Here is a 72089-nt window from a genome sequence, read left to right on the forward strand (position 1 = left end):
CCAGGTCACCTATACACTGCAGAACATAAGGGGCAAAGCAGAAGTACACAGGACGGCTCTTATTTTCCCTGTGCATCGCTGGGCCCCCCTCCCCCACAGGCCTCATAGCAGCTGCCAACCCTGCCTCTATGGTAGCTACGCCACTGGTTCAGGGTATATGTTTGCAACCTGCCCCAAAGGGATGCTTATACCCACGGCCCACTGAACATAATGGGCCAAATGTAGTCAATTAGTGACATGCTCGACCCATTTTACCATCATTTTATCTGTTTATTATGTGTAACTGAAAAGCACGGCTGCCTGCAGGAATCTGATGTGAAGTAAGATTAATAACAGTTTTTCTAAACTTAGACTAGACAGTCTACATATGCAGCAGATTTATCAGTCACCCTGAGCCACTAGATAGATCTAGTGCATTTAAAAGGGTACTCCGGTGATTTTGTTTTCTAAATCAACAGGTATCAGTGAGTTATACAGATTTGTAATTTACTTCTATTTAAAAGTCTGCAGTCTTCCAGAACTTATCAGCTGCTGTATGTCCTGCAGGAAGTGGTGTATTCTTTCCAGTCTGACACAGTGTTCTCTGCTGCCACCTCTGTCTGTGACATGAAATGTCCTGAGCAATAAAGGCTATCTATGGAGATTTGCTACTACTCTGGATAGTTCCTAACAAGGAAAGAGGGGGAAAGACTGGGAAGAATTCACCACCTCCTGCAGGACATACAGCAGCTAATAAGTCCTGGAAAACGTTAGTTTTTTTTTAAATAGAAGTAATTTACAAATCTATATAACTCTCTAAAATTAGTTGACATGAAAATATTTTTTTCTCCGGAGTGCCCCTTTAAAAACAATGGCAATGAGTTACTGAAACTTAGACTGGACAGGTTTAGTCAATTCCTCCAATATTTTATCATGTAGACTGAGAATCATGGAAAACTATTTCACCTAAGGGTTTAGTTCCAGTCATGTATATGTGCAGGGTGGTATGTGTACATACATGTGAAAAGCTGTATTACACCCAAAATGAATATTCATACTGTGTGATCTCATAGACAAGTCGGGCAAATATTAGATGTCTTTTATCACTTAACCTCTTATTTACCAAGAAACTGCCTGAGCCGCTTGACACTCGATGCCTCTTACACCACTCATGTGTCCCAGGGGTCTGTAGACTGCAGCCACAGAGGCCGCACTGATGAGAATCACAGACTTTATATAATCTGGGCAATTACCTTCTTCTAGTGTCCTCTATAAACTGCTACATCATGAGCGGCCTGATTCACACATATAACTATAACGCTGCTCTGTAGTGCCATCTTGTGGAACCCAAAGGAGTTGTCCCATTTCCAGAGTAACGCTGGGGATACGCTGACACTTTTTGTATCACTACAAGATTTTAACAAACTACACAAGATCTACACTGTTTGCAATCTTGTGGACTGCAGCTGTCACTCAATAGTTAAAAATAAATCTTGTTTCTCAAGCTGGATCCACCAGAACTAGAGCGAATTGTAATGTATTACTGTGTATAGGGTGGATTTAAGTGAGTAGACCTCTCTGTGATGTCCATATACCCTAGTAGCTGCCTCCTAACCATCCCAGATCCCGCCGTCCCGGGACGGCCCCCATTTGTCCTGCTGGGGACACATGGGAATAGCAGCTATCGATACCTAAGCTCCAGGAGGAGAGACTGTGGGGGAATGATGTGAGGGGACTATATTATACAATATTATGGGGGCTGCAGAGGGGGGCTATAGTTTGTTGGGGGCTACTAAGTGTGGGCTACACGGGAGGGGGGGGGGGGGGGGCTATATTATGTGGGGACTACAATGGGGCGATATACTAAATGGGGGCTACACAGGCTATACTATGTTAGGGATAAAAAAGGGGGCTTCTCTATGTGGGAGCTTCAAAGGGGGGCTATACTAATCGTGGACTACACGGGGAGGCTCTGTTATGTGGGGACTACAAAGGGGGGGCTATATTATGCGGGGGCTACACAGAGGGAGGCTATACTTTGTTGGGGCTGCTGCACAGAGTTGCCTGTACTATTTGGGGCTCCTGCACAGGATTGCGCCTATACTATATGGATACTGCTACACTATATGCAGGCACGGGTGGGGGGCTACTGTGGTGGCTGCTCTGCAGCAGCTGAGATCGGTCACTTGCTAGATGGTACTGTGTGACTTCCTGTGGTGGTTGGTCGATGGAGTATAGCTCAGCCAGGTGGTAGGTTGTCGTGACACCAGTGCTAACTCAGCACACAGGTATAGAGGCACACCTGCTTAATTTTTTTGTGGCTGGCTATACTTTTTGGGTTGTGATGGGTCCCTTGGAGGCTTATTACGGTGGTCCGGAGTGGAATTATGACCCACCCAGACTGTCGTTACCGCCACACACAGAAAGGGGAGATGACCGAAGGAGGATGTAGCCTGTGTGTAGGTGCTGGTGCAATAATTACTGAGTTCCTCTAGAATAAATAAACTCTTTCTTTACAATACAAATGACTGATACGTGTCTGATACAAATTTGACTTCACCAGATCTGTACTGAGAGTTGTTGAGGTAGAGAGTAGAGTAGCAGTGCTGACTTGGTTCCGTACTGAGAAGAGTAGAGAGAGTTCAGAGGAGTGTAGAGGAGTTGGCCATTAAAGTCCCAACCCAATGTAGTACTGTGCTCTGCCGGAACTTTAGAAGAAGAAGAAGAATACTTGAGAAGAATACTTTAAAGAAGAAGAATACTTGTGCCCGTGTTTTTGACCTTTGTCGCTATACTACCTTTTTCCCTGCAGTGTCGAGTTACCTGACCTATCAGGGTGACACAAGTGACACCAGTCCTAGTTAGCTGAGTTAAGCTAGGTGTCCAAAGTTATCTGGTGTCACCTGCACGGCAAGGTAGAGTACGTAGGCTCTTGGCTGCTTTGCTCTATCCGTACCAGTTCCTCTGCTTTAGGATACTGTGCTGCACTCTATTGAGATGTTCACAGTGTGGGTTGGGGTGATCCCTGACTTGTCCTCTCTGTAGGTGTTTAGCACTGTATCTTGAGGATAAGTGTTGCTTTAAAGAAAGTCTATGGGCCACATGTATCATCCGGCGTACGGATGATTTTCGGCGGAAAGTGCCGATTTGCGTATTTTTTTTTTCGCAAATGGGCGATTTGCGAATAAAATATTCGCATATCGGCACTTCACGCCGAGTACGCCGGGGGGGGGTGCGGGGTGGCGTGCCGGGGGCGTTACGGGGGGCGCGGACTCAGAGTCCGCGCGATTTATCATTTTTTTCAGCGCAAAGATACGTCGAAAACCTACTCCACCTTTCAGGTGGCGTAGGTTTTCGGCTGTGCGCACCGACGCGCACAGGATTAATGTAGAGGCGGTCCGCCTCTACATAAATCTCTGGAGCGCCGGAGATGCGGGGACATTTATAAGTCCGGCGTAAAAAACGCCGGACTTCATAAATGTCCCCCAATGTGTTCTCCATAAGTGTCTGTACACTACAGCTGGTCTGTCCCGGACAGGGAACCTGGCAAGGCCAGGCTCCTGGCTAACTAAGCAGGAATGCCTGATTTGTGTGTCCGGACCTACACTTCCTCTCCCCATGTGACAACTTTCTACCGGGTGTATGTACCAGCTCCTGTAAGTGATGGAGAAGAGAGAGCGAGAAGATGTTAAGATGTGGTTAAGATGTGGTGATAATATTTGTTTCTTATATAATGGTAATAGGTGATTTGGCTATAGGGGCGTGGTTATGGGGGGCGCGGCTATAGGGCCATGGCGTATTGCCGTGACTGTCCCTCTTTCCTCCCAGCAAAAGTTGGGAGGTAATCTATGTAGTCATAATTAAAGATGAATGAACCTCCTGAATTTTGAATTTAATGGCCAAGTCAGATTTGACCCTACACCCTTTAGCCTATTTTCAACCCAGAGAGCGTAAGCAGTTAAGTGGAGATGCACATGCACACCGCCACCAACTTAGTTGGGTCAGAGAGCATTGCTGCACATTGCATCACTGCTCACTGTACAGGAGCTTAGGAGTGGTTTAGCGATAGAGGTCGCAACGGTTGCCATTGTGACTTGGGGCCTGCCAGTCCCACTCTTACTGGCATTTTTTAGTTGTCCTGAATAAGCTGTGAAAATGACAGCTGGTTCAGGACAACTGCTGAGATCAAGGCTCTTCCTGTGTTCAATTGTATCAGCACATTGCTGATATAACTAAATAGCTGATATCTGGCAGGAAGAGGGGAGCCCTGTGCTCCCTGTTCTACCACCTACTCTGTAACCCAGAGCAGTGAGATTAACTCCACCTACATGACACAGCATCCAGACCTGACTAGAGGAGGTCAGAGCACAGCAGAAGAATTAAGCATTATAGAGGGCAGACTAATATTGGCTGTGTTCTCCAGAACTACAACCCCCATGATGTCATGTTAACAGTTCATAATGGGAGTTGTAGTTTTGCAACCTGTGGTTTACCAGATGTTACAAAATTACAACCCTCATCATTAACTCTTAACAGGACATGATGGTGGTAGTAGTTCTGCAACCTGTGTCTCTCCAGGTTGCAGAACTGTAACCCCTATCAAGTCTTTCAGACAGTTCATGATGGGAGTTGTAGTTTTGCAACAGTTGGAGAGCCGCAGATTGGGAAACAATGACTTGTGGAGTGTGGCACAGTACATTAGAGGGGACAGTGGCACACCCTTTAGCTATGCCCCTGGGTTCTCCTATCAAAATGACAGGAGTCCCTGCTCCTCTATATAGTTTCCATGATGAACTGTGCTAGAGGAACACAACTTCTTTCATTTTGACAGGGTCCTTGCCCCTGTATTTATTGAGTGGCCAGACATACAGCATTGCTACAAATATAATCTTGAGCTATTAGCCTAGACAATCCTGACAATGAGGTGAATAGCCTAGACTCCAGGCATTCACATTTTGCGTGGTCTGTGGTCTGATTTATTTTGGGTTGTAAATCAGAAGTCCTGAGCAGTGTATTGAACAGACATGGCCCCCCCCCCCAGCTCGCCCCCCCGCCCTGACAGGAGCCTGTAGTGCTATGCATTAGCCACCCATGATTGCTTTCCAGGCTTCTGTCAAGGCGGGAAGCTGAATTTTATCCTGGGTGAGCGATCTAACATGCGCCTTATTATTCTAATGAATAGGAATGATTTGAGCTGTATATGATATCCTGAATTATGTCACATTTGCATTGTATTATATTATATCACGTTGTTTATATGCCTTATGGGACTCAGTCCCCTTCAATCACATGATATGTACGTCACTTTGTCCACATCTGATTTCACAAATGAGTGCACGGTTTGCTATATATACCCTAATGGGACACGTGTGTGTTTGGCTTGAAAAAAAGACCACAGTTGTGGTCAGAAACGTCGCTGCTGTATTTTTGCATGGATTGTGAATAAATTTTCACGTTATTTTTCACGACTACGGAGTGCTGCTGCCTTTTTGAACTATATATTACCAAGCCTGGTGGCTCCCTGGCTTGCAGCTGGCACCTACTTGCTAATTTTTCCTGAGTGCTGCAGTATATTTTCATTTTTTATCAATGGATCCAGCTGCTGGCACCGAACAGACTACTACTACTCCCTTGTCAACTTCGTACACTTACACCCATGCTCCAGTGTTCACAGATGGAGATGCGAGACGTATCCTGGAGAGGTGGCGGGGGGATCCTGGTTTCCTACGGACCCCGGACGAGGATATGAATCTGAAACCAGAAAAATCGTGAGTTTGGAACTACACATTACCACTTTGACTGAATATTATACTCAGAAAAAAAATCCCGAGGGGGCTAAGATCTATATTGAAGCCTTCCCTCAATACCACCAATGAGGACTTTAAAAAGAGGTTTGAATATATATTAAATTGTTATGGTTTGGACATTTTACTTTTGAACATCTTAGACCAACGCCCCCTAATGGAAGAAAAAAACGTACCAGAAGAGGGGGCAGCAGGAGGAGAAGATACACCAAAAGCGGACTCATCGAAACCGTCCAGAACACGTACTCAGAACAAGGCGACAACATCCAGGAAGAAGTAACAACTGTAGAGACTCTAATGGACTACTCCAATACTGTGGTAAATATATCATCCACTACATTATTTGATGTAGAAATGTCTCTTTTAAATAAGGGTTTGTCATTTTGTCCAGAAACAAGTACAGATTGGTTTTCACTTGAACTAGATTTATTTTCTTTTTTTAGACGGTTAAAGTTGAGAGTTTGGAGTGAAACATTAGGGGAGATGTCTACACAGTCGATTGTTACATCTGAACTTACATTAAAACAATTTGATTTATATGTTAAAAGTGATTTTTCCCTTATATCACAAATCATGCCATTGAGACATATATACAGCTGGTTAAGCGAGATGTGGAAATACTTCGGAAAGACACTCCAGAAGGTTTTCTGCGAAAACCCAATCTGCGACGGGAGGAGGCTTTAGCACTGAAAAGACTAGCGGGTAATGCCAGTTTAACAATCAAGCCCGCCGACAAAGGCGGAGCCTTGGTTGTCATAGATACGGAGATGTATGTGGGAGAAATTCATCGACAATTGAGTGACACTTCTATATATCAGCTTTTGACACATGATCCTACATTGAAATTTAAGAAAAAATTGAAAGAAACTCTGGATAGGGCACTCCACACGCACATCATAGACAAAAAATTGTATGAATTTCTTTGGGTGGAGCATCCAGTCACTCCTAGATTGTATGCTCTCCCAAAGATTCATAAGAGTCTCGAATCTCCTCCAGGGCGCCCTATCGTGTCGAGCAGGATTTCCTTATTCAGACATCCATTTTTTTGGATCGAGTATTACAGCCTTTTGTGACTAATATGCGTTCCTATATTCGGGACACCACTGACTTTTTGAACAGGATTGACTTATTGAACATTCCAGAGGGTGCCATTTTGTCATCTTTAGACATTACTAGTCTATACACGTCCATTAAGCACCAACGTGGCATACAATCCATCAAAACTGCCCTACAGTCCTCTCCCATGTCCCCTGAGTGTCAGGATTTCATTTTGGAGTTACTATTTTTGGTATTGACGTGCAATTTTTTCATCTTTGATTAACGTTTTTATTTGCAGCAGATGGGGACAGCGATGGGGTCCAATGTGGCCCCATCCTATGCCAATTTGTTTGTACAGGCCATTGAGGAGACATCAGTCTATGGGTCCCACCATGCCCAACATTTGTTGGGATGGTGGAGATTCATAGACAATGTTTTCCTCATATGGAAAGGTTCTGAAGAAGAACTGTTTTGTTTCCTAGATAATCTCAACAACATCGACTCTGACATTAAATTCTCCATGACACATTCCCAGACTCAGGTTTCATTTTTAAACACAATGGTGTATGTTAAAGATGGCAAACTACACATGAACATCTACACTAAACCTATGGATCGTAACACCTTATTGAGGTTTGAGTCTAGACATCCACCACAGATGATTAGGAATCTACCCAAAAGTCAATTCTTTCGTGCAAAAAGAATTGTTGACAATGACGACATGCTCAATGACGTATTCCAGCAGATGACGAGTAAATTTCCCCAGACGACTTATCCAACAACATAGAGATGACATGGACAATAGAGACCGCTCTACATTACGTTCCCCTAACACAACTCCAGCAAGAACACCTAGAATACCTTTTGTATCGACTTATACATCTAACAGCTCTGCCATAGCAGGTATTCTAAACAAACATTGGCCAATCATGTCCCGCAGTTTCCCGGAAATAGTGGATTTCCAGTCAAGACCATTGATGTCTTACAGACGGGCAAGGAACCTCAAAGATCGTTTAGTGAAAACTGAGGTTACCACTGCCATTACACCACTAACCTTTCTGGGTCCCAAAACAGTAGGCTCCTACCCATGTCGTAGCTGTATCAGTTGTTCATACATGATTAAAGGTAAACACTTTGTTCATCCAGTGAGTGGAAAAACATATGAGATCAGGAAATACCTTACATGTAATTCTGATTGGGTGGTCTATCTTCTTATCTGTTCTTGTCCCAAACTATACGTTGGGGAAACAACTTATGACGTCAAAACCAGACTGGGTCAACATCGGTACACTATCCGTAGAGGGAAGATGGACTTACCTGTTTCCAAGCACTTTGTAGAATGTCAGCATAGAGAGAGTGATTTGAAATTCATGGTATTGGACCAAGTGGCCCCATTGAGTAGGGGCGGTGATCGCCACTCCATCCTAAAAAAGAAAGAGTTGGAGTGGATTCATCGATTAGACACACCTAAACCGCATGGCTTAAACGTGGAATTTAAGATTTTACCTAGATATTGTACTTGATGTGTTTCATTCTGTGAGTCCGCGGGGAACAGGATAGTACCTCGTTTTACCTGTCCGCGATGGTTTCGCTTGCCTACCTGTGTACATAGAATACCTCACACGTGTTCATTTATTATATAATCTATCTGTATCATTATATCATTTATACTTACACGCAACTTTTGATTTTTTATAGATTCAAGCATCGTTGTGGGAGCATGAGGTCAAACATCTAGGAATGGGTTAACACGTCTGTCAAGAAGAACTAGCCATCAACAGCTCTGGACCAGTCATTACATTGGTTTTTCGATTATGAATAGAGATCTATGTATTTGGATTATTTCACCTTTTGTTGTTATTTTTAGTTGATTATTTTCTTTTTGGTAAATAATATGCATCTTGCCAGAGATCGCTATACATTTGGGCCTTGAGACAGGGTGGTAAGGCCCCCATGGACAGGTTGCGGGTGTCTTGCTTGGGATTCGCACTGTGCGGCATTAGTGCAGTTCTTTAGTGGATCCCGGGAGAGGCACCTTCAGTGGGATGAGTATGAGCCCTTCATAGGTCTCTAGTCCCCGGTTCGTGCTAATGGGTGGCCCACATTCTAAGTGCCCTCTTACTATATACCTATGTTTATCAGTATCATTTAATTTATGTTTTCCTTTAGTTCATGAGTAACATCATAGATCTCTATACATATCGTTAGAGTGCTGGGCGTTCCTACAGACTCATCATGAGCTATACTGTAGCGCGATTGGTGCATCTCGCGCATGCGCAGCCCGCACGTACACGCATAGGATTGCGTTCCAATTGGGTTTGCGTTCCACCACTTAGAGCGGTCGCACTGACAGACTAGCGTGTTCTTCTCCTATCCTGGGTGAGCGATCTAACATGCTCCTTATTATTCTAATGAATAGGAATGATTTGAGCTGTATATGATATCCTGAATTATGTCACATTTGCATTGTATTATATTATATCACGTTGTTTATATGCCTTTTGGGACTCAGTCCCCTTCAATCACATGATATGTACGTCACTTTGTCCACATCTGATTTCACAAATGAGTGCACGGTTTGCTATATATACCCTAATGGGACACGCGTGTGTTTGGCTTGAAAAAAGACCACAGTTGTGGTCAGAAACGTCGCTGCTGTATTTTTGCGTGGATTGTGAATAAATTTTCACGTTATTTTTCACGACTACGGAGTGCTGCTGCCTTTTTGAACTATGAATTTTACATATACTATGCCCCCTGCTGGACCCTGCAGTTGTTTACATGGGGTCATGACGTCCCTTTTTTTTTTTTTTTTTGAGAAATTGGAGCCTGCCTGATCTGCTATTTCCCATAATAAGTGTACATTAGGAATTTGTCTGACTTTGCTTAGAATAGAATATTAAAAAGTAGATTTTGGCCGGAGGTGTCCCTTAATTTTATTGATCTTTGGGGTACAGGATATTTATTTGTAGTTGATTAACAGCAGAATATCATGTGTACCAACTTATGATGATTGGTTAAAATATACGTCCCTTTAGAAAACGTATGTGTTATATTATTTTGGGTTATTGTCTGGGTTTTCTTTAGTAACATAGTAACAATATAATGGTTTTATTCAGTCACTGTTTAGTGGTAATGGTAATATCACTGGTAATGCTAGTTTTTGTATGCTTAGTGACCATAGTATATAGTTTGTGAGTGTGTTGTGGGGACCCCATTTTTAACTTTCCCCAGGGGTTAGGGGGCATTCACACATACCACCACGTACTCACCATATTCACTGAATGCGTGAAAGCCCCCTAAGTCTAAAACCAGCCATAGAGGTAGGGTTAATCTATACCAGTAATGGCTAACCTTGACACTCCAGCTGTTGCAAAACTACAATTCCCATCATACCTGGGCAGCCAAAGCCATATCTTTGGTTGTTCAGGCATGATGGGAATTATAGTTTTGCAGCAGCTGGAGTGTCAAGGTTAGCCATCACTGATCTTTACATATTCCAGATCTGTGACCTATGCTATATAAAAACAATATTTTTACACTTATATTTAGAGATGAGCCAACCCGGGTTCGGGTCCGAGTCCATCCGAACCCGAATGTTCGGTATTTGATTAGTTGGGGCTTCTGAACTTGGATAAAGCTCTAAGGTTGTCTGGAAAACATGGATACAGCCAATGACTATATCCATGATTTCCACATAGCCTTAGGGCTGTATCCAAGTTCAGCAGCCACCGCTAATCAAATGCCGAAAGTTCGGGTTCGGATCGACTTGAGCATGCTCCAGGTTCGCTCATCTCTACTTATATTCTTTACAATCTGCATTTACCCAAAGTGTGAAGTACTACATGCTGCCACAAGGTGGTGCTGTAATCTAATTTATCATATAGTTTCAGTAGCAGCTGTAGATATTTTCCAATCAAAAGTGAAGGCTTTCCATCACTGGGACAAAAATTCAATTTCCTCCCCTGAATGTGAATACCCCAACCAAGGCAGAGTGGTAAATAGAACCCAGGTTGCATGCCCCACCAGCCCCACCAACAATACCTGTTTGTATGTGCTCAAAATTGTGTGTTCCCTGTTTTTATATTCACCCAGGGCCAGTTTTATTGAACGTAGGTCCCTGAGATAAGCAAAGCAAAACCCACTGTATACCATGGGCATAAATATCCGGGGTGAAAAAATATAGATATAGATGCCTACTCCTAAAACATGACTATTAGAGGTGAGCAAATCTTTTAAAAATTCTGTTTGTGATGTTCACGATTTGTTACCGCAATATACACCAACTTTGCAAACTTAACCTTAACGAATGTATACTTACCTGTCCATGCTCCCCCAGTTTCCTCTTCCATGTCTACAGCTGCCTCCAGCCTGCTCAGGCAATTACTGACTGAGAGACAGCACCATGGCCAGTGTGGGCGGGCTGTCACTATCAAGAGACATGAGTGACAGCCTGCTAAGCCATTTTTTTTTCCAAATTATAAATTATATTAACCCCTTAGGGACCGAGCCTATTTGGGCCTTAATGACCAGGCTAATTTTTCAAAATCTGACCTGTCTCACTTTATGCGCTTATAGCTCAGTGATGCTTTAACATAGCAATTGATGCTAGCAATTCTGACAATGTTTTTTTTGTAACATACTGTACTTTGTGTTAGTGGCAAAATTTGGTGACTATCTTTTGTGTTTTTTGTGAAAAACATAAAAATATCATGAAAAATTTTAAAAATTTGCACTTTACAAACTTTGAAATTCTCTGCTTCTAAAAAAAGAAAGTCCTATCACATAAATTAGTTACTAGGTCACATTACCAATATGTCCTCTTTATCTTGGCTTCATTTCGTAAACATATTTTACTTTTCTTGGGTGTTACGGGGCTTAGAAATGTATCAGCAAATTATCAAGTTTTCATGAAATTTCGAAAACTGATTTTTTTAGGGACCAGTTCTTTTTTTAACTGTGTTTAGGAGGCTTGTATACTGGAAACCCCCATAAGTGACCCCAATTTGGAAACTACACACCCTAAGGAATTAATCTAGGGGTATAATGAGCATTTTAACCCTACAGGGGATGGAGGAAAGTATTCATAATTAGGCCAGAAATAAATGGAAAATAGAAATTTTCAAATAATATGTTCGTTCAGATTAAAGTATCTTATTTTTACAAGCAACAGGAGAGAAAAAGCACCCCAAAATTTGTAACGCAGGTTCTCCTGAGTACAATGGTACCCCATATGTGGGCGTAAACCACTGTATGTGCACACAGCGGGGCTCAAAACGGAAGAAGCGCCAATTAGCATTTTCAGTGGAGCTTTTGCTGTACAAGTTTTCAGGCGCCAGGTTTGCAGTGCCCCTGTAGTGCCAGCGAAGTGAAAAAACCCCATAAGTCACCCCATTTGTGAAAGTGCACCCCTCAAAGAATAAATTTTGGTGTGCTGGGAGCATTTTGACCCCACAGGTAATAGAGGAAAGTATTCAAAAGTAGACAGTAAAAATGAAAAACTAGAATTTTTCCAATAATATGTTTGTTTAGTTTGTAATTTCTCAACTTCACAAGGAAAGGGAGAGAAAACGCACCCCAAAATCTGTAACGCAGGTTCTTCTGAGTACAATGGTTCCCCATATGTGGGCATAAACCACTGTGTGGGCACACAGCGGGGCTCAGAAGGTAAGGACCACCAATCAGCATTTCAGTGCAGATTTTTCTGAAGAAGTTTCAGAGCGCCAGGTGCGTTTGCAGAGCCCCTATAGTGTCTGCAGAAGAGAAACTGCAGTGTGCCAGAACAGAGTTTCTCCTCCTGTTATTTTCCCAAAAGTGTATATTTATATCTGAGTCAGTCAGTATTTTATTGTCCCTGTTCTGGAAACTATGGTCCACTGCAAACTGTGTGTTATGTCACCCCTCTTCAGGTGGTGTCACCCCTCTTCAGTATTCAGGTCCGTTATTTCATTTATTTCTTGTATATTTTCAGCTGTCAGTGCCTAATGGTGTGATGATGCAATGGCTTGATGTCACGTGACTGCCCCTGCTACCATGGTAACTCCAATAGCCGTCGAGCTTTGGCTGGGGATACCATGTGACTTCCTGTCCTACCTCAGTCCTGTCTTCTACCTTCAAGAGGACAGTGTGTGTGTGTCCTCTCTCCACTGTCAGGAGAGAGGCACGTGTGCTCTGCTGCTCCAGCGTTACCAGAGGTGGTCCGGTCCAGTCGGGACCTGGTTTCCTATCCTCAAGTCCTTCACGATCCTCATCTCCACTAAAGATCTGGGTGCCGTCTTCATTCACTACTCTCATCATCTCTCTCATCATCAATAGCAAGTATTCGTTTCAACTCCATTCTGCCCAGTATCATAACCCCAGTACTACTACTCTCATCCTTCAGTTTCCTTATTTCAAGTAACGCTACCATCACAGCCTATTGCAGCATCACCCATTACTCTGCCTTATCCAAGTCTGCCTTATACCGGATGCATCCGGAGAGATTGTTGCTACTAGTTATCACCGTTTCAATAAATACATAACTACCGTTGTTTCTGAAACCTGGCATTGGTTTAATTATTGGTGCCTTGACTAGGGGCAACGAAGAATTGCTCGGCCTCCGCATGGTCAGGTCCCCGCTGGTTAGCTGCTATCCCTCGTGCCTATACCGTGACATAACATCAGGCAAGCGGCCACCCGGGTTCCTACCCAGTACTACCACCTACTACTACCCTCAGCGGAGTGGCCCAGCGCAAAACACCCCCCAAAATCATCCCATTTTGGAAAGTCAAAGAAGTCATCTTGGGGTGCAGTGAGCATTTTGACCCCACAGGTATTAGAGGAAAGGATTAAAAATTAAAAAGTAAAAATGAAAAAAAAAATGAATTTTTCCAATAATGTTTGTTTAGTTTAAATTTTCTCAATTTCACAAGGAACAGGAGAGAAAATGCACTGCAAAATTTGTAACACAGGCTCTCCTGAGAACAACGGTACCCCATATGTGGGCATAAACCACTGTATGGGCACACAGCAGGGCTCAGAAGGAAAGGAGCGTCATTTTGCTGGAGCAAAACCGGACCTAGTATTGGTTATTAGAATAGCGCAGTTGCTTTAAATTTTTTTAAAATGAGATTACAGGTGATCTAGGGGGTTGGCGGGCAACCTGGGAGTGTTTACTTGCTATATGGGGTGGTGACAGGCAATCTGGGGTGGTGACGAGAAATCTGGGGTGGTACGAGCAGTCTGTGGCAATCTGGGGTGTTTATGGGCAATCTGGGGGTGTTTACTGGCAATCTGGGGTGGTTTTGGGCAATCTGGAGGTGTTTACTGGCTATCTAGGGGTGTTTTCTGGCTATCTGGGGGTGTTTACTGGCTATCTGGGGTGGTAACGGACAATCTGGGAGTGTTTACTGGCTATCTGGGGGTGTCTACTGGCTATCTGGGGGTGTTTACTGGCTATCTGGGGGTGCTTACTGGCTATATGGGGTGGTAATGGACAATCTGGGAGTGTTTACTGGCTATCTGGGGGTGCTTACTGGCTATATGGGGTGGTAATGGACAATCTGGGGGTGTTAACTGGCTATCTGGGGTGGTAACGGACAATCTGGGGTTGTTTACTGGCTATCTGGGGTAGGGATGCACGATGCACCGAAAAATCAATACTACTATCGATTTTTGGGGCAAAAAAACGGTTCGATACCAGAATTTCCTGGTATGGATACTTTATGTTAAACTACAAAATAGCGTAGTTTAACATATAGTGCCGACAACATGACAGGCGGCTACCTGAGCGCCTGTCATGTTCTCTCTGTGCCACCCCTGCGAACACAGACCCGGGACCCTGCACGCTCACTCGGGCCCAGATCATCCACCTACAATGCAGATGCTGCCGGCACATTTTAGGTCGCTGCTCCTGCCTCTGACATCGCCAGCCCCGGGACACGTGTGTGTCACTGCGGGTCCTATGGGCTAAGATGAGGACCTTCCCCCCCCTCCACAGGCACCGAGCATGAGACACAGCTGGGCCGGTGAGTGTCTGACAAGGGCAGAGGGGCAGCACAGGGTCGGCGGCAGGAGAGGGAGGAGAGCTGCTGAGAGCTGCACGGTCCGGGAGAGGAGAACGCAGGAGAAGGCTGGAGGTGGGGGAGGCGAGGAGGAGATCTGACAGGAGGTAGCTGTGAGGCCGGGCCGTCAGGACATCCCCGGGGACGGCATCAGCAATGTGGGGGGTGAACAAAAGGTCGGCCTGGCTGCGACTGTGAAGGGAAGTGGGAGGGGGGCGGTAGCCTGCACATTACTCTGCCGCCCGAATCCAGCTGGAATAGTGCAATTACAACCCCCATCATCCCCCCTGATAGCTGAAGTGTGTTACATGACTACAGTTCCCATCATCCCCCTGATAGCTGAAGTGTGTTACATGACTACAGTTCCCATCATCCCCCTGATAGCTGAAGTGTGGTACATGACTACAGTTCCCATCATCCCCCTGATAGCTGAAGTGTGTGTTACATGACAACAACCCCCATCATCCCTGATAGCTGAAGTGTGTGTTACATGACTACAACCCCCACCATCGCCCTGATAGCTGAAGTGTGTCACATAACTACAGTTCCCATCATCCCCCCTGATAGCTGAAGTGTGTGTTACATGACTACAGTTCCCATCATCCCCCTGATAGCTGAAGTGTATCACATGACTACAGTTCCCATCATCCCCCTGATAGCTAAAGGGTGTATCACATGACTACAGTTCCCATCATCCCCCCTGATAGCTGAAGTGTTATTGTGCATATTATAAGATTATCACCTTCCTGATGACGCACGGTAAATGGTGCAAGCGGAGAAACCACCAAATTCAGTACCACATAAAAACGTGGTACTAAATAAAACTACGGATTGCCCCATAGCCATGTTAAGAATCAGAATAGGGCTATTTTTTTTAAGAAAATTTATTTTAAATAATGGAAACTTTATTTATAAAGTAATATGGTTTGTACAGAGCTGACAGTCGGGGGGGGGATCTCTACTCTTGTGTTTTTTTTTTAAAAAAATATAATTTATTAAGTATCGAATTGGTATCGAGCATTGAAAAAAAAAAGTTGGTATTGGTATCGAACTCAAAATTCTGGTATCGTGACATCACTAATCTGGGGTGGTGACGAGCAATCTGGGGGGGGTCACAGGAAAACTGGGGTGGTGACGAGCAATCTGGGGGGAGGAGTGACAGGTAATCTGGGATGGTTTATGCCTCTATGGTAGCTTTGCCACTGCTGGTTACCTAAAGACATTCTGGATGCTCTGTGGTTTTTCTGTCAGCAGCCCAACACTTGCTTATAAACGTTACCACATTCTGCTCCCCAACTTCTCCTGATGCAGCCACCCCCTTTTACTTCTTGCCTGCCCCATGATGCTGCCTTAGATTTTAGGTTGCTGCCCCAAGGGGCTGCCGAAACATAATTACCTTTTACAACTTAGTCATTAACATTACATTACCCTTACAATACTGTGTACAAGGCATTTACTACCTCTGTAACATTTTTTTTTTTAAATAAACTTTTATTTACGTTGTGTGACTATATACAATTATACAATATGTACATGGAATTATAGGAGAGGGCAGCCAGACAAATGGGTCCAACAATGGGGAATCTTCATGGAAAGCCTGATGGATCTTTAGTAATAAAGCTCCTTATCCACCCAACCTGAAAGGAAAGAAGACTTTGCATTACAAGGTCAAAAACATGTTTGATCTAATTTGGTAAGAGCACATGGGCATGGATATTTAGGGTGAGTTTTAAGTGAATTTAGGCTTTCTTATATTGGTATTTTATTGAAACTACATATTTCTGTCCTGTATGTGGGTAGACAAAGCCATTCAAGATGTCTTAAAACTGGGAAAGAAAAACATCAGCTATGATATTCGTAGACAAGGACGGGTCAATGTTTGACCATCCAAATCTATCTTTGATGACCTCCATACTGCAAATCAGTCATTGTAACTATTAAGACATAGGTCTTTAACCAATATACTCTGTAGGTGTATGGACACCCATGTATATACAATGGTTTATGATGATATGGCCCAAACATCACACTTTAGATACTTACTGCCAGGAAAGTTCCTTATTAGAAGTTTTCGTAATTCATCATATACAAAGATAAGAATTGCGAACCCGATGCCAACAAACCAGAATTGGACCCTGTGGAAAATAATAAAACCAATGTGAAATATTTATTCTTAAGTTATAATGAACATAGTAAAATCTGTAATTATCAGGGTAACATTATGATCCTGCTCGTAACGCCAGCATTGCATCTCATCAGTCATGGCCTGGAATACCTGAAGCAGCTGGTAAGTAACTAGCCTATGCTGCACCATCATGTGATAGCAGGTTAGCACCAGTATTTAATGCCTGGACTATAAAACCTTTGTTTATGATGATGTGATGACATAATATTAACTGGTTGTACCGCTGTACCGCACAGTGTTAACCCTGTGTTAAATTTCATTGCTTATGCACATCCATCTTCTTCATGGTCAGAAGGAGCTACTTACTTAAACAGGGTATGGTTACTATAGCTGCTAGCGTAATAGTATTTATCACTTCTCTACAGTACATGCTGGTACTTACCGAACAGGCATAAAGTGCAAGCCTATGTTCAATCCAGGGACATAACAGACAATTACCCCGATGGCTATTTGTGAGAGTACACCCAAAAATATTATTTTGTTTCTGTGGAAAAACAAAAAAAGAAGAAGAAAAAAAAAAACGTAAAGGAAGGAAGAAAAAAAAAACAGATGTTTTTTGTCCTACCATTGTTATGCACCCCCTTTTCCCATTGAGCCTCGAATATACTGACTATACTGACGTGACTCCATACAAACTAGCCTACTTAATCCTATTTTATACATAAATGTAACACGTTAAAGGAGAAGTACGGTGAAAATTTTTATTGAACTATTGTATTGCCCCCCAAAAGTTATAGAAATCACCAATATACAGTTATTACGGTAAATGCACATAAAGAGCTTTTTCCCCTGCACTTAGTACTGCATCAAGGCTTCACTTCCTGTATAAAATGGTGATGTCACTTCCTGGATAACATGGTGATGTCACTTCCTGGATAACATGGTGATGTCACTTCCTGGATAACATGGTGATGTCACGACCCAACTCCCAGAGCTGTGCGGGCTGTGGCTGTTGGAGAGGATGATGGCAGAGGGATGCTCAGTGTCCCTCCAGTGCACTGTGTCCCTCAGTGCCCCTCTGCCATCATCCTCTTCAGCAGCCACAGCCCGCACAGCTCTGGGAGTCGGGTCGTGACATCACCATTTTATCTAGGAAGTGAAGCCTTGATGCAGTAGTAAGTGCAGGGAGAAAAGCACTTTATAAGCATTTCCCGTAATAAGTGTATATTGGTGATTTCTCTAACTTTTAGGGGGCAATACAAAACTTTAATAAAAATTTTTGCCAGACCTCCTTTAACCATAGACACTTAGGCCCCCTTCACACGTCCGGAAAATCTGTCCGGATTTCCTATCAGGAAATCCGGACGGATTTCCGGACTCATAGGCTAACATTAGACACGCACACCCTTCCGGATTTTTCCGGAAGGGTGTCCGTTCCGGAAAATAGGACCGGATTTTTTAGATCCTGTCCTATTTTCGTCCGGAAATCCGGCACGGACGCCCCCATAGAAGTCTATGGGAGCGCCAGAATCACGGGCATTTTCCTGATGTATATCAGGAAAGTGCCCGTGATTCTGGATTGGTAGAGAGCCAGCCCCGGACCCGGACCTCAGCACAGGACTGCCTGAGATCCCCCCACCACCCGCCCTGCACTCTGGCTGCCGTGTGATCACCCGCACCCCCCCCTGCACTCTGGCCGCCGGCCGATCACCCGCACACCCCCCCACCCTGCACTCTGGCCACCGGCCGATCACCCGCACCCCCCCCCCCCCCGCACTCTGGCCACCAGCCGATCACCCGCACCCCCCCCCCCCCCCAGAACTCACTGCCAGTCCGCCCACTCTCCATCATCTGAGCCTCCCCCCCCCCCCCCGGGAACTCACCACCGGGCCACTCGCCGCATGCTCCGCACCTCCGACCGCCGCCCGGACCTCTGCACTGCACTCTTCCCGGACCTCACCACAGGGCTGCCCCGGACCCCAACCTCGCTGCCCCGACAGAGCAGGATCCAGGACAGGTGAGATTACCCCTTAGGACTACTACTTCCACCATGCTCTGCTGACAGGTCATGATGGCAGTTGTACTTCTGCAGCTTGTGGCCATCCAGGTTGCAGAACTACAACTCCCACCATGTCTTGCTGACAGGTTATGATAGGAGTTGTAGTTCTGCATCCTGTGGCCATCCAGGTTGCAGAAGTACAACTCCCATCATGGCTCTGCTGGCAGGCCATGATGGGAGTTGTAGTTCTGCAGCCTGTGGCCATCCAGGTTGCAGAAGTACAACTCCCATCATGGCTCTGCTGACAAGTCATGATGGAAGTTGTAGTTCTGCAGCCTGTGGCCATCCAGGTTGCAGAACTACAACTCCCACCATGTCTTGCTGACAGGTTATGATAGGAGTTGTACTTCTGCAGCCTGTGGCCATCCAGGTTGCAGAAGTACAACTCCCATCATGGCTCTGCTGGCAGGCCATGAAGGGAGTTGTAGTTCTGCAGCCTGTGGCCATCCAGGTACACTAGGGGCTGTGTGGGTACCTGTGATTTATGTTGGCATACTAGACCATATTATCTCATCAGGAAATCCTGAAGGTTTTTCCTGATGGTAAAAACGGATTACTGTCAGGAAATCCTGATACTTTCCTGATGACATTTGGGGTCTCCTGATCAGGATTTCCTGACAGTATAAACTGACACGGACGTGTGAATGGGGCCTTACACATCCAAAAACTTACCTGAAGAAGTTACGGGTCAGCAGGGTGTTCCTTCTTGTTTTTCGGATAACTGCGTTCACCATTTGGCAAATCACAATACCAAGAAAAAAGGCTGTGTAGCAGAACCACTCCTGGGTCAGACGCTGGTAAAAGGTCTGAAAAAAAAAGATTGCAAAGGATGACAATGGAAAAGTAGGTAGGCATCGTTGGCTATACTGGGCCTTAAGTAAAATTTTAATGTGCCCATAATCATTTCATTGGCTGATCGTTGCCTCTATAACACAATAATAACGCAATAATTGGCCGAATCGGCCCAGTCTGGCCGAATATCGCTCCATGTACTAGGGCCCTAACCCTAATAGGTCCTATCCATTACTTCCAGTTCCACATGCTTACCCATTCCTGCCCATAGCTGTCCTCCAGATCATTGATGGTTTTGTCCTCCCAGTTGACTCGGAGTCCAAGGGTTGTAATTGGAAGGAATCCTTGTTGAGCCATCATAGTGAAATAATGCAGAAACCCAGAAAAGGACTCTATTCCAGCTGCAGGGCAGATAATATATGTATTTATAAGCTTCTTCCTAAGTAATTTTTTAACTTAAAAAAAAAATAATAATTTGATAATAAAAAGTTTTATTTTGCATAGGAAGACACTTCTTACCTATGTGAAAGTAGGAATATGACAGTAGGTTCATGTTCACCAGACGATCTTTGTATGGGTTACGTGGCCTTCTGGTCATGATATCATTTTCTGCTTTCTCGTATGCTAATGCAATAGAAGGGATCTGAGGGAATTTTTTAAAAATCAGCGTTGTTGGGTAGTTTTCCAATCTTAAGCTGGCCATACACCTTTAATAACTGACAACAGAACGGACAGTCAGCCGTCAGTTATCTCTCCCGACTGTCTCCTGTTTCCCTATACACAGGTTTTAAAGGTTTTGTACCTTTGTCTAGTAATATTATTTTAATGATCGGAATAAAAGTAAAGTTGGGTGCCTAAAGGGGACCTCTATTACCTTAGGTCTTGGGCCCTAGGGATCTGTATCCAGCCATACACAGGAACATCTGGCACAGACAAGAGTTACTGTGTTCTCTATGGGGAGGCGAGGTGTAAGCTGCAGAGAGAGAGAGAGAGAGAGCTCTCTGGCTTATCTCTCCCAGAACAAAGCAGTCGGCATTGATTTTGCATCACTCTTGACCGCTGTCTCCAACTACATCATCTGTCAGTGGGTGGTTGGGAGAGCCCCATACATGCAAGCGATGGGTATGGCCATCAAAAGTATAGAGTAACAGTAACCATGCATTTTGTATTCCTAGGTCAAGAAGACTATGGTATTTACAGAATATTCCTGATGAAGTCACCTCAGATGAGACGTCCAATGTCTCAATGTATAAAAAGTATTTGTATATTCTAAAATAATAACTTACAATGTCAGTTCCCAGCTCTATGAAGAGGATGGTGATGGCTCCTATGGGCAAAGGACAGCTGATAATCACATAGACCATGAAAGGGATCATTTCTGGGATGTTTTTGGTCACTGTGTATGAGATGGACTTCTTCAGGTTGTCAAATATCAAGCGTCCTGCAGAAGAATGACATAAGTACAGGCAAAAAACTTCACAAAATTGTAAAAAATTGAAGACATGGGAATTGTGTCCTTCTATATGTGTTCTAAAAAATTGTGCTGCCCAACTACAGCCAAATACAAACATATATTTCTGTAACGCAACTGGCTACAACAGAAGCCCTGCCCAAACTTTGTCTGCAATAGAAAACTAGACATACTAAGGACAACCCCTTATCTTTTCCAATCAAACATGGCGCCCCCTTCTGTTACTTCTGTCTGTGTCAGGGACTGTCCAGAGGGTGAGAGATTTCCTAAAGGGATATGATACTGCCCCGGACAGTTCCTGACACAGCCAGTTGGACTGAAAAAATGTCTTTTTTTTTTCTGGAGTACAATATGATACATTGAAGATCGGGTTGCTTAGATTAAAACCAATTAATAAAAGCAGAGACTATTGAGCAGTTGAGAAGCTTTTTCCTCCTGGAACGTCCATCTTACCTTCTTCCACACCGGTCACAATAGAAGCAAAGTTATCATCTAGAAGGATCATATCAGCAGTGTGTTTGGCGGCATCAGAGCCAGCAATACCCATCGCAATACCAATGTCGGCTTTCTTCAGTGCAGGGGAGTCATTGACACCATCCCCAGTCACGGCCACAATGGAACCCTAAAAGTTGTAAATGTAATGTATTCCTAGTACATCCAAAGGCATCAACGTTGAGTTGCATTTTTCTTTCTTCTAGGGCTGTCACTTACCAGTCTCTGGCAACCTTCAACAATGAGAAGTTTTTGTTGAGGTGAGGTCCGGGCAAACACGATTTCTGTGTGATTTTTCAAGATGTCATCCAGTTCATCAGAGCTCATTTCAAGGATTTCACCTCCATTCACTACAATGGCGCAGGCATCCCTGTAATTACAATTAACAGGTTGATATACTAAAAAATACTAAAAGAAAAACTTTAACTGTAACTCAAAGGGGGAGATTTATCAAGACTGGTGCACTCATATGTCCCCCTTTCCACCACCAGATTTACTAAGAGGCAGACGCCTCTTAGTACCGTCAGTCGTCCCTGCGCCTGGTGCAGGCATTACAGGACAAATCTCCTCCTCCTCTGGAGCAGATGTAGATTTGCAAAACACAGCGATCGCTGAGCTAAGGGAGACCACCGACAAAAAATCGAATGGAGTACTCACTGAAGAGTCACCATTGATAAATTTAAATATGCAAAAGAGGGGTCCGTTGGTCTATTTTTCATTGCCCCTGTTAGCCAGAATCCTACTCCACACTGACGAGGGGCAACTACCCCGAAACAGCTATATGTGGATGGATGCTTCCCTTGGTAAACCCTTGTCATGTCGCAATACTCGCCACAGAGTTAGACTTTGACGTAAAAGGGACCACCCTGGTATTTCCCTATTTATGTTCCAATGCTCGCAACCGAGTGGGACTTAAGGGGCTATGTATCAGGGTGGTTTGGTGCTCTCCCCACTGGGAGGCACCCCCTTGGCAATAAGCTTCCCTCCCCTGGAGGGATATCTGGCTATTCCCGTGTTTTGAGACTGGTAACTTAGGCTCCATTTGCATCATGGTTTACACTGGCTCACCTCCTCCCTGCCTTGCCGCTTCCCCCCTGCCCACCCATTAAGGGAGTGGGGGATACTCCTGTCATACGCCATGGAACAAGGGCAATTCTTCCCCTTTTTCCTTGGCGTACACCAAGGGAGCATCTTGATTAATTTCTTGATACAACTTTACTAAATTTGAAAAACATGACTAATTTTACCCAGAAATACCAACTCCTGCGTCTAATATTACAGCTCAAATACATTGACGAAAAGAAGGCTGAGCTGAAATACTACATTCAATCAGTGTACCAGTGAGGTGCTGTTTTCAAACAAATAACCATAAGTTTATAATCATAAACAACCCCTTTAAGACAAGTTACTGAGAAAGCGGAAAATAATAGTCATATGCTCACCTGGGACTAACTCTTTCAATAGGGACTCCTAATCGTTTGGCAATATCTTCCGTTGTCTCGCTATTACAGGAGATAATGCCGACACTTTTTGCAATGGCTTTGGCTGTGATTGGATGGTCTCCAGTGACCATAATAACCTGCCATAAAAATACAGATAAATAAATGTTTTTGTAACAAATTTTAACTTTAGCTATTACCAAGATCGATGGTAATGGATACGAACCTTAATGCCTGAACTACGACACTTCATGACAGCATCGGGAACGCTGGAACGAGGAGGGTCAATCATGGAGATGAGGCCAACAAAACATAAATCGTCTAGTGGGAAATTTCCAGTTTCTGCATTAAAAGGGTAACCAGGTCCGTAGGTAGAATAAGGAAGCACAAGTTGGGAGAAACCTGCAGAAGAAAGAGAACATTGATGTAAAAGGAGAACATTGAAACAGCATTGAATCACCCTGACAACTTTGTCTCTATAAGATCTTAGGTCCTCTTAGACGGCTACAGAAGTAGATATAGAATAAATCAATTTTTTTATATTGTAAAAATTATTTATTATGTATGTATTTTTTGTTCATGGTATGCCTGTCCATTCTATGTGATGTTTTCTTTTTTACCTGTTTGAAAGTATATCACATGACTTACCTGGGTTAGGTTACTTCCTATCAAGGGTGTGCCTTGAATGGGGCATTACTTATGTTTGTTATAGTTACTTCACACTTGCCATGATTAAGCGGTGAAACCCTGCAATGCGTCGGTGTGTTTTTTAATCAGTTTGTTATTTTATTTTTTGTAATGCCCAATAAAGATTTTGAAATTTTTTAAGAACCTGTGGACATCTAGTTGGTTTTGGATTTACGTCATATCATTTTCACATGCTTCATTATCAGAGAACCACATCACAATTGGATGTGTCAGTAACAGGGTGGGCTGGCAATTTCTTTGGATTCTTGTATAGTGCCTTTACACGGCACAAATAATCAAGAGGAAGGGCCGCACAAACAATCCCTGGATCGTTTGTGCGGCCATTTATATACATTGCTATCAGCCGCACATCTTCTGTTTACACAGGGAATTGTGCAGCCCATAAACGATGCAATCAATCCACGAGCGGTTTTCCATTAGCGGTTTAGAACATTACATATACTCACCAAGAACTCTCTCTCCCAGACTTCCTAGAGCCATATAAGCTTCCTGAAAGTTCTCTTTCATTTCCTCATCAAGTGGACACTCTTGTCCTCCTATCATGATGGTACTAGATCTAGCCAAGATGCGTTCTGGGGCCCCCTTCATCACTAGCAGATAACCTTTTATAGCAGGATCCTCTGGGATATGAATAGAGACCTAATAAGAAGGGAAAGATGTCAACTTCCGAATAGTACAAATTTCCAAAAAGAAAATACGGTAATAGAAAAGTTTCCAGGTCACCTGATCTATCAATTACCTGGTACTTGTTGCTGGAATTGAAGGGGATTTCCAATACTTTTTCATTCCTTTTCCTAAATTCTATGACATTTCCTAAAACATTCTCTGTAAATTTCAGTAAAGCTGTTTCAGAGGCATCTCCACTGACAGTTCTCTGTGCAAAAAAGAAGAAGCAAATAAGTAACCAATCACTTCATAATGGGATTTCAGACAAAGTACATAAAAAAAATTTGGTTCGCGAACCCAACTCAACAAATCAGCCAATCACTGGCCATGGTGCTGTCCGTTAGTCAGTGATTGGCTAAGTGAAGATTGACAGCCCTCTCAGCCAATCACAGACTAACTTAGAACGGACACCACCTCTTATGTCTCGAGAGTGACGGCTCGCTCAGCCACTCAGTCACTCAGTCACTGGTTGTGGGGCTGGCCCTTCTCAGCCAGTCAGTGATTGGCTGAGTGGGCTGTCCCTCTCCGCTCAGCTAATCACTGAATAGCTGAGAACAGACAGCATGGCGGCCAGTGATTGGCTGTGTTTTGAGAATGACAGTCTGCTCAGCCAAACACTTGCCGTGGTGCTGTCCCTCAGTCAGTTATTGCTTAAACACGTGGCTGAAGACACCAAAGAGAACACCGGGGGAGCGCAGAAAATTTTGAAAATTTTGAAATAAATTTTGCTAAAATTAACTTGTCAACGAGTCTAGTTTTTGCTAAGATTCGAGCTTCGCTGGATTTGCTGATTTCTAACCGAGAGTACTGAAAATGTGCTATCTCATGACAACCCCTTTATTAATGGAAGCCAGCATGGTGGATCAGCTGATGCTACTGGACTTTATTTGTGTAACCACCTCGAATTATCTGTTACATTCCATGGAAGCATGTAAGGCATTGGGCATCCTTAGTGGGTGACATCTATAGGGGTATGGGTGTCTTCTAAAAACAATGCCTCTCATTGGTGTAATGTACCAAAAAAAGTGTTTACCTTGCTGATCGGCAAGTCTTCTTGACCACCGCAGAATTCTGCTCGGTTACATAGACTGGCGACTCTACCTAGTGCTTGCCAAGTTGTGGAACTCTGATCAAACATTTCACCTAAAGAGACAAATAACAAGCGATGGTTAGCAATAGTTGTATTACGAATAGGTATTGTAAAGAAAGGATAACAATGGGCTCTTACCTGTCTGATCTTCACTGGTATCTGCATTGTGGATGATATTATCGAACCACATATGTGCCACAGTCATACGGTTCTGGGTGAGAGTTCCAGTCTTGTCGGAGCAAATGACTGAAGTAGATCCTAGAGTCTCAACAGCTTCCAAGTTCTTCACCAGGCAATTCTTCTTTGCCATACGCTTTGCAGTCAGAGATAGACAAACCTAAAGGGTAGATGTGGGATTAGGAAGACCAAACAGAATGTCAAAAGAAGTTGTTAACCAAGCAAAAAATTATATTGCTGTAATTCTATAGTAGAGATATATGTACTAACCGTTACAGTTGACAGTAGTCCCTCAGGCACATAGGCTACCACAATGCCAATGCAGAATATTATAGCATTTAGGGGACTGTATCCCATGGAGACGGAGATAATGAAGAATACTACACCAACAAATACTGCAAGCCCGCTGATCAGCTGGACAAAGTGCTCGATCTCCACAGCAATTGGTGTTTTCTGGTCTCCAACTTGTGAGGCCAGTGATGCAATACGTCCAATGACTGTACGGTCACCCGTGTTAATAACTATGCCACACGCTGTCCCTGTAGAGTAAATGTGAACTATTAGACGAGTTACACTTGCTATTCTACAAATACATGACTTCTTAGTTAATGAAACAAATACATAAATGAGAGAAGCTCCGACTAATGGTTTAAAGCTCACCTTCCAAGCAGGTTGTAGAGAAGAAAGCCAAGTTCTTGGTCTCTAGAGGGTTATCATCAGTGAAATCCACACCACGAGGCTGTGCCTCCGATTCACCAGTGAGGGATGAGTTATCTACCTACACATCGAAACGTAAATGTCATTCTTATGACTTAATGTGATACTGTATTCCTCCTTACTCTATGTGCTTTTCCCCGTACCATCGACAAGCTTACATGCTGCACATTCGATATATACCTGTATAAAACTTGTCTGTCTTCCTTCTGCTCTTAAATTACTTAAAGTGAATGTACCATCAGGCCCGGGCTGAAGCACTGGAGGCGGGCCGAACCACCCCCAGTGGGAGGAACCCTTCGTCCCTCTATGACACGGCTCCATTAGAATCAATAGAGCCGTATCATAGAGGGGCGGGGGTTTCCTCCTACTGGGGGTGGGTCGGCCAGCCTCCAGTGTTACAGCCGAGGCCTGATGGTATATTCACTTTAATTAAAATTTGACAGTGTCACCTAGGTGGGGCTTCATGGCAGTTTATTGTGGAGAGCTGCACATAGAGTAAGGGGGTGACAATATCACTTTACCAAGATTGTCTTCAAACGGTTGCTCATAAAGATGTCTGCATCAAACACAAAAAAGTTTTCTCTATTCTTCTCACCTTGCAACCTTGGCTCTCTAGCAGACAAAAATCGGCCGGAATCTTATCTCCTCCTTTTATAAAGACAATGTCACCTACAACAAGGTTCTCTGCTACCATCTCAACACGTTGCCCATTACGAAGAACCAAGGCTTGCTAAATTGACAAAGAAAAGAATTAGGGACAAATCTCATTAAGTGATGTGTTAGAAATTGGCAGTAACACCTCTTACCTGGGGCACCATGTTCTTAAATCCAGCCATAATGTTGGTACTTTTAGCTTCTTGGTAATATGCAAACATACCAGTCATCACCACCACTGCGATAAGGATGATGGCCAACCAGAGCTGAAGACATAGAGGAAATACAACTCAATAATCTATATGATGAAAGCAAAGAATTCAACATATATTAACCTAAGATCTATCGGGTTTTCTTACATTGTCTTTAGAAACGGTAGGGTCCTGTGCAGCTTGAAGTCCATAGGCAAGAAAGCACAAGGCAGCCGCAATCCAGAAGACAATGGAGAAGCCATTCGCCATTTGCTTCAAAAATTTGACAATTTCAGGAGTTCCTTTAGGAGGTGTAAGCTTGTTAGGTCCATCGCGGATGAGACGTTCCTGGGCAGTTGCCGGGCTCAAACCCTATATGAAAAAATACAATTTTGTTTAAAATATTGTACAATAGTTCACTTCTGAATAATAGAACCATTTCTACTAACTCCAAGGCCCCAATAGTTTTTGTTAATGTTTTTTTCTAAACAAGACTTACCGCTTTAATATCTACTAAATATTTTTTTTCCAGTTCTTCAAAGCTCAACTTGTGATCAACCTAGAATAAAAAAAAAAATCTAGTCAGGTCAATCCCAGGCTACATCTAGTAGTTACTTAGGAGGTTTTTTTTTTTTTTTTGCTGCTTTGGATAACTTACAATATCCAGCTCCCTTTTCAAGTTTTCCACTTTCTTGTCCTTCTTTCTTTTAAACCCTGATAATATTTTATCCTTCGTTATTTTCTTTTCTGTTTTTTCACTGGGGAAGGTGTGGACATCAGGTGGCTCCTGTGGAATGAAGAAGACACACAATGGAAATGGTCTGGATGTTTTACATAGAACATACAATTACTTAGGCTAGGTTCACATTGCGATTTTGCATCCGTTCACTGTCTTCTTTTCAGGATGTTTAATTTTAAAGTACATAAAAAGTGGTCAACCACATATTTGTGTACATAAAAAATAAATAAATAAAAAAAAAAACCAGATCCATTTTAATGTATTTATTATGTATAGTCAATGGAAAATAGATCCGGCAGTATGGCATAGTGGATCGAGAATAGTTGGAGAATATATTGTCTATGTCATTTTATCTACTGTACGTGTCTCATGTCTATCTATTTTCTATCGAAATATATATATATATATATATATATATATATATATATATATATACATTTCCTATTATCTATCTATCTATCTATGCATCTTCTGTTGTCTTTCTGTCTACCTATCCATCTAAACAGTGGTTTGCAAAAGTATTTACTTCCTTGATTTTTTTCCTATTTTGTTACATTACAACCTGTGTTCTTTTTTAATTGAATTGTGCATGATGCATCTGCAAGTCGGTGAAGTGGAAAATATATTTCAAGAACTTTTTTTGAAAATAAAAAACTGAAAATTGACACATATGTGTTTACCCCCTTTGCTATGAAGCCCCTGAGAAGCTCTGGGGCGACCAATTTTCCTCAGAACTCACATGTGGAATAAAGTCCCCCTGTGTGCAAGTGTCACATGGTCTGTCAGTATATATATATATATATATATATATATATGTATATATATACCTTTTCTGAAAGACCCTCCAAGAGGCTGCAACGTCATTATGCAAACTAACCAAACACCACCATGAAGACCATGGAGATATCCAGACAAGTCAGGGACAAAGTTGTTGAGAAGAACAAGTCAGGGTCGGATTATAAAAAAATATCCAAATCTCTGATGATTCCCTGAAGACCAACAAATCCGTTATCATCAAATGGAAAGAAAACGATACCACAACAACTCTGCCAAGAGACTGGGCAAAGAGACCAGGGGTGTAACTAGAAAGGACTGGGCCCCATAGCAAACTTTTGATTGGTCCCCCTTCTCTCCTTATAGGTAATCCCCCTGTTTGTTACCCCTCCGCCTATTTGATAGCATTTTCCCTGGTATCCCTTCAGTAGATAATGTCCCCCATGGTGGACATCTCCTCTAGTGTACCCCTTGGTAGGCATCCACCCTATTGTCCCCCATGGTAGGGATTTCACCTCTTATCCCCCGGTACATAGTGTCCCCCAAAAGAGACATCTCCCCTATTATCCTACCCCTTCAATACACAGTGTCCCCCATGGTGGGCATTTCCCTTGGTAGTATGATTAAAGCACAGGAGGCCCAGTGTATTGCAGGGATGGGCCCCCTGATGTGGTGGGCATCGTAGCAGCCGCTATGACTGCTACAGTGGTAGTTACGCCCCTGACAGACACCAAAGGTAACCCTAAAGAAGCTGCAGAGCTACGAAGCAGAGACTAGAGTATCTGTTCATAGGACCACAGTAAGCCATACACTCCATACAGCTGGGCCATATGTCTAACGCAAAAGCAACACACCTTATTCCCCCAAGAACACCATCCCCACAAAACACGAAAAATGCCAAGGGGAGTGAATACTTTTGCAAGCCTCTGTATCTATCTGCCTATCTACCACCTTAAGTAGCATTATATAATAAATATTGAATATTAAGGAAGATGCAGGTGCCGGCACTGTCTGAATACTGCTCAAACAGTGGCTGTGCGCTGGAGTCGGATAAGGGGCTTAAAAAGGGGCACTGATCAATGTCCGCGGTGCTCAAACAGAGACAAGGGCAGTACGATGAGTATAGGTAGAAAAAAGTCCAAGCACTCACCGGATGAAATGATCTCTTTGTGCGTTTATTCAGACATCACAGGGAAGGAGCGGTGACAGGGGTGCGGGAGCGTGTAGCAGACAACTGTTTCGCGCCTCAGCGCTTTGTCAAGTCTTACATCACTACCAGGGGAGGGTAGTTTAAATAGTTTACATCATGCATATGCAAATAATATTCAAAATAAGTGAAAAATAAACAAGTACAAATTAACTCACAAGAAAACACTCTAATCATTCCTCTCATTGAGGCCATTGGGGCCAGTCGCATCTAGAGTGGCAATCCATGTTGCTTCTCGGAGAGAAGCCACTCTAGATGCGACTGGCCCCAATGGCCTCAGTGAGAGGAATGATTAGAGTGTTTTCTTGTGAGTTAATTTGTACTTGTTTATTTTTCACTTATTTTGAATATTATTTGCATATGCATGATGTAAACTATTTAAACTACCCTCCCCTGGTAGTGATGTAAGACTTGACAAAGCGCTGAGGCGCGAAACAGTTGTCTGCTACACGCTCCCGCACCCCTGTCACTGCTCCCTCCCTGTGATGTCTGAATAAACGCACAAAGAGATCATTTCATCCGGTGAGTGCTTGGATTTTTTTCTACCTATACACATTATATAATAAATGTTATTAGAATTACATACAGTGCGTAATCTGCACACAGATGAAGACATATTGAGATTTTTCCATACATCTACACGAGCAGTTTTTGGTCACTACCAGTTTACTGGACACAGTTATATGTCACTATTACTTATTTTATTTGCATTGAGATTGCACTTCGTAAACTCTGTGCTCTTAGAAGATGCAACATATATGTAGTGCACTTACCTGGGAACCCATTCTTGCAGGTTGGGAAGAGCTGGATGTTCTGTACAAGTCTACCTGCCCAGCTGGTCCTAGGGTGCTGCAGGTAAAAGATGAAGGATGGCACCGACTGAGGAATATTAAGCCCTTGGCTTTTATACTATGCAGTCCCTCCCATTATTGCTACCTCTATGTAATATTCTCAGTACATCTCAGATCTAGCTGCACCAGGTTTCCTCCAGATGAACCAGTTTTTCTATTTCTTTATACAAACCTATCTACATGCTGATCGCCGGGATGCACTGCAGACAAGAGGGATGGAGCTTACTGCTGTGTCATATATTAAACAGGTGCCTAGTTATTATGAACTATCCTTAGCATAAAGAAGAACAAGGGGTCCTGGAAGTGATGATAGGGTCCCCACAGACTCTGATCCAGCCTGTTTGGGAATAATAGCGACATCCACAAATCTGGGTTTAGTTCCCCAAGATGGTGGAATAACCTCTATGGTGATCTCCCTTATACACTGTTACAAGTTACCTTAAAGAGCTGAGGCTAAAGACAAAGGGCGGTCACACCAAATACTGATCTGATTAAGATTGTTCCTTTCTTCATTTACTTAACATTTTGTTAATTGATAAAAAAATTAATTATTAAGCAGGAAGTCTGGCCAGTGGAGGATAAAAGAAATTACATGCACTTACCTCCCCCGCTCCAGCACTGGTGACCGCGTACTGCCGCTCCAGTCCCTAGATGCTTCCTGGTCTGATGGGTCATGACGTGTGAGGTCCGCTCAGCCAGTCAGTTGCCGCAGTGAGGTCCTTCCTGGGCCACTGATAGGCTAAGCGGACCTCACATGTCACAACCCCGGTCCCCACTCAGACCAGGAAGCGGCCGGGGACCGGAGCAGCAGTATGCGGCCACCAGTGCTGGAGCGAGGGAGGTAAGAGCAAGTTATTTCTTTTATCCTCCCCCACCCCAGCACTTGATAAAAAATGGGACTGGTCGGACTTCTCCTTTAACACTTTTTTATTAGCTTCTTACTTTGTTTGTATCTTTTTTCCACACCTGCCTAAAGCTTTTGCATAGCTCTGTTAATATATTATATTTTCAGTGGTACCTTGGTTTAAGAGTAACTTGGTTTAAGAGCGTTTTGGTTTAAGAGCTCACAGTTTTTCAAATTTTGACTTGGTTTAAGAGCATTGCTTTGGTTTAAGAGCTCCCTGTACTGGGTGGGAGGGCGAGTGGGGGAGGGACATGGTCTGCATAGTGGGGTCTACAGCCCTGTACTCTGACCCAGGAAGTCTCCCTCACCTTCCAAATCATAGCAGATCCACTTCTGGCTGGGGCTTACATCAGGGGACAGGACTGTGGAGGTAATCTCTCCATAGCTGTAACCCCTCTCTCCCAGGACAGAGAGTGATGCATGTATGTGCCCACATATGTCCTGCTCATTCCTTCATGCTCCCTGCAGTCTCTGTCAGCCCTTGTGTTTCCCATCCTCTCCATTACTGTACAGTAACTTATAATATCACATAATCTGCTGTTTCTGAATGTTTGTTTCATCTGTTTTACAAATTATTCAGAATAATCATTATTTTTGGGGTGTGGAACCAATTGTCTGCATTTCTATGATTTCTTATGAGAAAATTTGCTTTGGTTTAAGAGTGGATTTGGATTACAAGCACGGTCCCGGAACGAATTATGCTCGTAATCCAAGGCACCACTGTATATATATATATATATATATATGTTCCCACAATGTAAAAATAGGGGCAAATAATGATAATGACCATTATTAATTATCACAATCAGCTGTTATTTGCCCTTATTTTTACATGGTAAGAACATAGATGTACAATGAAATGGGATAGCTTGTTAAAACCAGTCACATACTTAGCTCTACTGTATTAGGCCATGTTCACACACAGTAAAATAAAGGCAAACTACGGCAGTAAAATAGTTATAAAATGTGACTGTGATTTGAATCTAATAATGTTCTACTTAAAAGTCTATGGAAATGTCAGAGAACAGTCTGGCCGCTAGGGGGTTAAGTGGAGATAACTTACTGCGCAGGGGACCAGACTGTGCTCCCTCTGCTGTGCTTAGCAAAGAGGTTAAGTGGGGTCCTACATGCAGTTTTTTATTTTATTTAACAAAAATAAAAATAAAAAAAAGCGTACAGAACAACAGCAGCAGTCTTCTCATTCCAGGGTGGGAAAGACAATTTATTTTGGACCTTCCCAGCCTAATAATACCAGCGTGCTACCTCCCAGAACAGGAGCGCCATTTTTTGATGCTCCATCACTACTGGTGGGATAATAATTTTAAGGGCTAACACTAAGCCGTCTATCAAATGGCTTCCACTACTAAGCCTGTAAAGTACATAGAAAAAAACAATACACACTAGATTTTTTTTTATTAAAATGAAACACCCCCAAATCCCCCATTGACCTTTTTATTTAAAATCTGAAAAACAAAATGGAAAGACAAAAAAAGTTCAGAACAGAACCTCCATCATTTTGACAGGTGTTCTGCTCCTATAGGGTGGGTTCACACTACGGAATCCACGCGGATAAGTTTCGTCGGTTTCCGTCACTCGTACCCATTCGCTGCGGGCGCCTATCAGCCCGTGCCATAGATACCATTCTATGGCCGGGCTCATTACGCGTTCCGCCGAAAGAACTGATGTGTCAATTCTTTCAGCAGAACGCGGAATCGGCCTGGCCATAGAATGGTGTCTATGGCACGGGTGGATAGGTGTGAACAGGTTCAAGTGGCAGAATCCGCCGAAACTTCCCTGAATGGATTCCGTAGTGTGAACCCACCCTTACAGTATGCAGCATCTTAACCCCTCCCATACTGGGGTGGGCCCAGTGCACTCAGCACAGCAGATGGTCCCCTGGAGGTTAAGGGAGAATGCAAAGCATCTGCCTCATGAGGGTTTTTGCCTTCCTCTGATCAGCATAGAATTGTTAAAGGTTGAGCACAATGGTCTTTTGTCAATTTCAACCTTATCAACTATATAAGGCTAGGTTCACACTGCGTTTTCAGCATCCGCTTAACGGATCCGTTTTTTTTAACGGTCAAAAAAGTAGTGTCAACAGTACTTTATTGTGCGTAAAAAAAAACGCATCCGTTTTGATCCGTTTTTTTTATAATGGAAGTCAATGTAAAAACGGATCAAAAACGGATGCACACAAATGCATCCGTTTTTTGCAATCCGTTTTTTTCAAAAAACGGATCCCTTAAACGGATGCTGAAAACGCAGTGTGAACCTAGCCTAACACTGATAAAGCAATTAGGTCAAATTTTAGTAAAGCAAAGTTGTTTATATGGTGGTTATTAGGGGTTAGGATAATCCTCAGTCTATATACAGTACCTATCTATCTATCTATCTATCTATCTATCTATCTATACACTGACTTCTTAATAAGTTCTTCGAATTTAGATCATGTCACAATGATAAAATTTTATAGCTCAGGAGCACATAACAGTATATAAATAGCTCGCTTGCGCAATAGATGTTTTATAGCTTGTGTTCTTCAATTGCTGAGAACCCTATACTCATTATTAGCTGAATGATGAGTCTGCCCTGTTGCCTAGAGGGAAGACACAAGTAAGGATACAGGTTGTACTGGTGAGCACAGCCGGGGAATCTCTAGCTGGAGATGGCCGGTTCTAATACCTATGACGTGAAGGAGGTTACAGATGACAGGAACCAAGCAGTTCTGTATCGCATAGGAATTAATTATTATTATTATTTTTATAAAAGTAGAGGAGAGGTAACCAGATATGTAGAGAATAGTGGCCTGGAGATTGGATAGGATAGTGGTCTAAATAAGGAGAGGGTAGTGGTCTGGATATGGAGAGGATAGTGGTCCAGATACGGAGAGGATAGTTGTATAGATATGGAGAGGATAGTAGTCTGGATATGTAGAGAATAGTGGCCTGGAGATGGATAGGATAGTGGTCTAAATAAGGAGAGGGTAGTGGTCTGGATATGGAGAGGATAGTGGTCCAAATACGGAGAGGATAGTTGTATAGATATGGAGAGGATAGCGGTCCGGATATGGAGAGGACAGTGGTATGGATATGGAGAGGACAGTGGTATGGATATGGAGAGGATAGTGGTCCGGATATGGAGAGGATAGTGGTCTGCATATGGAGAGGATAGTGGTCTGGATATGAAGAGAATAGTGGTATGGATATGGAGAGGATAGTGGTATGGATATGGAGAGGATAGTGGAATGGATATGGAGAGAATAGTGGTATGGATTGGAGAGGAAAGTGGTCCGCATATGAAGAGGATAGTGGTCCGCATATGGAGAGGATAGTGGTCTGGATATGAAGAGAATAGTGGTCCAGATATGGAGAAGATAGTGGTCCGGATATGGTGAGTGTAGTGGTCCGGATATGGAGAGAATAGTGGCATGGATATGAAGAGGATAGTGGTCCAGACAGGGGCGGGCTGGGCCGGGGGGCAGGGTGGCATCTGCCCCCCAGGCCGGCCTTCCCCAGTACATTACAGGGCCGCGCTGAGGCTGCTTACCGCCCCAGCGATCTCCAATCTGCCTGCCCATACAGAACAATATACACCCATACAGAACCATACAGAATATACACCCATACAGAACAATATACACCCATACAGAACAATATACACCCATACAGAACAATATACACCCATACAGAACAATACGCACTCATACAGAACCATACAGAACAATATACACCCATACAGAACCATACACTACAATATACACCCATACAGAACCATACACTGCAATATACACCCATACAGAACCATACAGTGCAATATACACCCATACAGAACAATACACACTCATACAGAACAATACACACCCATACAGAATAATACACACCCATACAGAACAATACGCACCCATACAGAACAATACGCACCCATACAGAACAATACGCACCCATACAGAATATACACCCATACAGAACAATATGCACCCATACAGAACAATACGCACCCATACAGAATATACACCCATACAGTGCAATATACACCTATACAGAACAGTACACACTCATACAGAACAATATACACCCATACAGAATACGCACTCATACAGAACAATACGCACCCATACAGAATATACACCCATACAGAATATACACCCATACAGAACAATATACACCCATACAGAACCATACAGTGCAATATACACCCATACAGAACAGTACACACTCATACAGAATATACACCCATACAGAACAATATACACCCATACAGAACCATACAGTGCAATATACACCCATACAGAACAATACGCACTTATACAGAACAATACACACCCATACAGAACAATACACACCCATACAGAACAATACGCACCCATACAGAAAAATACGCACCCATACAGAACAATACGCACCCATACAGAATATACACCCATACAGAACAATACACACTCATACAGAACAATACACACCCATACAGAACAATACGCACCCATACAGAACAATACGCACCCATACAGAATATACACCCATACAGAACAATACGCACCCATACAGAACAATACGCACCCATACAGAATATACACCCATACAGTGCAATATACACCCATACAGAACAGTACACACTCATACAGAACAATATACACCCATACAGAATACGCACTCATACAGAACAATACGCACCCATACAGAATATACACCCATACAGTGCAATATACACCCATACAGAACAGTACACACTCATACAGAACAATATACACCCATACAGAATACGCACTCATACAGAACAATACGCACCCATACAGAATATACACCCATACAGAATATACACCCATACAGAACAATATACACCCATACAGAACCATACAGTGCAATATACACCCATACAGAACAGTACACACTCATACAGAATATACACCCATACAGAACAATATACACCCATACAGAACCATACAGTGCAATATACACCCATACAGAACAATACGCACTTATACAGAACAATACACACCCATACAGAACAATACACACCCATACAGAACAATACACACCCATACAGAACAATACGCACCCATACAGAACAATACGCACCCATACAGAACAATACGCACCCATACAGAATATACACCCATATAGAACAATACGCACTCATACAGAACCATACAGAACAATATACACCCATACAGAACCATACACTACAATATACACCCATACAGAACCATACACTGCAATATACACCCATACAGAACCATACAGTGCAATATACACCCATACAGAACAATACACACTCATACAGAACAATACACACCCATACAGAACAATACACACCCATACAGAACAATACGCACCCATACAGAACAATACGCACCCATACAGAACAATACGCACCCATACAGAATATACACCCATACAGAACAATATGCACCCATACAGAACAATACGCACCCATACAGAATATACACCCATACAGTGCAATATACACCCATACAGAACAGTACACACTCATACAGAACAATATACACCCATACAGAATACGCACTCATACAGAACAATACGCACCCATACAGAATATACACCCATACAGAATATACACCCATACAGAACAATATACACCCATACAGAACCATACAGTGCAATATACACCCATACAGAACAGTACACACTCATACAGAATATACACCCATACAGAACAATATACACCCATACAGAACCATACAGTGCAATATACACCCATACAGAACAATACGCACTTATACAGAACAATACACACCCATACAGAACAATACACACCCATACAGAACAATACGCACCCATACAGAAAAATACGCACCCATACAGAACAATACGCACCCATACAGAATATACACCCATACAGAACAATACACACTCATACAGAACAATTCACACCCTTACAGAACAATACACACCCATACAGAACAATACGCACCCATACAGAACAATACGCACCCATACAGAATATACACCCATACAGAACAATACGCACCCATACAGAACAATACGCACCCATACAGAATATACACCCATACAGTGCAATATACACCCATACAGAACAGTACACACTCATACAGAACAATATACACCCATACAGAATACGCACTCATACAGAACAATACGCACCCATACAGAATATACACCCATACAGTGCAATATACACCCATACAGAACAGTACACACTCATACAGAACAATATACACCCATACAGAATACGCACTCATACAGAACAATACGCACCCATACAGAATATACACCCATACAGAATATACACCCATACAGAACAATATACACCCATACAGAACCATACAGTGCAATATACACCCATACAGAACAGTACACACTCATACAGAATATACACCCATACAGAACAATATACACCCATACAGAACCATACAGTGCAATATACACCCATACAGAACAATACGCACTTATACAGAACAATACACACCCATACAGAACAATACACACCCATACAGAACAATACACACCCATACAGAACAATACGCACCCATACAGAACAATACGCACCCATACAGAATATACACCCATACAGAACAATACACACTCATACAGAACAATACACACCCATACAGAACAATACGCACCCATACAGAACAATACGCACCCATACAGAACAATACGCACCCATACAGAACAATACGCACCCATACAGAATATACACCCATACAGAACAATACGCACCCATACAGAACAATACGCACCCATACAGAATATACACCCATACAGAACAATACGCACCCATACAGAACAATACGCACCCATACAGTATATACACCCATACAGTGCAATATACACCCATACAGAACAGTACACACTCATACAGAACAATATACACCCATACAGAATACGCACTCATACAGAACAATACGCACCCATACAGAATATACACCCATACAGAATATACACCCATACAGAACAATATACACCCATACAGAACCATACAGTGCAATATACACCCATACAGAACAGTACACACTCATACAGAATATACACCCATACAGAACAATATACACCCATACAGAACCATACAGTGCAATATACACCCATACAGAACAATACGCACTTATACAGAACAATATACACCCATACAGAACAATACACACCCATACAGAACAATATACACCCATACAGAACAATACACACTCATACAGAACAATACACACTCATACAGAACAATACACACTCATACAGAACAATATACACCCATACAGAACCGTACAGTACAATATACACCCATACAGAACAATATACACCCATACAGAACAATACGCACATTTTGTTGGGTATTTTGGAGCATATTGTATAGTAGTCAGTATGTTGGAGGTCACCCAGCTTTCCCAATATCTTTCACTCAGTATAATATGGTCACCCAGCTTTCCCACCATTTTATACTCAGTATATTATGGTCACCCAGCTTTCCCACCATCTTATACTCAGTGGCTGGTAGCCTCGGGGAGCTGCATAGTATATCTATACTGTGCAGCTGAAAACCATATCACCACAATTGTGCTAATTGGTTCCCTTTAAGGAGCACTCCAGCCCTTACCTATTATTACCCTCCCCACATCAGTGCAGGGATGGTAGATGGCACCCCGAGCCTGTACTTCTGCCAGCAGCGATGTTCCAACAGTTTGGGTAACGTCTCCTTCCCTTCTGGTCATTTGTGACAGGGAATTCCTACTGCTCTGTGTGAAGGGGCCAGAAGTCACCTTGTCAATGTAAGTCTATGGGACTATGGTGCCGTGTCAGCGCTGAGCCGTCCCATAGACTTATACAGTAAAGAGATCCCCGACCCCGTCACAGCGAGCAGTAGGAATTCCCTGTTTACAAATGACTGGAAGGGCTGAATGTGTTATCCGAAGTGTGAGAACAGTGCTACTGGAGAAAGTATTGGAGTGGGTGGCATCTACCTTCCCTGCACTGATGTGGGGAGTGTAATAAGTGAGGGCCTAGAGTGGTCCTTGAAGGATGGGCCGCTAGCCGGCTACTCATGGGCCAGTGCTGTGTGCTTGCCCCCCAGGCTAAAATTTGCCAGCCAGCCCCTGGGTCCAGATATGGAGAAGATAGTGGTCCGGATATGGAGAGGGTAGTGTCCGGATATGGTGAGGATAGTGGTCTGGATATGGAGAGGATAGTGTCCGGATATGGTGAGGATAGTGGTCCGGGTAAGAAGAAGATAGTGGTCCGGATAGGGAGAGGATAGTGGTCTGGATATGGAGAGGATAGTGGTATGGATATGGAGAGGATAGTGGTCCGGATATGGAGAGGATAGTGTCCGGATATGGTGAGGATAGTGGTCCGGATATGGAGAGGATAGTGTCCGGATATGGTGAGGATAGTGGTATGGATATGGAGAGGATAGTGGTCCGGATAGGGAGAGGATAGTGGTATGGATATGGTGAGGATAGTGGTCCGGATATGAAGAGGATAGTTGTATGGATATGGAGAGGATAGTGGTCCGGATATGGAGAGGATAGTTGTATGGATATGGAGAGGATAGTGGTCTGGATATGGAGAGGATAGTTGTATGGATATGGAGAGGATAGTTGTATGGATATGGAGAGGATAGTGGTCCAGATACGGAGAGGATAGTTGTATGGATATGGAGAGGATAGTGGTCCAGATATGGAGAGAATAGTGGTATGGATATGGATAGGATAGTGGTCCAGATATGGAGAGGATAGTGGTCCGGATATGGATAGGATAGTGGTCCGGATATGGAGAGGATAGTTGTATGGATATGAAGAGGATAGTGGTCCGGATATGAAGAGGATAGTGGTCCGGATATGGAGAGGATAGTGGTCCGGATATGGAGAGGATAGTTGTATGGATATGAAGAGGATAGTGGTCCGGATATGAAGAGGATAGTGGTCCGGATATGGAGAGGATAGTGGTCCGGATATGGAGAGGATAGTTGTATGGATATGAAGAGGATAGTGGTCCGGATATGAAGAGGATAGTGGTCCGGATATGGAGAGGATAGTGGTCCGGATATGGAGAGGATAGTGGTCAGGATATGGAGAGGATAATGGTCCAGATAATGGACCAGATATGGAAAGGTAAGTGGTCATGAAAGAGCAATGCGATTCACATAGGTATAGGAGGAATGAGAAGCAATAAGCAAAGACAAACAATAAAACTTAGGGTCATATTACACAAAGCAATTTTTAAAGATTAACGACTAATAATCGCAAACGAGATTGTGGATTGTTAACCTGAAATCATTCACCATATTAGGCTATGTTCACACAACGTATGAGACCGGCCGTTCCGTGACCCCGGCCGGGTCACGGAACGTCCGTCCGGTCTCTGGGCGGATCATACTTAAGTACCGGCCGGGTGATATTTCTGGCCGCAGAGCTCTGATGCGGGCGCATCAGCGCACGCCCGCATCAGAGCTTACCATAGCCCACAGCCGGAGCCGCTCGCTTTACTGTGTGAACTGACAGGGCTTTCTGTGACCGGAATACACTGAATTCCGGCCGCAGAAAACTGACCTGTCATTTTTTCGGGCGCCGTGCGGGATCCCGGCTGGAGCGTATACGATTTGTGTACGCTCCGTCTGGGATCCCATTGCACATAAGGCTTTGTTACGCACCGCAAAACTACGGCCGTAGTTCTGCGGCGAGAACTTCGGCCGTAGTTTTACGTTGTGTGAACATAGCCTTACACAGAATGATTGTCATTAGTTAAAATCGTTACTACGATCGTTATTGCGATTGTTACTACGATCGTTTACTCTTTCTGATCCCAGGAAAACAATGAACAATGTGCAATTACACTGAACGATTAGTGAAAAGATGCGGAACTACAACAAACGAATGTGGAATTACAGCGAACGATTAGCTAATGATTAATAATGATTTAAGGTTCAGTCCTAAATCAACAATCAACAACACAAAAACGATTTTTTGATCATTGCCTGCAATTACACAGAACGATTATCGTTTAAATTTGAACGATAAAACGATTTTTCGCACGATAATTGTCCCATGTAGTAGGGCCCTAAGGAATGAGAAAGACAAAGGAAACAATCATATACTTATAGGCAAAACAGGTCTTGAAGAAAACAAAGGACTTGTCCTTTGTAAGGGGCAATGTAACATTACATAATACTACAATAATAAATACTAAAGGCAAAGATTATATCACAGATTATGTAATGGTAATTATTTGATGCTAACATAAATAATACATACAAAACTTATCTAACTTATCTATGCATTATTACTGGTTAACCCTTCCATGACCAGCATCATTAAAAAAATGTTTGTTTATTGCATTGGTTTTTGGTGACACACACAAGCTCAAACTCTTTAAAACCAGACCTGATACCATGTAAATGTGTAGGTCCTAAATGTGGAATAATAATCAGAAACAGGAATAAAGATGATTTTTGTCACCATTTATTTCATGTTTTGTTTTATAGCGTCCACGTCATTTGGGAAAAAAAATTGTAACAGTTTTGATGGGTCAAGGTCCGGGTTCGACTCCCACCGAATGGCTAAGCAGGCCTGCCAACGTCATGTCTCAAGTCTCAGACCAAGAAGCTTCCAGAGACTGGATTTATCGTCTTCACCCAACCCCTCACCGGCAACCGGGTCCTGGCTCGAGTACCCCTTTAAAGTAATTTATTCACATAGTAATAATTACCCTGAAAAATAATCCTCCAATGGCCGGGGATGGTTTTAAAGTGAGGCTCCAATTGTGTAAATATCCGGGAATAGTATGTGTGAACATAGCCCTATAAGTGAGTATATACAGCAGTTATATAGAGGTATCTACCAGCTGTACACATGCTCTGTGTAAGTAATTACATACAGTGACCATACCATCTGTACACCATATGGCTTTGGCCACACATAGTATGTCTGATTACATACAGTGACTATGTAGAGGTAGATAGCTGTATACCATATCTGTGACTACATACAATGACCATACAGGGGTAGATAATAGACCCACACATATTGTCCAGGTAGAGATCGCGTTGCGGTAGAACTGATCAAAATTGATGCCTGAGAGTAGATAGCATTCAGTATGCAGTGGTGCTTTGGATTACCAGCATAATAAGGACCGTGTTTGTAATACAAATCCACTCTTAAACCAAAGCAAATTTTCCCAATAGAAATCACTGAAATGCAGACAATTGGTTCCACACCCCAAACATAATGATTTTTTATTCTGAATAAAAGTTACTGTACAGCAAAGCAATCAGTGTGGAGTATAATGTATAGTAAGGGCATAAACCTGAAAAAACAGCAGCAGTTTGTAGATACAGAATGGAGATGCAGATCCTCATAATACAGTAGTGTAGTACAACAGGCTACAATAGAGAAGCAGGGCTGCTGTCAGAGGTCTGTGTGGTCACATGACAGCAATGGGGAAGGGGGGGGGGTCAGCATGGACCAATCAGGAAGTGAGAATCACAGAGCTGTGCAAGAGCACAATGACAGAACCTTTATATACAGCAGTGTGTATAGCTGAGTGTGAGTGCAGGCACATTATAGCAGCAGTGTGTATAGCTGAGTGTGAGTGCAGGCACAATATAGCAAGAATGGAGAGGATGTGAAACACAAGGGCTTACAGAGAATACAGGGAGTATGAAGGAATGAGCAGGGCAGATGTGGGCACATACATGCAGCACTCTCTGTCCGGGGAGAGAGGGGTTACAGCTATGAAGAGATTACCTCCACAGTCCTGTCCCCTCATGCAAGCCCCAGCCTGAAGTGGATCTGCTATGATTTGGAAGGTGAGGGAGACTTCCTGGGTCAGAGTAAAAGGCTGTAGACCCCGCTATGCAGACCATGCCCCTCCCCCACTCCCGTTCTAACCCATTACAGGGAGCTCTTAAACCAAAGCAATGCTCTTAAACCAAGTCACAATTTTAAAAAAACTGTGAGCTCTTCTTGCAAACCGCTCTCAATCCAAGTTACTCTTAAACCAAAGTACCACTGTATTTATTATTGTGAATGTGGGTAGGAAGAGGTGTGCACTTTTTTCTTTTCTTTTTGGCAGGGGGGGGGGGGGCTTCATACTTTTTTTTTTTTTTTTTTCCCTCTGTTATAGCATCAGAGGCTTTTAGTAACATCCACAGAGTTGAACTCTGTTGTGGTCCAGGAACCTGGTGATAACAAGGATTTAGGGGGGTATATAAATATGGCATAACTAAAAGCCTCTGGTCCCAGTGCGGCTACCTAGACCCAAAACCAACTAAATACTGATTAGTTTTATGACCATGTTGCGGTTAGGGAAAATTATATATCACGGCTTTGTTCCCACATAATTCCTTATACAGTATATATATATATATATATATATATATATATATCAGCACAACATAGGACCTGTATACAGTTTCAATAATTACAATACATATAGTGGCTGGACACTGGAAATAGAAGAAAACAGCGCCCGGCGCACATAGTGTATTACTGTAGCATATTGTGTCCAATTAATTCAGATATGGTGTTGCTCACCTTTGGCGGTCACGCTACGAGCCCGATACGGCCTCAAACTTTAGCTGGACCAACTTAATGCCCGCTGCCCATCCGAGGGTCCGTAAATTCGGATAGTAGTCTGATAGATGATGGGAGTCGTGTTGTTAGATTGTTAGACACCTTTAACAATATGATGTAAAAACCATACGTTTCGAGGGTGGCCCTCTTCATCAGATTATTACCTGATTATTATCTGATAAAGAGGGCCACCCTCAAAACGTATGGTTTTTATGTAATATTATTAAAGGTGTCTAACAATCTAACACCACGACTCCCATCATCTATCAGACTACTATCCGTGGCTGATTCGCTCTGCCAGACCGGGTATTTAACCACATTACAAAGTTATATAACTTTGTAATGTGTGTTAAATAAGCCAAAAATTTTTTTTGCCGGAGTTGTCCTTTAAGCCTTCCATTGTTTTTGCTGTGACCAGCTCATGGGGTAGACTTCCACAAATTTGCTGTTCTCCTGGTAAAACAGGCTTGTCGCCTCTAGAGACTGAATCTGGCCATAAGCAGGTAGATACCAGCTCTACACAGGATCTGTACACTATATAAGTGATTACGCACAGCGACCATATAGCAGTAGACACCAGCTCTACACAGGATCAGTACACTGTATAAGTGATTACATACAGTGACCATATAGAGGTAAGTACCAGCTCTACATGGGATCTGTACACCATAGAAGTGATTACATACAGTGACAACATAGCGGTAGATAAAATCTCTATACAGGATCAATACACAATGTAAGTGATTGCAAACAGCCACCATACAGAGATACCAGCTCTACACAGTACAGTATCTGTACACTATATATTGTAAGTGATTACATAACAGTGACAACATAGCGGTAGATAAAAGCTCTACACAGGATCTATACACAATGTAAGTGATTACATACAGTGACAACATAGCGGTAGATAAAAGCTCTACACAGGATCTGTACACAATATACTGTAAGTGATTGCAAACAGCGACCATACAGAGATACCAGCTCTACACAGGATCTATACACTGTAAAAATAATTACATAGTGTGACCATACGGAGATACCAGCTCTACACAGTACAGTACCTGTACACTATATACTGTAAGTGATATACAGTGACCATATGGAGGTAGATACCAGCTCTACACCGGATCTGTACACCATATAAGGGGTTAAATACAGTGACTATACAGAGGTACTATACAGATTTTATTAAATTTAATAAAGGTTATTACCTGACGTCCATGTAAATTAAATTCATAATATTTAATATTGTGAATGTGGACATGGAGAGTTGTTCCCTTCTTGGGAGGGGCTTTATACTTTTTTTTTTCCTTCATTTTATTAATTTTGATTTATTAATACTTCTTTTTTACTGTGTTTATTTATTAACATCTTCTGGTCCGGGTGCTGATTGCTTTGGGTAAAAAAGATAGCACCAAGATTGGAGGATGTTAGTTGCATCTACAGCTGCTGGAATCTGGCAGTCACTGCATTCCTGCTTTGATGCTGTGACTTGGATCCTATGCACTAGCACCACAGGCTTGTAGTTGCATCCAGCATTGATCTCTGTTCTGGTCCAGGAATTCAGGGGATGTAAAAATTTACCAAAAGCCTGCTATGTTGACCTAAAACCTATGAGGTCCTGATTATTTTTATGACCATATTGGTATACCCTATAAAGCAGGAACACCATTATCGGCAGTGGGTGGGGGTGGGGGGGTTGGGGTTGCAAATATATAGGGTAGAGTGGAACACTGATAGTTCACCTCTATTATAACTTTCTGGTCTGAAAAGAGTTACTACTTTTCCTTCCCACATAGGTACAGATTGTATTGTAGAAAAGTTTTGGAAGGGAAGCTCAGCTATCTACCTGAGTTTTCTCCTGTTGTCTTGTATTAGAGTTATCTTTATATTAGAGAGGCACATTATATACTGGCATATTAGGGAAAAACCATTTGCTAAGAATAGCCAGTCTAAACAAAAACAGACACTTTTCTATTAATTCTCTATGTGTTTGAAGGTCTGAATTGTCATTGTAATGATAACTTCTATGTAGATTTTGGAACTGTATTAATTTATGCACTTCATTCTAAAAGACTCCATCTACACCATCCAAAACACCAGACTAACCCTCATCATCTTACATCACCAGGTCCCTCTCCCATCTGGATCGTGCCTGTTCTATGTGAATGTGAGTATCATTTTTAATAATACATTTATAAATAAAAGACAAACTTTTCTTTCCACTTGCACCCAATCCCAGAAGTGTCACACAACTTTCTTCGGATTCTTCCTCCTTAGTAATACGTGACAGATGAGATGCTACAAAACACAATCTAATATCTATTATTTTGTGTGTGCACAAAACGTCCTGTACTTTAAAGGGGTAGTGCGGCGCTAAGAAATTATTCACAGAACAACACACATTACAAAGTTATACAACTTTGTAATGTATGTTATGTAGGTGAATCGCCCCTTCCCATGTCCCACCACCCCCGCACGTGTACCCGGAAGTGTGTGGTGCATTATACATACCTGATCCGTGTCGCGCATGTCCGCCATCTTGTGCCAAGACGTCATCTTCGGACAGACGGCCGAACCGCTCTGACCGTCCCTAGTGCCGGCCGCCTTCTGCAGCGTCATCAGATGCTCAGCCCCGATTGGCTGAGCATAACCGTGCTCAGCCAATTGCAGCTGAGCGGCTGATGACGCGACCGCGTCATCAGCTGCTTAGCCGCGATTGGCTGAGCATAACTGTGCTCAGCCAATCACGGCTGAGCAGTTATGACGCGGCAGAGGGGGGCCGGCATCAGGGACGGCGGCAGCGATTCGGTCGGCCTCCCAAAGATGACGTCTTGGCACAAGATGGCGGACATGCATCAAAATAAACTTCTGCAACAAAGGGAGGGAGGGTGGGCGCTGGGCATTACCAAAAATACCAATCGGGTCCTTAATCTCTCTATCTAGAGGAAATAGAAAAGACTTTCCCTGTTTTATTTTCAAACCTTGAGAGAGTCCCAAAGCATTCATAACAACCGGAATCAGTTTCTTCGGTTCAGTTTTGCCCAACATTAAAATATCATGAGCATATAGCAAAATGTTATCAATAACACCATTGATTCCAAAGCCATTATAATCCAAGTGTTGCCATACCCATGCTGCCAGAGGCTCTATATACAAAGCAAATAATAAAAGGGAGCGGGGGGCAGCCCTGACATGTACCAGTGCTGAAAGAAAATAGGGATGAGGGAGCACCATTGAAGATTAATCAATCTATTGGGGATCTGTATAATGTTTGCCTCCAACTCATAAAATTATGCCCAAGACCCAATCTCTTGAGAATACTCCATAGAAAAACTCAATCCACCCAGTTGAATGCCTTAGTGGGACCCCCAGCGCTCCCCTACTTTAATACTTTAACCCTTAAAAGACCGGGCCAATTAAAATGTTTGCGTTTTCATATTTTCCTCCTTGTGCTTAAAAGGCCATAGCAGTTTCATTTCTTCACCTAGACACCCACATGAGCCCTTATTTTTTGCGCCACTAATTGTACTTTAATTAAATGTGTGGTGAAATTGAAAAAAAAAAAAAAAAAACACTTTTTTTTTAATTTTTATTTGGAGGGTTTTGTTTTTACGCCATTCACCCTGGGGTAAAACTGACTTGTTGTGTATATTCCTCAAGTCGTTACGATTACAACGATATGTAACATGTTTAACTTTTATTTTATCTGATGGATTTAAAAAAATTCAAACCATTGTTACCAAATATATGTTCCTTAAAAGAGAAGTCCGGCCAAAATAATTTTTTTATGTTATTATTGATGGAAAGTTATACAATTTTCTAATGTACATTAATTATGGGAAATGCTCATATACTGCTATTTCCCTTAATTTAGTGTATCAGGAAGTGTTAGAATTATCTCAGAAGTAGTGACATCACGACGAATGGTATAATTCATATGGAGTGTCCAGCAGGGGGCGCACTATATATAGAAGTCAATGAGTACCATTGACTTCTATATATAGTGCGCCCCTGCTGGACACTCCATTGGAATTACAATGGATGTGTATGTAAATGTAATATACAATGTTTTTGATTGAATACATGTATGGAATACTTTGAGGAGCAAGTGTCCCCAAATTCAGTACATCACAGTAAGCCCGCCGCTGCCGCCGCTACCGAACGCCCGCCGCTCTGGACTACACTCAACTACTACTCTCCCCACCTGCTCATAGCATCGCCGCCGCCGCTGATGCCGCGCAGGGGAGCTGCTCATCACTGCAGCCATTATCCCCCTCCACTCCCACCTCCTGCTTCTTCCTTACACTATCTGATGGCTGAATCCCCGCCCGGCCGCCGGCACGTGTAATCGGAGAGTGGCGGCCGAGCGGGGAGTCAGCCATCAGATAGTGTAAGGAAGAAGCAGGAGGTGGGAGCGGAAGGGGATGATGGCTGCAGTGATGAGCGGCTCCCCTGCGCACCATCAGCAGCATCAGCGGCGGCGGCGATCTCAACTACTAATAGCATGAGCAGGTGATGGGAGAGTAGTAGCTGGGTTATATCTCTAAGATCGCCACCGCTGATGCTGCTGATGCCGCACAGGGGAGCCGCTCATCAATGCAGCCATCATCCCCCTCCGCTCCCCCCTCCTGCTGCTAGAAGCCTCTCTGGGGTTAGGGTTATTCCCCTGGGGTTATTTTCCCTGGGGTTAGGGTTATTCTCCCTTGGGTAAGGGTTATTCCCCTTGGGGGACTTCTAGTATAAGTACACTGATCTCTCTTTGAGATCTATGCAGTATAGTTATACTGCATAGATCAATGAGATTGGCACTCGATTGCTTTCGGCTGCTGCAGCTGAAAGCAATCGAGTGCCGAGCCGGGATCAGCGCCGGCCGGGTAAGGACACGGGGATCGCTCCTCCGCGACATGGTCGCGGGGGCGATCAATCCTGTGCTCACCTGTGTTGTATACTCTGGCGTGGTGTTCTTTAACGTTTTTCTGTGTGAAAAATGTTAAATTGAGCAGACACAGAGCCTGCTTCCCCCCATTCCACCCCCTCCCCGCACCTTTGGCACAACAGGCATAGAGGGACCCAATACAAAAATGTATTCACATAACAAAATTGGGGCAAAATTACCCTTTTACAGGATTCATTGATGACCTCTAGCTGTATGGGCAGGACAACACCGGAAAAGTTTCTGTATATTTGAAATGGCAATTCAACATGTTGTTGAATTTAGATGGTGTAGGCTCGCCTTTTTGTAGGAGATACAGATCAGTGTTGCAGACAGTTATATATACAGGTCATTGTAGGAGCGTTCTAGTTTATAACCTGTATATAGCTGTGGTAACTTTATTAAGAGATAGAGCACCAGGTCACAGCACTCTTCTCTCTATTCAGGGGAAATGAGTTAAGAAAGCACAATAGGCTTCAAAAGTTTTTGGGAAACCAGAGTGATGGCACCCGACCAACTAGCAGAGCCGCTCCCCCTAGAATTACGTAGTGAATAGAGCCAAAAACGCCAGCTCTATATGTTTTGTAAAGACTGTGCCAGGTTAGCTATTGAGCAGCCTGCAAAGTTACTGGAGCCTAATCGGGGGATTCTTAGTTAAGTTGATCGAACCTCGGGAAATCCTAGGTCCGATCGAACTCGAACATTCACGAACCTGCTGCATTTGATTGCTGATGCCTTCCCGGTCCGTGCAGAAGGAGCAGAGTGCCCAGGTACCGCCCGGAATTCCGGGATTTAGCCTAGGTAATAGGCTAGGTAATAGGCTGAATCCCGGAATTCCAGGCGGTACCCGGGCACTCTCCTCCTTTCCCACTGACCGGGAAGGCATCAGCAATCAAATGCGGCAGGTTCGTGAATGTTCGAGTTCGAAGCTAGGATTTCCCGAGGTTCGATCAACTCTAATTTTTAGTGGGAGGCCTTATTGGGACACAAGTGAAAGCAGTCTGGGCTCAGTAAACAATGAAGGGGGTGGTAATGTGGAGTCCATTTGAGTTTGGTGCAAATATGCCAGAATTTCTGCTCCTGGCCCTATACTCTTGTTCACACATGGTACACTATTGCTTCCTATTACTTTTTTTGTAAACTGTAATATTTTTTATTGTTTAAGTGATTTGGGTTGTTACATTAGTGGCACATGTTGGGTGACTATAGAATCAGATGTAAGTGGAGTATCCTGATTTGGACAAAAGCAGGATACAAAATGGTATGTTTAAAAGTGAATGTACTATCAGGTACATCGCTTTTTTAAAAAAAAATTTTTAACCTTAATCGATCGGTGCAGGGATGCCGGTGGCGCTGTCCTTTTTTTAAAATACTGCCCAGTTCTAGTGCTCAGTGGCGGTCTATTCCAGAGCATCGGCCAGACCTGGAGCACTGTAACGAAACCCCCTCCCCTCTGTGAATCAATGGGGCCACAACACATAGGGGATATCGGAAAACTGGGAGGCGACGGGAATGCCTCCAGTGCTCGGGAATAGGCCGGCGTTAAGCACTGGAATCGGGCAGCATTTCAAAATAAGGACTGCATCACTGGCATCCCCATGCCAGTGATGTACCTCATTGTACATTCGCTTTAAGTGATTTTAATTGTTGCTGGTGGTCTTTCAGGAGGCTTGTCTCCCTTAACCTGCCCCTTTTCATATTGTTTGTATGGGACTATTCTTCAACAAAGTATATTTTGATGTGCAGCCATTTTTGTGCATATGCTGTTTCTTTGTTTCTTGGAATTCTTCCAAGAGCTCTGATGCATACAACACAGTCAACGGTGCTGCTAAAAGAATTGGATTAAGGTTAGCTTCATATCACTTTTGCCCCGTAGCTTCATGGTATGTGTTGATAACCTGTCCAAAAGGGATGCCAATGTATACTCTGATGTACAGGCAGTGGGCCCATTGAACTTAATAGGCAAAATTATGTAAATTTGCGACACCTTCAACCCCTTTTCTGTAGATATCTGTTTATTATTAGAGATGAGCGAGTAGTGAAATACTCGACTTTCGAGAATTCGAATCGAATAGTCTATGGGAAAAGAATTTGAGGCACTTGGAAATCAAAATTCGACCACTTGGAGGTCACCAAGTCCCCCATGAAACCTCGCTAAACAATGCAAACACCTCCGGAATGATACTGGGACATTAGGGGGAGCATGTCTGGGTGCACCCAACACCCCAAAATCCCAGTATAATGCCACTCTCTGCAGTTGCGAAGGAAAAATATTTGCGAACGATTTACGAACGTTTACGGCAATGTTCACACATTTCGTTCGTATTTCTTGCCCAGTGTTACATACATGATTCCGATGTGCGTCCGTAGAGCGTCATGTTTATTCGCGCGTATCACGCGTAATGCTGTACAAACGTTACTGGAACAATATGTATCACGTGCCTTTTTCTGGGCTACTGAAACAGTATATATCAGGTGCCCTTAGTGGGCTACTGGAACAATATTTATAACTTGCCCTTAGTGGAGTTAAACAAGGACACTATAAGTCACTTGTACACACAGGGTACTGGAATGAATACACCTGCTGATGCTGCTGCTGTTATATCATCTATGTCTTAGCACTGAGAAGCTTTGGATTCAGAGATGACTTATTCGCTTGATCTTAGCCCTGAAAAGGACTTTTGGGTTCAGTAGTAATGCTGCCTAACCAAAACGCTACTAAAACCTATCTCTCCCTGCTCCAAGATCTTTCCCTGGCTAGGTTGAAAGCTCATCTGCGGTCAAGAGGCGGGAGCAGAGTATTTAAAGGGAACCAATCACACAAAAAATCACCCTAATGATAAGGAAACGTGCTGGCACATCACCCAGCACGCTTCCCAAACATCCTCCTGTACCCTCCGTGCCCCCTTCTATTAGACCGTATTCTTACTTTTATGATGTCCTGCTCTGTATGTAAATGGCGGGCAAGTAGTCACGGTGGGCAGTCTTGGGTGGATCTAGTCACGGTCCTGCGCCGTGGAATAGCTGTAATCACGCCCAGAGGGGCGTGATTGAAAGATCTGCATTCCACCGACGTCACCCAGGGCCTGCGTTACACATCGGCGGCACGGCGACGTCTTTAGCATGCCGCGCATTTGCTGTACGGCGGGAGAAGATTCTGATGCACTGCGCATGCGCAGCATCCTGAAGACATCGCCACACAGGCCCCGGGTGACGTTGGCGGAACGCAGGTCTTTCAATCACACCCTTCTGGGCGTGATTACAGCTATTCCACTGCCCAGGACTGTGACTAGATCCGCCCAGGACCCCCCACCGTGACTACTTGCCCGGCATTTACATACAGCGCGGGACATCATAAAAGTAAGAATACAGTCTAATAGAGGGGGGCACAGAGGGTACAGGGTGATGTTTGGGAAGTGTGCTGGGTGATGTGCCAGCACGTTAGCTTATGATTAGGGTGATTTTCTGCGTGATTGGTTCCCTTTAAGATTCAAGGTCATGTGGTTCAGCTATCCAATTAGGGTAGACGCCGTTTTCGGGCTGCGTGCGTACTCCCAGGGTCCCTCGCGGCCTCCCTGCATGGTCATTGGAATAAAATGGGAGGGCTTTTGTATGTTTCCCACGTATTCGCCTCACTACTCGATTGAATTCGAATCTTTCGAATACCGCAATATTCGATCGAATAACTACTCGATCGAATCGTATTCACTCATCTCTATTTATTATGTGTGCCTGAAAAGTGTGGTTTCCTTCAGGATTCTGTTGTGAAGTAAGCCTAATAATAGATGGTGTAAACTTAGACTAGACAGTCTACATAAGCAGTGGCTTTATCAATCAGCCTGAGACTTTGTGATAGATCTGGTGGTACTAAAAAAATCTTATCGTAAACCCAGACTCAGACAAGGAATGCGACAGGTTTTGTAAATTCCTCGCAATATTTTATTATGTAGAATAAGAATCATACAAAACGCATTTCACCTAAGGGTTTGGTTCCAGTCATGTATATGTGCAGGGTGGTATGTGTATACACATGTGACAAGCTGGATTACACCCAAAATGAATATTCATACTGTGTGATCTCATAGACAAGTCGGGCAAATATTAGATGTCTTTTATCACTTAACCTCTTATTTACCAAGAAACTGCCTGAGCCGCTTGACACTCGATGCCTCTCACACCACTCATGTGTCCCGGGGGTCTGTAGACTGCAGCCACAGAGGCCGCACTGATGAGAATCACAGACTTTATATAATCTGGGCAATTACCTTCTTCTAGTGTCCTCTATAAACTGCTACATCATGAGCGGCCTGATTCACACATATAACTATGACGCTGCTCTGTAGTGCCATCTTGTGGCACCCAAAGGAGTTGTCCCATTTCCTTCTCTATCACAGAGTTAGGCTATGTTTAGATGTTGTATGACACCGGCTGGTGTTAGAATAGATCATTCCGGATGGTACTGCAGTACCGGCTGGATGATCTTTTCTGCCGCTGAATTCTGATGTGGGTGAATCCATGCGCCCGCATCAGAATTCCCCACTGCTCACAATGGAGCATGCGGCCAGAGCCGCTCGCTCTATAGTGTGCACTGACAGGGTTTCTGCAGCCGCTATTCACTGAATAGCGGCCGCAGAAAACTGACATGTCAGTTTATCGCAGCGCTACTAGAGATCCCGAACGGAGTGTATATTAGGTGTATACACTCTGGCCAGGATTCCTCAGAAGGGAGCACTACGTAAGTACCGTAGAAATCACGGCCGTTGTTACAACGGCCGTGATTTCTACGGAACTTAGGTAGTGTGAACATGCCTCAGTGGACATTCACACAACCACAAATTTGCAGACGGAGAAGGAATGTTGCGGATTTGTTCCCCGCCCAGCATGATGTGTCAGTATCATGCCAACAGTGGGGAAACTCTGAACCGCCGTAGCTCCGTCACTACGGTGCTGTGGCGATTCAAAGAGTTTACCCGCTGCTGGCATGATACTGACACATCATGCAGGGCGGGGAACGAATATATGACATTCCTTCCCTGTCCGTAATGTCCGCAAATTTGCACGGAAGATGTGCTGCTGACCAGAATCAGGGACCTTCCGGCATCATTTATCATTATGATCCCGGGAGCTGCAAAACAATTTAAATGTTCCTGCGGCTGTACCATTACAGTAGCGTGAACATTTAACTGGTTCCAGAGCTCCAAGCATCATAATGATACATGCTGTCAGGAGGTCTGGCAGCTGTGACTCAATAAAAAATTTGTAGCGCTACAAAAACTTGTAGTGTAGTCATAGTGTGTGAACATAGCCTTTTTTTGTTACAAATCCACAGGTGTTATAAAGTTATATAGATTTGAGATTTACTTCCATTTCAAGTCTTCCAGTACTTATCAGCTGCTGTATGTCCTGCAGGAAGTGTTATATTCCTTGCAGTCTGACACACTGCTCTCTGCTGCCACCTCTGTCCATGACAAGAACTGTCCAAAGCAGGAAAGGTTTTCTATGGTGATTTTCTACTGCTCTGGACAGACCCTGACTGGTCAGACTGGAAAGAATACACCACTTTCTGAAGGACATGCAGCAGCTGATAAGTATGGGAGCACTTTTTCAAATAGAAGTAAATTACAAATCTGTGTAACTTTTTGACACCAGTTGATTTGACCCTGCTATGTATCGTGCCACTCACGGCTAAAGCTGTGCCATCTAATTAACAATATAAAACTGACAGCAGCATTTAAGTGCAGTTAAAAAAGCTATTGGTATTTTTATATTGTAAAGATCAGCTTCCCCTAATGCGGAAGAGGCTGATGACCTATACCTGCCAGGCCAGACCTCAGCTATGCTATGACGCTGATCCCGGCTGGACATTCGATTACTATGGGCTTTGGTAGCCCTTAGTAATCGATCACCGGATTCGTGAATCATTTAAGTATATACATATTGCATAGATTCCTATGAACAATCAGTCCCTAGGGGGACTAAAAGTTAATGTAGTGAAAAAAAAGGATTTTTTTTTTTTAATACAAGAAACCACCTTCCAATATTAAAAGTTTATATCCTTCCCTTTTCCCATTTTATAAATAATAAAAAAATAAACATATTTGCTATTGCCCACACTATTAAATTATCACATTCCTGATCTCGAATGGTAAACAGCGCAAGCGGAAAAAAAGCGCTAAATTGCTGATTTTTGGTCACATCAAATCAGGACAAACTTTAATAAAAAGTGATCAAAAAGTCACATATACACAAGCAAGGTACCAACAGAAAGTTAAGATCATGGTGTGAAAAATAGCCAAAACAATAGACCAAAAAATAATGATTATAACAATAGTAATAGAGCAATCTTAAAAACATTGTTTTCTTTTTTAAGAAAGGTTTTAATTTTTTAAAAGCAGTTAAACAAAATAAGTCATATAAGGTGTCTATCGCTATAATTGTACTGACTTGTGGAACATAGATTACATGTCAGTTTAACCATAGGGTAAACCGCGTTGCAACAACGGCCAGGATTTATTCAAAACATTGTTGCCTTTTATGACACACAGCAATTATCAGCCGTAATGGCCAATAATCGGCCAAATACAGCCGATAATCACTTGGCGTAATAGGGCCTTGAGATATTCTGCAACAGCTTTGGGCGGAGAAATATCAGAAATGCTGTGGGAGGGGAGTAAGCAGGATGGGACAACTGTAATGAACAGATGAGGGAAAGCAATGCATTCTGGGACTTGCATAACCATGAAGTATTAATGCTAAATACAAAACAAAGACCCCCAAAACAAAAATTGTGGTTTCAGAGCTAGGAATTAATTGAAATTAATTTTAAGTTTGATGGCCGATTTAGATTTGGCCCTCCACCCACTGGCCCATTTGCAGAGTACCCAACCCAGCAAGTGTGAGCAGTTAAGGGGCTACATGCAGCGTGGTGATCACTTACTTTCTTGGGCCAGAGATTAGGCAATCTAGAGCAAACAGACAATGTGGGAAGTTTGTGTAGGTGGGAAAAAGTGAGGATGGAGCTGGAAATGTGCACAGCCTAAGATGCTTGTCTGGCAGATTCAGCAAAGACAAGTTAAGGCTATGTTCACATTTCGTAAGAGACTGGCCATTCCGTGACCCGGCCAGGTCACGGAACCGCCGGTCTCTGAAAAGATCATCCCGTCCGGTACTGCAGTACATGCCGGATAATCGTTAGGGTCGCAGGGTTCTGATGCGGCCGCACACGAATGTGCCCGCATCAGCCTGCATCAGAACCCTGCGACCCTCCCCACAGAACACTATGGAGCGTGCAGCCGGAGCCGCTCGCTCCATAGTGTGCATTGACAGGGTTTTCTGCAGCCGCTATTCAATGAATAACGTCCGCAGAAAACTGACATGTCAGTTGTTTGTGGCGCCATTAGGGATGTGAATATGCTCCGGCTGGGATAAATATACGTAGCGTGAACATAGCCCAAGACTGCAGATATTTATGGTGGTCTGGGCCAGATTGAGCAAAGGATGGAATCTGGACAACTTCAATCAGAGAAGACGTCAGCTGTAGTCACTGGCTCCATAGTGTGCATTGACTGGAAGATCCTCTGGTGGGTCATCAGTCACAGGGCCGCTTTGACCAGAGGGCACATGGTGCACGTGCACCGGACCCACTGGTTAAAGGGGCCCCCCCCCAAGCAGGCCGGCCGTTGCTATGTGTGACCAGTGCGGTCGCACAGGGCTCCGGCCACCAGCCTGTCAGGGGGGGAGCGCCATGGATGGGTAATCTACTTACCCCTCCATGGCGCCCCCTGCAGGGCCCCCCCATCCGCCGCTGCCCCCGCCTGCCCACTGCTGCTGCGGCGCTTCAGCAGCAGCGATACTGACAGTTGTCACTCCCTGTCAGTCACTCTTGTGGCCGCACTTCCTGCGGTCACAAGAGGCCGCACTCTCCCTCTAGCTCCCGACGTCACTGGAGCGTCGGCGCGAGGGTAAGGGGAGTGCAGCCTCTTTGTGACCGCAGGAAGTGCGGCCACAAGCGGGAAGAGAAGAGGAACGCGTGGACCTAGGTGAGTAAAAGTGTTTGTCCCGATAGTGTGTAAGCTCATGCATGTGAGCAGGGACCTCACTCCTCTTGTATGGATAACTATATGTATATCTCTGTAATGTCTGATTTCTGTCTATGTATGTACCCCCACAATTGTAAAGTGCTGCAGAATCTGTTGGGGCTATATAAATAAAAATTATTATTATTAATTATTATTATTATTTCAATGTTATATGGGAGGGGGAGCTATATACTATGGGGGAGGACAGGGGACTATATACTATGGGGGAGCACAGGGGAGATATATACTATGGGGGAGCACAGGGGAGCTATATACTATTGGGGAGCACAGGGGGCTATATACTATTGGGGAGCACAGGGGAGCTATATACTATTGGGGAGCACAGGGGAGCTATATACTATTGTGGGAGAGCACAGGGGAGCTATATACTATTGGGGAGCACAGGGGGTCTATATACTATTGTGGGAGAGCACAGGGGGGCTATATACTATTGTGGGAGAGCACAGGGGGGCTATATACTACTGGGGAGAGTGCACAAGGGGGCTATATACTAATGGGGGAGCGCACAGGAGGGCTGTATATAACTGGAGGAGGTGTAACTATGTAGGGGTACAAAGGGGTGTAACTACTGTATAGGGGTACAAGGGACCTAACTACTGTATGTGTTGGAGCCTAAAATATTTGTCTGGCAGATTCTGGAGAGAAGATTCACAGCCAGGAGAAGACTTCAAGGCTGGATGGAGGATGGATGGAGAGAAAAAGAAAAGGTGACAGACTCTGATCGGAGAAGACGCCCCCGGTGAGTCACTGGATGTAACTGCACTCTGTTATAGGGTTGTAGTGTTAGGGGTCATGATGTGGCGGTATTATGTAATGGTATTATTGGTGATATCTTTCTGTTTTGTTTAGTGCAGTTTTTATGTAATATGTAATCACTGTATGGTGGAAATAGTGTTATAAGGTAACTACTGTATGTATTGGGGCTCTTGATACAGTGTGGGGGGAAATTCAGTACATTATACAATGTGCCGAAAGGGAAGGGGGGGGCCCACTCTTGAGGGCTGTGCACTGCGCCCACCAATGTATTAAAACGGCCCTGATCAGTCACACTAACAGGTGTTTTTTCATTGGTGGGCCCCCAGGATCATTTCCTCCGGTGGGCCCCAGGTACCCCAGTCCGACACTGGTGACCGTGTTAATACACTATTGCAGCATTTGGAGTCCCACTTTTAGTTTTGTGCAGGGCCACAATCCCTGGAGGAGATATGGCCAATCTATCTATGTACAGTGTAAACCAGATCTGTAAGCTATGTTGTATAGGAAAATTATTGTAAAAGCTAATATTCTGTGAAGTACTGCATATCGTAGGGCAGAGGCCAGGAGGTGGTTGTACTGGATGTTAATCCCTAGGGGATGTAAAATCTGACAGATGATCTGCCTGTGTACCTCACCTACCTGGGCACAGTAGATGTAAAGGGCAAATTTACAAGGCATGTACGGCGACCGCTAACCATCTAACTGACCATCAGTACATCCAGTATATGCTTCAGTACTGTACAGGAGCAGGGAGTTCAGCCATAGACCGGCATCCCTCTCCTTCGTCCACACTACTTTTACACTGAATCAGGATGGTTTTAACCATTGGTACAAAAGGTGTATCTACTGTACGCTGGGCCCCTGGCAGAAAAGCTACTTGCCCTCAAGATACAGATAAGGTTGAAAAGTACTGTGGGAACCAGGTAACCACCATTGTCTGAAATGGAGTATAGGGGAACATGTCATGTTTTGAGGGGGGACATGTTGAAAACTCTGTGAGTAGGGTAAAGGAACTATAGAGATTTCGCTCATTTCTAATTGTAACATAAAAGTAAAAAAAAAACTACTTTTTATTTATTTATTTTTTAAAATTAATTTATTTCTATTTACATTAGTATATACAATTATACAATATGTACAGGGAATTATACAGATGGGCAGCCAGAGGAGTACACCTAATAATGGAGAATCTTCATGGCAAGCATGATGGGTCTTTAGTAATAAAGCTCCTTATCCACCCAACCTGAAAGGAAAGAAAACATTGCAAATAAATAAATGAACTTATAAATTCAGGTATGACATCTGCCATCATATTGATTGTTCTTAAATCTCTACGCAAGCTTTACCCAATGAGACCTTTGTTACTGAACTTGTCAATATTGGGGGTCATGTCTGATCTAATTGGGTAAAATATGAGTATAGATGGGCACACAATGTCTTTTTGTAAGTAAAAAATGGCAGTTTTTTTTTAAAATATAATTACAGCTGTTTTAATGATCATGATAATTCATAATGGACTTCATTATCAAAAAACAGCTTTTCACCTAAAAAAAAACATTGTGGTAACTTAGGTTTAGGTTAAATAAAAAAAGGTTTTCTTAATACCATTTTATGGAAACCGCATAAATTTGTTTTATATGTGGGAAGACTCAGCCGCCCTTGCTAGTAAGAAAGAGAAGGGCCAGCTATCTTGAACAATGATCGGTCAATGTTTGACCATCCAGATCTATCTTTTGTGATCTACATGCTGAATTTAAGCCATCATGACCATTATAATAGGAAGCCTATAACAAATATTCTATGTATAGACATCTATGTATACGCAATGGTTTATGATGATATGGCCCAAACTTTCAGACTTCTGATACTTACTGCCAGGGAATGTTCTTATGAGAAGTTTTCGTATTTCATCATATACAAGAATGAGAACTGCAAACCCAATGCCAACAAACCAGAATTGGACCCTGTAGAAAATAATAAAACAAATGTCAAAAATTTTATATTGATTAAGACATAATGAACATAGCCATATCTGTAACTATATGGGGGTAGCCTATCAATATATTTGTGACTTGATACTGTAGATAGCTTCTGTAATGTCAATGAAATGTCAACCTGCTCGTAACTCCAGCATTGGATCTCATCAGTCATAAGCATCTGGTAAGCAACCAACCTGTGCTACACCATCATGTGATTGAAGGGTAGCACCCGTAGTTCATGCTTAGCCTATAAACTCCTGTATACATTATGTAGCCACTGCTATTGTGACATAATAATAACTTATTGTGGTACTAGTGCACAATACTACACTAAGTTGAATCTCATTGCATGTTTGTGGCCTGGTCTGACTGGTAAACGCCCAACTTTTTCATGGACGGAAGATGCTCCTTACTTAAATAGTGTATGGTTCCCATAGACTTTAGCATTACAGTATTTATCCCTCCCTTCTCCGCATGCTGATACTTACCGAACGGGCATAAAGTGCAAACCATCGTTCAATCCAGGGACGTAACAGAGGATTACCCCAATGGCTATTTGTGAGAGTACACCCAGGAATATGATTTTGTTCCTATAGAAAAAAAAACAGTGTAAAGCAATGATTTATTATTACTGTAGATACCCACTTTTCCCATTGGGTCTCAAAAAGTATTACTGTATTTTTGTGTCTCCATGCAATGCCCCCCAAAGGGGCTGTGTGTACACCCATGCCTAAACATTTTATTATCCATGAAGGCCATACACGACCAAAAAACTTACTTGAAGAAGTTACGGGTCAGCAGGGTGTTTCTTCTCGTTTTTCGGATAACTGTGTTCACCATCTGACAAATCACAATGCCAAGAAAGAAGGCAGAGTAGCAGGACCACTCCTGGTTGAGGCGCTGGTAATAGGTCTGCAAAATATTGACAATATCATGAAGGTTATTTTTTTTTATAAAAGATGCCAGATTTTGTGTAGGATGGCAATGACCAACATGTAAAGTAGATGGGCATTGCCGGCTATGCTGGGAGCCATGGTTTAATGTTATTCTTTAAAATAGTGAGACCTAATTCTATGTTTCTATAGGTCATCAAGTATAGAAAAACTGGATCACTAAGTGTAGAGATTATAAAGAAGCTAAATAGATACTGCCAATATGCCCAATGAAGATGGCCACATTACACGCAGCAATATTGAGGAGGAAGTGGACTTTGAGCTGTTAAGTCAGCGCTCGCTACCTCCTCGTTTCCCGCTTGCTGTTTGTTCTATTACACGCATAGACAGCGAGTAAGGAGGAGCAGGGGGGCCGCCTGGATGATCCTTTGATCCTAGAACCCATGGCACATACCATATCAGACACACTACATGGCATATGCCCCACTAACACAACCCTAGCTTCACTCCTACTGTATAGAATACATTGCAGTTAAAGTGTACTACAGACATTATTATTATTATAGTTCCACAACAGTTGGGGGGGGGCACACGTTGGAGACTACTGCATTTAACTAGTTTCTCAATGTAACCCTAATAGGTCCCATCCATGTCTTCCAGTTCCACATGCTTACCCATTCCTGCCCATAGCTGTCCTCAAGCTCATTGACGGTTTTGTCCTCCCAGTTGACTCGGAGCCCAATTGTTATAGCTGGAAGGAATCCTTGTTGAGCCATGATGGTGAAATAGTGCAAAAACCCACAAAAGGATTCTATTGCCGCTGCAGGACAAATAACATATGTGTGTTAGCTTTCTTTTTGGGATTTTTTTTTAGCATTGTAGTCATTTGAAAAAAAAAGTTTTCTGTTGTAAAAGAAGAAAGCTCTTACCGATGTGGAAGTAGGAATATGACAGTAGCTGAATGTTCACCAGTCGGTCTTTGCTTGGGTTACGTGGCTTCCTGGTCATGATATCATTTTCTGCCTTCTCATAAGCTAAAGCGATTGAGGGTATCTAAGGGAATCAGAGAGAATAGGTGATGTTGGGGAGTTTGCCATTTTCAGAATTTGAATGCTTAGATAGAGAAGATGACTCCTCCAATAACTTTAGTGCAATGTTTACAGTGTATAAAAATACAATTGTATATTCTAAAATAATAACTTACAATATCAGTTCCCAGTTCTATGAAGAGGATGGTGATGGTTCCTATAGGCAAAGGGCAGCTGATGATCACATAAACCATGAAAGGGATCATTTCTGGAATGTTTTTGGTCACGGTGTATGAGATGGACTTCTTCAGGTTGTCAAAAATCAAGCGTCCTGCAGGAGAATGACATTAGTGAACAACTACTGTAGAAAAATGGCAGAAACTGCATTAAAACAGACACTCTTGAGCAGTTGAGAATGTTTTTTCCTTCTAGAAAGTCCATCTTACCTTCCTCCACACCGGTCACAATGGAAGCAAAGTTATCATCTAGAAGGATCATATCAGCAGCATGTTTGGCGGCATCAGAGCCAGCAATACCCATTGCAACACCAATGTCGGCTTTCTTCAGTGCAGGGGAGTCATTCACTCCATCCCCAGTCACGGCCACAATGGCACCCTAAAGGTTGTAGATATAATGTATTTTTAGTACATCCAATGGCATCAACCTTGAGTTCCATTTTTTATCATTTACGACTATAATGTAACTTACCAATCTTTGACAGCCTTCAACAATTAGAAGTTTTTGTTGGGGTGAGGTTCGGGCGAAGACAATTTCTGTGTGATATTTCAAGATGTCATCCAGTTCATCAGAACTCATGTCAATGATTTCACTGCCATTAACAACAATGGAGCAGGCATCCCTGTAATTGACATGAACCTTTGTTAATATTCTTAGTAAAATGGAGCTCTGTAGTACAACTATATTAAAGAAAGTAAAAAAAATATTTGCCAGATTACCACTTTGACTGTAGCTTAAAATATTTTTGCATAATTAGTGAAATATGGCAATTTTTTTTTATACCCTCACCTCATTTTTCAAAGAAATACTGACCTGGGATTAACTCTTTCAACTGGGACTCCTAGCCTGTCGGCAATATCTTCCACTGTCTCGCTAGTACTGGAGATAATGCCGACACTTTTTGCAATGGCTTTGGCTGTGATTGGATGGTCTCCAGTGACCATAATAACCTGCCATAAATAATTCACATAATTAATTATTTTCCTCTGATTTTTGTATTTTAGCTATCTCCACAATTGAGGATTAATGATATGAACCTTAATGCCTGAACTACGACACTTCATGACAGCATCGGGAACGCTGGAACGAGGAGGGTCAATCATGGAAATGAGGCCAACAAAACATAATTTATCTAGTGGGAAATTTCCAGTTTCGGCATCAAAAGGATAACCAGGTCCGTAGCTTGATGAAGGGAGCAACACTTGGCAGAAACCTAGAAAAGAAAGAGAACATCAAAATAACTATCATCCTGACAACTTTATTGCTATACGACCAAAAGACACATTAGGTGTAGGTGCTAATAAAACATTACATATACTTACCAAGAACTCTCTCTCCCAGACTTCCCAGATCCATGTAAGCTTTCTGAAAGTTCTCTTTCATATCCTCATCCAATGGCCATTCTTGTCCTCCTATCATGATGGAAGTACATCTAGCCAAGATGCGTTCCGGGGCCCCCTTCATCACTAGCAAATAACCCTTCTCAGCAGGATCCTCTGGGATATGAATGGAGACCTAAGAAAAAAGGAGAAGACGTCAACGTAAGGCAATAAAGAGCTTGGGCACTCTCGTACAACCTGATCTATCAGTTACCTGGTACTTATTACTGGAATTGAAGGGGATTTCTAACACTTTTTCATTCCTTTTCCTGAATTCTATGACGTTTCCTATAACGTTCTCTGTGAACTTCAATAAAGCTGTTTCTGAGGCATCTCCACTGACAGTTCTCTGCAAAAAAAGTAAAAAATTAGATACCAACCGTTTCATATTAGGATACAAAACAAGACAAGCCCTAAATGGAGGCCATGATGGTGATCAGCTAATGTCACTGGATTTTATTATTTTTTTTAGTAACCTCCAAAAAATGTCTGTTATTTTCCATGGAAGCATATGAGACATGAATGAAGCAGGTCCGCCAAAACAAGAGATGTCCTTAGTGAACGACACCCTCTATGACATCCATATGGGCAGGGGGGTATCTTCTTGAGACAATGCCTCTTATCCATTTCATATAGGAGTAATGTATGTAAGAGAATATTAACCTTGCTGATCGGCAAGTCTTCTTGTCCACCACAGAATTCTGCTCGGTTACATAGACTGGTGACTCTACCTAGTGCTTGCCATGTTGGGGAACTCTGATCAAACATTTCACCTGAAGAGACAAATAACGAGCAATGGTTAGCGATGTGTCACAACAAGGCTAGCATGCTTTGTAAATTACTGAAATGAAGGCGTAGTAATGGGTTCTTACCTGTCTGATCTTCAGTGGTATCTGCATTGTGGATGATATTATCAAACCACATATGTGCCACAGTCATACGGTTCTGGGTGAGAGTTCCAGTCTTGTCGGAGCAAATGACAGAGGTAGATCCCAGAGTCTCAACAGCTTCCAAGTTCTTCACAAGACAATTCTTCCTTGCCATTCGCTTTGCAGTCAGAGATAGACAAACCTAAAGGGTAGACATGAGATTAGGAAGTTCGAACAACATTCAAAAAAGTTGTTGACAGAAATAAAATGATACTAATGGGCTTATTATACATGTACTACTCACCGTTACAGTTGCCAGCAGTCCCTCAGGCACATAGGCTACCACAATGCCAATGCAGAATATTACAGCATTGAGGGGACTGTATCCCATAGAGACGGAGATAATGAAAAAAACTAAACCGACAAATACTGCAAGCCCGCTGATCAGGTGCACAAAGTGCTCGATCTCCAAGGCAATTGGCGTTTTTTGGTTTCCGACTTGTGAAGCCAGTGATGCGATTCGTCCAATGACTGTACGGTCACCTGTGTTAATGACAATGCCACATGCTGTCCCTGTAGCATAAAATATAAACAATTAGATGGATTTTCACTACCTTTTTGTCGAACACATGACTTTTTATTACAAAGTATATAATTTAAAAACTCTAAATATCAATTTATAGCTCACCTTCCAAGCAGGTTGTAGAAAAGAAGCCCAAATTCTTGGTCTCTAGAGGGTTATCATCCGTGCAATCCACACCACGAGGCTGTGCCTCCGATTCACCAGTGAGGGACGAATTATCAACCTAGACATCAAAACAAAATAGGTTATACTTAACACTTCCCAAGATTGTCTTCAAATCATTAATCATAAAGTCATATGCAATAAATGTAAAAATGTCTTCTCCATTTTTCTCACCTTGCAACCTTGGCTTTCTAGCAGACGTAAATCAGCTGGAATCTTATCTCCTCCTTTAATAAAGACAATGTCCCCTACAACAAGTTTCTCTGCTATCATCTCAACACGTTGCCCATTACGAAGGACCAAGGCTTGCTAAATGGAGAAAGAAAAAATATTAGCGACAAAGACCATCAGTGTAATTTCAGAAATTTGCAGTAACGCTTCTTACCTGGGGCACCATGTTCTTAAAACCAGCCATAATGTTGGTACTTTTAGCTTCTTGGTAATATGCAAACAAGGCTGTCATGACCACAACTGCGATAAGGATGATGGCCAACCAGAGCTGAAGACATAGAGTAATTCAATGTCAATAATACATATAAGATGAAATCAAAAAGTTCAGTGTATGTAACTGAAGATCTAAACCACAAAAGTCTATTGGTTTTCTTACATTGTCCTTAGAAACAGTAGGGTCCTGTGCAACTTGAAGACCATAGGCAAGAAAGCACAATGCAGAGGCAATCCAAAAGACTATGGAAAATCCTCCCGCCATTAGCATCAAGAACTTGACAATTTCAGGAGTTCCTTTTGGAGGTGTAAGCTTGTTAGGTCCATCACGTGTTAGACGTTCCTCGGAAGTTGCAGGACTCAAACCCTATATGGAAAAAAAAACATCATGCTTTCATCATGGTTTTAAAGTATAATCTATTTTGAACAATATTTGTTTTTTAGATGGGTTCTTTAGATTCCAAGTGATCACCCATAATCCGTAGTAGAACCTGGCCCCAAGTGTTCCATTCTCCTGCAGCCCCTGCACAACTCCTACCAAGTTCAATAGACTTTCTATAACATGCATGGTCCTCCGAGCAAGAGCCACTCATTGTAGCTCCTCTCTTTTTCACGACTACTATACTCATAAATGATGAAACCCTCTCTACTAACACAGAATTTTCCAATAAAGATTTTAATGATGGGATTTCTACAGTAGGCAAATCAAACAAAATCTCAGAGTATGCCCAGAAAGTTCTTCCATTCATGTCAACGTACATGCAGTTAAACAGCTTAGGCAAGATGGCTGCCCCCATACTAATTTACAAAAAATTGCAATAGAAACAGGTTAAAAAAATTTCAGTCCTCGGTTTAAAAAAAATCTAGGTAATACATTCCCTTTATGACTTACCTGTTTGATATCTACTGTATATTTCTTTTCAAGTTCGTCTACACTTAACTTGTGGTCAGTCTAGAAAAAAAAGAGACATGCGGTCACCCCATTGCCCATTATCTACGAGGTACTTTTATATCATTTTAGCTTTCCATCACTTACAATCTCCAACTCCTTTTTTAGGTTGTCTACTTTCTTGGCATTCTTCTTTCCTTTAAACCCAGCTAATATTTTATCCTTAGTGTTTTGTTTCTCTGGTTTTTCACTCATCGGGATGGTGAAGACATCAGGTGGTTCCTGGAGAAAGAAGAGGACACTCTGTAGAGACTGGGTATTGATCTGAACGCCCCATTGTATCGACAAATAAGTGTTGCATGGTACAATGCAATATACTCGATGAAGAATATTATATCCATCTGCTATATCATCTATCATTATTTATCCCCCCAAGTTATTTCATGTAAAAACATATGACTGTTCAATCCTTATAATAAATGCACTTCATGGCTATGTTCAGACAATGCATTTTTTATGAAAAGGACGGCCATTGTTTTTAATTTACACAACGGCCATTCTTTTCATAATGCAATGCTTTCCATTGAAGTCAATGCAAACAACGGCTGTTGTTTCACACAATGTATTGAACAACTGCCGTTATTTACTACGGCCGTCAAAATAACGGTCATGTCAATTATTTCCGGCCGCTGCCCATAGAGTTTCAATGCAATTTTCATTTAAAATAATGGCCGTTGCGTTATACTATTTACTCAATTAAATAGTTGACTACCTAAGACATTTAGCAAGTAAATCTTTGCACTTACCTGGGAAGACATTCTTGCAGGTTAAGAAGGTCTGGATGGTCTGTAAATGTTTCTTCGGACTGAGCTGGTCCTAGAACCCTGCAGATATGGAGCTTCTACTGCTTGATTCTAGAGGTGGCCATTGACTAAAGAGCATCAAACTCTTGGCTTTTATACTGTGCAGTCCCTCCCATTATTTTCCCCTCCATGTAATATTCTCAGAACATTTCAGATCTAGCTGTACCAGGTTTCCTCCAGATAAACCAGTTTTTCTTATTCTATACAAAAACTTATACATATGCTAATCACCAGGATGCACCCGGGGCACAAGAGGGGACGGAGTTTACTGTGTTATATGTTAAACAGGTACACAGTCATGGCTGTACTGGCTAGGTGGTATGTTTAGCTAAGCAAGTATGGTTCACAATTTTAAGTACATAGACATGCATAGGACAGCAGCTCGGTAGTTTGTGAGGTACATACAGAAAAAAAAAAGTAAAAAAAAAAAAAGATGAAATAATCCATGCATTGGAAGATTGTGTACATGTTCACAGTCCATGGTACTTCCAAACATTGCAGTTTAAGGCTATAGTCACACATAGTATTTCCGTTTCTTTCGGCCTGTCTTTTTTCAACCAAAACCAGGAGTGGGTTAAAAACACAGAAACTGGGCAAATCTTTCCATTAGAATTGTGCCCAGTCAGCTCCACCCCCAGTTTTGATTGAACAAAGACTGATGGAAATACTCTGTGTGAACATAGCCATAGACTACATTACATCCGTTTACCATAGAAAAGTATTGTAATCATTTTACTGCAGCTTTGGAATTTCATTATAGTAATCTAACTGCAACCGGACTGTATTTTTCAGCCTAATCTTATTCACACTTTAATTAATTAAAGTGTCAATACCTGTCAATAAGGCTATGTTCACACGCACAATAAAATAATACCAAAATACAGCTGTAATTTTGAATGAAATTTTGAAATTGTGAATGGGTAAAAGCAGATGGTAAATAATAAGTATGTACATTATTTTTACGCCCATACCTAATTACAGCTGTTTTTCTCCGCTGTTTGTGCATTGATGGCCAATTCCCTATAGACATCAATAAAGCACATTATTAATGGCCATATTATACAGTACGTACAGTAGTTGTGCAGAGACACGAGAATGACACTAAGCTTGAATGGATCACTGTAGGTCAAGTGGGTCATTGATTTCTTACGTCCTGTTACCTCAAGTGTGACGTCTATGGTATGCTGAAGGGCTTGCTCTGTATGTGTAAGTGATCACTTATCTGTGTCTCAAGATGAGTCTTCAGATGACACTTCCTCCAGATGGACAGTGATGTTAACTATAATATCAGTGTATGATTTTTCTAATATCATTGCATGACCTATCCATGTTCTCACCATGGCACATATGGAGATCGGAAGGCATCTGCTTTTGCCGTAAGTCATACAGAGGCGCATGTTCACTAACACTTTTACTTAGCCAGGCACTATGCATACAGTTTGATTGTAATGTTTGTTTATAGTTTGTTTTTTTCCAGTTAATAAAATTAAGTGCCAAAAAGTATAATTCTTTGGAACTTTTTTGAGCTTTTTTTTGCCATCTTTGAAATAAATTACACAATTGCAATTTCTGTAGCAAAAATGGAAATGTCTGAGGAAAAACACCCAACACTTGGTTAAATGTCTGAGTCTCCCATTGATTCCAATGGGGTTTGTTACTCTAGTCGAGCACTAGAGTAGAATGAGCACTAGACTCGAATGATAAGCATTGAAACATTTTAGTGCGTTCAACGCCATAAGGAACCAAAAACATGAAAGCCAGGTCATTTGCAGTCCATAGATATATAGGTAATCCTATGATAACAATTTTCCTGACATCCAAACACTAGTACACAGACTTCATATTAAGTTCTACAAATCGGAGACTAACTCAACATAGTCGTAATAATGACATTTTATAGCTCGGGAGCATTAAAAATTTATATAAATAGCTTGCTTGAGCAATTGATGTTTTATAGCTTGTGTTCTTGTAGAGAACCCTATACTCATCATTAGCTGAATGATAAGTCGGCCCTGTTGCCTAAAGGTAAGACACAGGTAAGGATACAGGTTGTACTGGTAAACACAGCCGTGGAATCTTTAGCTGGAGATGGCCGGTTCTTAAATCAGTGAAGTGAAGCAGGTTACAGATGACAGGAACCAAGCAGTTCCTTATTGCATAGGACATTTTGAGAAAGAAGTGGCGACCAGATACAAGCTAAGTTAACACTATGTGATTTTTTTTATTATAGATCATTATAGACGTGAAAAATTACGTAGTGTGATTTTTAAAAGGATAGTGGTCTAGAATGGTCATAGAAAGGATGGTGGTCTAGAATGGTCATAGAAAAAATGGTGGTCTAGAATGGTCATAGAAAGGATGGTGGTCTAGAATGGTCATAGAAAGGATGGTGGTCAAGAATGGTCATAGAAAGGATGGTGGTCAAGAATGGTTATAGAAAAGATGGTGGTCTAGAATGGTCATAGAAAGAATGGTGGTCTAGAATGGTCATAGAAAGGATGGTGGTCTAGAATGGTCATAGAAAAAATGGTGGTCTAGAATGGTCATAGAAAGGATGGTGGTCAAGAATGGTCATAGAAAAGATGGTGGTCTAGAATGGTCATAGAAAGAATGGTGGTCTAGAATGGTCATAGAAAGGATGGTGGTCTAGAATGGTCATAGAAAGGATGGTGGTCTAGAATGGTCATAGAAAGGATGGTGGTCTAGAATGGTCATAGAAAGGATGGTGGTCAAGAATGGTCATAGAAAAGATGGTGGTCTAGAATGGTCATAGAAAGGATGGTGGTCTAGAATGGGCTATGTTATTAGGGTGATTATAGGAAAAATGCAATGTCCAGATGTCTGGTTAGGGCAAAGACAAGCAACGAAACTAAGGTCTTAAAGACAAAGGAAACAATTATCCTCATATTATATGCAAAATAGGCCAAGACAAAAACAAGAAGAGCTCATCCTTGGGAAGGGACAACGTAACATTACGTAACAACATAGTACTGAACACTGCATGCAAAGAGCATCTCATGGATTACGCCATGATATCCAATGTTATCAATAATATTCATAGAAAAAAATTATTACTTTTTTATTATTATTTTTTTATTTGTGTGACACATCTATGGAGGTCCATGCAACTGTGTAGACCTTTATTGAAAAACAATGGTTAGAAATCGGGAGGGGACGGGACATCATGTTATTATTTATTTTTCATGTGCCGTTTAAAGAAATGTTTACACAATATAAAAATAAGGGCAAATAACGGCTGTAAATTATAATCATGATAATTATTTATGGCCATCATTATCAAATTTGCCCTTATTTTTACATTTTGTGAACAAAGCCTAAAAACTAAAAAAGACAATTTTTAAAGGGGTTATCAAGGATGAGAAAACACACAGATACTTGCAAAAACAGCACGACCCCTGTCCTCGGGTTGTGTGTGGTATTACAATTAGTATTTATTTTGTGTATTTCTCATTTTAGTGTAGATTAGTACAGACATTTTTATCTTGTTTTATACCTTGCATTTTTTTCCCATTACAAACCATGTGACTTTTTATCATGTGGTTCCGGGATTTCTGTTGAATTGGGGAATAAACAACATAAAAGAAATACCCAAATATACATAAAAATCATGTTTTTTCTGTTGTTTAGGTGATAAAAGGCCCTATCACAGACACTGCTGCGATATAAAACTGCAAGTGCAAAAAATGACAATCAATAGGCGAAGACAGAGGCGGCATTCACCAACATTGCACAATGGAAACTTTATTTGAACATTAAAAACAGGACATATGCAGAGCGTTCCACGGAAAGAGAGCAACGGCTGCTTTACATTACGCTTCTTCTTCCTTCTTCGTCCTGGTCCATCTAGTCCGCCCTTTTAGTATTTCCCTTCTTATTATCTTAGCATAGATATATGTTTATCCCAGGCAGGTTTACATTCTGTTATTGTAGATTTACCAACCACCTCTAATGGAAGTTTGTTCCAAGTATCTACTACTCTTTCAATAAAGTAATATTTTCTCATGTTGCTTCTGATCTTTCCCCTAACTAACCTCTTTCTGTGTCCTCTTGTTCTTGAGTTCAGTTTCTTAATAAACTCTTATAACTTCTTTGCTGAAAACTTTTTCTACTCTATTGTGGAGGACTTAAGATAAGATATATGGCCTTATGGCGTAAAATGCTGCCTCTGGGCGATATTGAATACCAATTGGAGATTATTTGTATGTATGCAGTGTTGTTCATATGACATTTTGGATATACTTTTATATGTTGTTTTTTCTCTTATTTTGAAAACCAAATACAAAGATTTGAAAAAAAAAATAAAAAATTACCAATTGTTACTTAATTTTTAACTCTGTTTTATTAGAAGGTATTTTTCATACAAACAATATGTGACAAGCAAGATATTGTACATCAAGGAGTACATAAAAGAGTACAGCATTCAATACATGGTTAAAGCCCATTACTTTGCACAGTCTCATACCAGTATGTCCTTACAGTAATATTAAATGT

At 42.5% G+C, this 72089-nt stretch overlaps 2 protein-coding genes across 2 annotated transcripts; both read right to left on the reverse strand.

Annotated features, from left to right (window-relative positions):
- Positions 1-16353: 16353 nt before the first annotated feature.
- On the reverse strand, positions 16354-31009 carry LOC138769930 (potassium-transporting ATPase alpha chain 2-like). The gene is made up of 23 exons (XM_069948687.1): positions 30938-31009; positions 28103-28231; positions 27944-28003; positions 27613-27816; positions 27406-27519; positions 27195-27329; positions 26543-26660; positions 26153-26421; positions 25844-26042; positions 25649-25758; positions 24689-24823; positions 24396-24588; positions 23468-23643; positions 23245-23381; positions 22022-22172; positions 21764-21932; positions 21126-21280; positions 20359-20482; positions 20095-20240; positions 19720-19853; positions 17431-17532; positions 16907-16998; positions 16354-16500 (listed from the first exon to the last, which is right to left on the reverse strand). Exons 1-23 carry the CDS (start codon positions 30947-30949, stop codon positions 16472-16474), a joined length of 3093 nt encoding a protein of 1030 aa, XP_069804788.1. The 5' UTR covers positions 30950-31009; the 3' UTR covers positions 16354-16471.
- Positions 31010-59397: 28388 nt separating this feature from the next.
- Positions 59398-67536, reverse strand: LOC138769972 (potassium-transporting ATPase alpha chain 2-like). The gene is made up of 23 exons (XM_069948770.1): positions 67521-67536; positions 66862-66996; positions 66718-66777; positions 65989-66192; positions 65767-65880; positions 65556-65690; positions 65325-65442; positions 64941-65209; positions 64640-64838; positions 64431-64540; positions 63982-64116; positions 63711-63903; positions 63426-63601; positions 63202-63338; positions 62860-63010; positions 62598-62766; positions 62328-62482; positions 62053-62176; positions 61798-61943; positions 61009-61142; positions 60719-60820; positions 60124-60215; positions 59398-59494 (listed from the first exon to the last, which is right to left on the reverse strand). Exons 1-23 carry the CDS (start codon positions 67530-67532, stop codon positions 59466-59468), a joined length of 3099 nt encoding a protein of 1032 aa, XP_069804871.1. The 5' UTR covers positions 67533-67536; the 3' UTR covers positions 59398-59465.
- Between the last annotated feature and the right edge of the window lie 4553 nt (positions 67537-72089).

This window comes from Dendropsophus ebraccatus, chromosome 12 (genome assembly GCF_027789765.1).
Source record: "Dendropsophus ebraccatus isolate aDenEbr1 chromosome 12, aDenEbr1.pat, whole genome shotgun sequence".
Taxonomy (NCBI): domain Eukaryota; kingdom Metazoa; phylum Chordata; class Amphibia; order Anura; family Hylidae; genus Dendropsophus; species Dendropsophus ebraccatus.

Coding starts and splice junctions, on each gene's coding strand:
- LOC138769930 (XM_069948687.1), bottom strand. Junction 27,817..27,943: donor ATTTAGTAGATATTAAAGCG/GTAAGTCTTGTT, acceptor TTTTTCATATAG/GGTTTGAGCCCGGCAACTGC. Junction 27,520..27,612: donor CTACCGTTTCTAAAGACAAT/GTAAGAAAACCC, acceptor CTATGTCTTCAG/CTCTGGTTGGCCATCATCCT.
- LOC138769972 (XM_069948770.1), bottom strand. Junction 64,839..64,940: donor GACTGCTGGCAACTGTAACG/GTGAGTAGTACA, acceptor TCTACCCTTTAG/GTTTGTCTATCTCTGACTGC. Junction 60,821..61,008: donor CTGACCCGTAACTTCTTCAA/GTAAGTTTTTTG, acceptor TTTTTTCTATAG/GAACAAAATCATATTCCTGG.